The sequence below is a fragment of the Rattus rattus genome, chromosome 7, assembly GCF_011064425.1.
Source record: "Rattus rattus isolate New Zealand chromosome 7, Rrattus_CSIRO_v1, whole genome shotgun sequence".
Taxonomy (NCBI): Eukaryota; Metazoa; Chordata; class Mammalia; order Rodentia; family Muridae; genus Rattus; species Rattus rattus.
In genome coordinates this window covers 21,541,013-21,611,740 of record NC_046160.1, presented here as the reverse complement: position 1 = coordinate 21,611,740, position 70,728 = coordinate 21,541,013, and the positions used below count along the sequence as shown (strand labels likewise).

The following is a 70,728-nucleotide window of genomic DNA, read 5'->3' as shown; positions in this document are numbered from 1 at the left end:
TGATTAGCTGAGAAATGGGATGGTGGAATTTCTAACAAGGTCAACCAAACTCAGCAGCCCTTGTTGACTGTACCACACACCTTTCTAAAGACTAATCAAGCGCCAGGTGATAGCTCCGTCTGGAAAGTGCTTGCTTTGCAAGAACTGGGATCTGAGTTTGATTCCCAGAACTGGTGTTTAGAGGCGGGGGTGGGGGGTGGGGGGTGAGGGGTGTGTGTGTGTGTGGGGGCAGCAAGATGGCTCAGTGGCTAAAGGTAGAACTGGGATCTGAGTTTGATTTCCAGAACTGGTGTTTAGAGGCGGGGGTGGGGGTGGGGCCAGCAAGATGGCTCAGTGGCTAAAGGTATGTGTCCCGGAGATTGATGACTAGGTTTCCTATCTGTCTTTCTGTGAAAAAACAGACTTTCATGGGTTCTCTCTGATGCCCACACATATTTTGTAGCATGCATTTCCCTCCCTCTAACATTTCTTTTAACTCAGGGTGACACATATTTGCGTCTGTAATTCTGACCCCAGGGAAGCAGAGACAGGCAGATCTCCCAGCACGCCCTCCATTCCCGGGAACTTCCCGTGTTCCATTACAAACAGGCGGGATTGTAAGGCTACAGTGTCGGACGCCTAGGCTTCAGAAGCTTTTGGGTTCGAAGAATAGATCTGTCTTATCCCCAACTGTACCCCAGAAGCCCCAGCATGCCCTGAAGGGATGGATAAGGGAAAGCTGCAAAACAAAGCCATAGTACTTCTCCCCTTGCCCACAGCGAAGTACATTTGCTTACAATGCTCCCTTGAAATAGGAAAACAGAGCAAAGCTCAGAGACAGGGAGAATAGAGCTCTCGGAGTCAGTACTAGGCTACAGTATCAGTTCCTCTGCTCAGAAATCAGAGATGAAGATCCCAAAATTGATCAAAATTTATGTTCTCACATCCCTTAAATGGATACATCTATAAAAGTGTTACTTTTTAGATAAATCTCCTTTGTGCAATTTTTTTTTTTTTGAGACAGTGTTTCTCTGTGTAGTCCTGGCTGTCCTGGAATGTAGATCAGATTGACCTAGAACTCAGAGATCTGACTGCCTCTGCCTCCTAAAGGCTGGGTCTAAGGGCATGCACTGCCACCATCACCCCCTGCCACCATCCTGACCAACCCAACCCTGTGCCATTTTTCAAACTTCTGTAATCCATTATCATCCCCACAAGGAAGAAGAGTGGTTTTCACCTATATCTGGGCTGTAGAGAGAATGTGGAGAGCAGTGAGCTTTGGAAAGTCAAAGAGACAGAAAGACTCAGATTTGATGTCATTTCTGGAAAGAATGCCATGTGGCAGAGAACTACCCTGCGTGACCTCGTTCACAGAGAAGTTCTCAGAGCACAGGATCACTACAACTGGACTTAGAGCTGGGGAAGTCCCTTAAAGGCGCCATGCAGCTTTTTTTTTTTTTTAATCTTTTTTTCCCATCTTTATTAAATAGGGTATTTCTTATTTACATTTCAATTGTTATCACCTTTCCCGGTTTCCAGGCCAACATCCCCTAACCCATCCCCTTCCCTTCTATATGGGTGTTCCCCTCCCCATCCTCCCCCCATTACCGCCCTCTCCCCAACAATCACGTTCACTGGGGTTCAGTCTTGGCAGGACCAAGGGCTTCCCCTTCCTGGTGCTCTTACTAGGCTATTCATTGCTACCTATGAGGTCAGAGTCCAGGGTCAGTCCATGTATAGTCTTTGGGTAGTGGCTTAGTCCTGGAAGCTCTGGTTGCTTGGCATTGTTGTTCATATGGGGTCTCAAGCCCTTCAGCTCTTTCAGTCCTTTCTCTTATTCCTTCAACGGGGGTCCCATTCTCAGTTCAGTGGTTTGCTGCTGGCATTCGCCTATGTATTTGCCATATTCTGGCTGTGTCTCTCAGAAGAGATGTACATCCGGTTCCTGTCAGCCTGCACTTCTTTGCTTCATCCATCTTATCTAGTTTGGTGGCTGTATATGTATGGGCCACATGTGAGGCAGGTTCTGAATGGGCGTTCCTTCAGCCTCTGTTCTAAACTTTGCCCCCCTATTCCCTCCCAAGGGTATTCTTGCTCCCCTTTTAAAGAAGGAGTGAAGCATCTGCATTTTGGTCATCCTTCTTGAGTTTCATGTGTTCTGTGGCCATGCAGCTTTTTATCTCAATACTTGCTTTTAGCTTTCTTCAAAACATACGTTAAAAAATGGAATTCTGGGAAATTTTCTTAAATTATAAACTCCAGTTGTTTGCATTTAAGTTTTCCAAAATTACTGTAATCACTCGACTATATTCTTTTATTAGTGTGCATATTTCAGTTATATGCATCATTTATTATTGACGTCTCATGAAACAGCTGAGATTTTTGACTATTTCCCTCCAGTGTCTGCTCTAAATGGTAACTATTCATGCATTCCCTACCTGTGTTTCCCAGAACTGTCTTACCACAGTTTTAGCTACATTGATATTCAATGATCAGATAACTATAGTCCCAGAAGTACTATTTGCAGCTGGATTTTGTGTTTCATTGAGTCACATAGCATCCTTCTTTGTTTGTTTGTTTGTTTTTTAGGAGACTGGAGAGATGGTTGAGAGTGTATACTCAGGGGTTAGGCTTTAGTTCAATTTCGGAACACTTGCCTAGCAAGCACAAGGCCCTGAGCTTAGTTAGACCCAGCTCTAGAGAATAATTGGTAGAGCATGGTGGCACATCCCCTTAATCCCAGCACTTGGGAGGTAAAGACAGGAGGAGCGCTGTTAGTTCAAGGCCATCCTGGTCTCTGTAGCAAGCCCCAGGCCAGCTAGGCCTACGTAGAGAGACCCTGTCTCAACAAAACAAAGTTCATGCTGCTCTGAGCTCAGTTCCCAGCACCCACATCAGGCAGCTCACGACCTCCTGTAAATCCAGTTCCGGTGGAACTTCTGCTCTCCAAAGACCCTGGCATTCATGTTTAAAAATAGCCTTTGGAATTATGTGTGAGTGTGTGTTCAGGATGTGTGTGCGCATGTGTGTCCATGGAAGCCACGGAACAGCCTTTGGTATATTATTCAGGAATACCTTCCACCTCATTTGAGGTAGTGTTTGTCATTGACCTGAAGCCCCACTGCAATCTCAGCCTTCTCGGTACTAGCATTGCGAGCCTGCTGCCATGCCTAGTTTTTGGACACGGTACCAAACAAAGTGCCTCATAGTTTCAAGGCGAGCATTCTTCCCAGATCCAAAACAACTCTCTAATATATAGACCTGGTGATACAGGTCTATAACCCTGTTTATTCAGGAGGCTGAGGCAGGAGGATCACTATGTCCACAGCCTGCCTAAATTACAGAATGAATCCAAGAGCAAGCAGGGCAAGTTAGTGAGACTTCTCTCTTCAAAAAAGGAAAAAAATACAAAGAAAGATGAGGATGTAGCTGGTCTCTACCTTGTTTGCCTAGCATGCCTGTGGCTGTAGATTCAGTCCCAGTGTTCCCAATGCATTAACCCCAGAAGAGTTTAAACCAGTGATGCTCAGCCTACGGGCAATGACCGCTTTGGAGGTTGAAGGACCCTTTCACAGGGGTCACCCAGGACCACTGGAAAACATATTTACATCACGATTCATAGCAATAGTAAAATTACAGTTATGAACTAGCAATGAAAATGATTTTATGGTTGAGGGTCACAACATGAGGAACTGTATGGTGAAGTCATAAGGTTCTACAATGTGGTCCTGTATTCTATAGTCGTTTGCTTTTTTCCGCACACGTTTTAATTGTTTTGTTACAATCTATGGGTAGTTACAAGATGTATGCAATCCTATATTCTACAGTCGTTTGCTCTTGTTTTAATTGTTTTGTTACAATCTATGGGTCGTTACAAAACGTGTCACTGACTCAGCTGACCCACTCCCAGCTGTACCATGCTCTACCCACATCCGCATTCGCATTGTTCTTCTTCTCACCTGCTTCTGTTCCTCAGAGACTTTGGATCCTCCTGTGTTCATCAGCAAACCCTTGTCCTATGGCCTCTTCCTTGACCGCAGCAGACTGTTCTGGCCTCTCTCCTTGTTAGTTCCCTTGTGCTTCCGTTATCCCCTCTTTATTCCCTTACTCTGCTGTTTCTGGTAGAGAACATCATCCTTCCCTCACGTCCCACGAGAACTTAAGAAGCATAGTCTTTGACACCTCATACACCGGAAAGCATCCCTCCTCTACTCTCTTTTGATGGCTGTGTTTTCCGACTTCGAATCCTACTTTCCCTTAGTGGTTTGACCTAGTTTAACTACCCTCTAGCTTTCATGTTCTGATAAGACAGATTTCATAGTAACTTTTTGCTCTTTCTTTCTTGGAATCTCCTCATGATTTGTTCAGAGATGTATATTTAAGTCTGACCTCACCCACAGTGTTCATCATTTATGGGCATTTAGTTTTTTAATTTAACTTTTAGTTTTGTTATTTATTTATTTAGTTAGTTATTCACATTACATCCAGATCTCAGCCCCCCCCTTCCCATCCTCCTAGTCCCACCATCACATACCCCCTTTCCCCAATTACCTTCTCCCATTCTCCTCAGAGAACGTGAAGCCCCCTCTCCCCATGGGTATCAACCTACCATGGTCTATCAAGTAGCAGCAAGACTAAGCGCATCTTCTTCCACTGAGGCCAGACAAGGCAGCTCAGTTAGGGGAAGGGGATCCAAAGGCAGGCAACAGAGTGAGAGACAGCCCTAGCTCCAGTCATTGTGGGACCCACATGAAGATTAAGCTGCACATCTGCCTCAAATGTGTAGGGGGCCTAGGTCCAGCCCATAAATGCCCCTTGGTTGGTAGTTTAGTCTCTGTAAGCCCCCACGGCCCAGTTTAATTGACTCTGTAGGACTTCTTGTGGTGTCTTGACCTCCTCGGCTCCCTCTCTCTTTCCCTCCATTCTTCCACAAGACTCTCTGAGTTCCACCCGATGTTTGGCTGTGGGTCTCTGCATCTTCTCCATCAGCTGCTGGATGAAGCCTCTCAGGAGATGTTTATGCTAGGGTCTTGTCTGCAAGCGTAGCAGAATATCATCAGTATGTCAGGGGTTGACTCTCTCTCTCATGGGGGTGGGTCTCAAGTTGGGGCGGTCATTGGTTGGCCATTCCCTCAGGCTCTGCTCCGTCTTTACTCCTGCATATCTTGTAGGATTTTTGGTCAAAGGTTTTCCTCTCTCCCAGCCCTCTGCCCGGTCCCCTTCCCCATACCTGATCCCCACCCTCTCTAATGCCCAGCTACCTCTCTCCATCTACCTCTGATGACTATTTTATTCCACTTCTGAGTGAGATTCAAGCATCCTCCCTGGGGCCCTCTTTGTTACTTAGTTTCTTTGGGTCTGTGGATTGTAATGTGGTTATCCTATACTTTGTGGCTAATGTCCACTTATAAGTGACTATATTCCATATGTTTCTTTCTTAGTCTGGGTTACCTCACTCAGGATGATACTTTCTATTTCCATCCATTTGCCTGCAAATTTTCTGAAGTATTTGTTTTTTAGCTGAATAGTATTTCATTGTATATTTAAGGGAAAGCTGCAAAACAAAGCACATTTTCTTTATTCATTCTTTAGTTGAGGGACATCCATCTAGGTTGTTTCAGTCTCTGGTTATTACAAGTAAAGCTGCTATGAACATAGTTGAGCAAATGTCTTTGTGAGATGTTGGAGCATCTTTTGGGTATATGCCCAGGAGTGGTCTGGTTGGGTCTTGAGGTAGAACTATTCCCAATTTTCTGAGAAACTGTAAAATTTCCAAAGAGGTTGTACAAGTTTTTACTCCCACCAGCAATGGAGGAGTGTTCCCCTTGCTCTACATCCTGGCCAACATGTGCTGTCACTTGAGATTTTGATCTTAGCCATTCTGACAGGTGAAGTAGAAATTTCTGATTTTGTTTTTTAACAACTCAGTTGTATCATGTGATGTTTTTCTGCAAGTTGTCTTGTGAGAGGGCATGTGATATTTTTCTGACAACAGACACTTGAGAGGGTGTGTGATGTTTAGAAAAAAATAAAAATAAAAATGGAAGCCTGCAGACAGCGACAGGATAGTCTTACATTGCTATGTTGTTCAACTCTTCACCGGTCTTCACTTCATAGAAAGAAATACACCAACAAAGAGTGCAATAGCCCCAAGGAACTACTTCTGAACAGATCCTCAACGCTCTTTCCCTCTTAACCTTCTTCCTCCCCCCCCCACCTCTGGTAGGTGGGTTGAAACATTTAAAACCCCTAAATAAAATAGGTGTTGAAAAAAATCTAAGCCCACAAGTGGGTGTAAGGTGGAATCTCAGGGTTGTTTTGATTTGCATTTTCCTGGTGACTAAGGATGTTGAACATTTCTTTAAGTGCTTCTCAGCCATTAGATATTCCTCTGTTGAGAATTCTCTGTTTAGCTCTGTATCCATTTTTAAATTGGGTTATTTGGTTTGTTGGTGTCTACTTCTTACGCTCTTTATGTATTTCGGGTATTAGTCTTCTGTTGGATGAAGGGATGGTGAAGGTCTTTCCCATTCTGTAGGCTACCATTTTGACCTATTGATGGTGTTCTTTGCCTTACAGCTTTTCAGTCTCATGAAGTCCCATTTGTTAATTGTTGATCTTAGTGCCTGAGCCATTGGTCTTCTGTTCAGGAAGTTCTCTCCTGTGCTAATGGATTCAAGGCAGTTCCCCATTTTCTCTTCTATGAGATTTAGTGTATCTGTTTTTATGTTGAGGTTTCTGGTCCGCTTGGACTTGATTTTATGCCAGGTGATACTCGTGAATCTATTTGTATCATTCTACATCCAGATGCAGACCCTTAGCCAAACTAACTAAAAGACAGAGAGACAGTATCCAAGTTAATATAACCATAAAAGAAAAGGGGATGGACAGGAGAGATGGCTCAGCAGTTAAGAGCACTGGCTGCTCTTCTAGGGGTCCTGAGTTCAAATCCCAGCAGCCACATGGCGGCTCACAACCATCTGTAATGAGATCTGATGCCCTCTTCTGATGTGTCTGAAGACAGCTACAATGTACTCATATACATAAATAATTCTAGAAAAAGAATAAAAAAAAAAAAGAAAAGGGGAATGTAACAACAGTTAGGAATCCAAAGAATCATTAGGTCTTTAAAACCCTGTACTCCACAAAACTGGAAAATCTAAATGAAATGAACAATATTGTTGATAGATACCATTTATACAAGTTAAATCAAGATTAAGTAAACAATTAAGGAGGTAGAAGCACTCACTAAAAGTCTCCCAACCAACAAAAGCCAGGTAGTTTTAGCAAAGGATTCTACTGACTTTCAGAGAACTAGTACTAATACTTCTCAAACTATTCTACAAAATAGAAGTAGAAGAAATATTGCCAAATGCAGTCTAATTTAATATTTTTTTTAAATACATAGTTGTTTTGCCTGTATGTCTGCCTATGCACCACTTGCATGTCTGGTACCCATGGAGGCAAGAAGAGGGCATCTGATCTTCTGGAAATGGAGTTATATTATAGATAGTTGTGAGCCACCATGTAGGTACTGGGAATTGAACCTGTGTACTCTGGAAGAGTAGTCATTTCTCTTAGCTGTTGAGCCATCTCTCTAGTCCCTATGTTCTTTTATTTAGTTTCCCTCCCCTTATCCCTTTAAACACCATCTGATTCTACCAAACAGACTGTTATAGAAGCCATCCAAGTGAAGCCATGCAGTCCTGGTCCTGTGATTGACACTCACAGTTGGTATAACGCCCTCCAGGTTTACCTATGTCACGGTATTTAACAACTAGGCTGCCTTCATCTTCAGCTTAGAAGCCATTTTTTTGGTAAAGACAGACTAGGTTCATTCCCATTTGTGATGAAATCTTTGTTTCTCAAGGTCTGGGCTGGGCCCCACGTTAACGTTCTGTACTGCCTGCTCCAGGAATGGCAGTCTTGTCTTTCCTTCAAAAAGTTAATAACCGTCTTGCAACCCTACCTTTGTTTGAAAAGGTGTTGTGACTACCCAGTGTTACGACCACCTTGCCATCATGTCTTAGTTAGGGGAGGTCACGATGATTATTATGCTTACGTTCCGCTCCTGCAACAATGCTTATATTTTTGCCTACCAAATCTCCCATTTGGAAAACCAGTACCCCTAAGCTAGAAAAACCTTGTCTTCATATCCAATGCTGACCTCTCAAACCCCACCTTAGATAGAGGCAGCCCTGTATAAATGAAAAATAACTTGCTTTAATTAATTGCTTACTTAATTAATTTGACCATAATGATTTGGGTCAGTGGTCTTTCTTCTTCCATATATATATATATATATATATATATATATATATATGCATATGCACGCACGCGCGCGCGCGCGCGCACACACACACACACACACACACACACACACACACACATTGGTGTTTGGTTTTTCCAGTCTCTGTGTAGCCCTGCCTGTCCTGGAACTCGCTCACTCTTTAGACCAGGCTGCCCTGGAACTCACAGAGACCTGCTAACGCCTCCTGAGTGCTAGGACTAAAGGCACGCGCCACCAGCTATGTTTCTTCTTTTTAAAGGTTGAATATACCTCACAATGTTTAGTCACACTCCTGTATTCACTCATTTGTCAGTGGACATTAGACTATTTCTGTATTTTGCCTATTATGGATACTTCATAGTGAACACAGGGCTGTAGACAAATCCTCTGAGAGCGTGAGCTCAGTTCTCAGTCATATCTGCTCAGATGGGATTGCTCGGTCATATGACAGCCCTAGTCTTAACTTTTTTTGAGGAAGTTCTTTTTTTTTTTTTTTTTTTTTTTTTCGGAGCTGGGGACCGAACCAGGGCCTTGCGCTTCCTAGGCAAGCGCTCTAACCACTGAGCTAAATCCCCTTTTGAGGAAGTTCTATACTATATTTTCTTCTTTTCACAGTGTTTTCCACAGACGCTGTGCAAATTTAAATTCCTACCAGAAGTGTGCAAAGCTTCTTTCCCTATTCTGCATGTCCTTGCCAATGTGTTACATATTTTTCCTGTAATAGCCACCCAAGCAGGTGTGGGGTGATTTCTGTGGTTTTGATTGTATTTCTCTGATAATTTGTGATGTCCAACATTTTTCCATGTGCTTGGTAACCATGTTCTCTGGGAAAATCAACATCTGAGACCTTGGACCATTTTTGTTTTGTTTTTTCAAAACAGAGTTTCTCTGTGTAGCCCTGGCTGTGCTGGAACTCACTCTGTAGGCCAGGCTGATCTTGAACTCAGAGATCCCCTTACCTTTGTCTCCTGAGTGCTGGGATCAAAGGCGTATGCCACCACACCTCGCTAACCTTAGACCACTCTTTATAAGATCAGATGAGGGGTGGTTGGGGAGGGGGAGCACCCTTATAGGAGAAGGGGAGAGGAATGGGATAGGGGGCTTATGGACAGGAGACCAGGAAAGGGAATAACATTTGAAATGTAAATAAAAATATCCAATTAAAGGGGTTGGGGATTTAGCTTAGTGGTAGAGCGCTTGCCTAGGAAGCGCAAGGCCCTGGGTTCGGTCCCCAGCTCCGAAAAAAAGAACCAAAAAAAAAATATATCCAATTAAAAAAAAAATAAAATCAAGGCTGGAGAGATGGTTCAGAGGTTAAGAGCCCTAGCTGCTCTTTCAGAGGTTCTGAGTTCAATTCCCAGCAACCACATGGTTGCTCTCAACCGTCTGTAATGAGATCCTGTCCCCTCTTCTGGCCATGCAGGCAGAATACTGTATATATAATAAATAAATCTTTAAAAAAAAAGATCAGACCAGCCTTATTTTCTAGGTCCTTCCAGCTTGGAACTTCATATCTTTTACTTCTGGAAAAATATTTTCTTAAAATCCAAAATGTGCTCATTGGGATGGTCCCCACTTATCTTGAGTGGGATGCTCTGAGTGCTGCCTCCTCTTGGAGAAGCATCCTTCTGTCAGCCTTGCTTTTCTGCCTGTAGGCTGACAGCAGCCAACACACAAGACTATTATTTGTGCAAAACTGATGATCGTGGTGATTTTATAGCATCCTGGGCATTTGACGCCCACGCAGTAGGAACCAATCTCTGTACCTGGTGCTTTTCTCGTGTTTTCTCTTCTCCATTGCAAGAGGCATGTTCTCCTAGGGAGGCCCTCTTACTTCCACAGAGGGAGGGAGAGTGATGTAGGAAGAGGAGGTAGGCATGCATGTGGGACCTGATTCTCTATTTCCACCATGTGGGTCAAGGGGTCCAAACTCAGGGCATCAGGCTTGTTGTAAGTGCCTTTACTCAGTGAGCCATCAGGCAGCTCAGGACAACCTTTTCTGGAAAAGTTAAGGCCTGGGTAACTGCTGCCAGTCTAGCCAGCCATTTCATGCTGTTACTAATGTTACAAGGAAATTTTCTCATGCCTTAATTGATTGCATATTCAGTTATGCTCTATGCTTTGGTGTTCTTGGAAACCAATCACAACAGAGGTCAGTCGGAACTGCTTTCTATAGTCAAGCCACAATAAGCTTGTACCCAAACCTACTTTGCAGAAAGAATCATATACATGGGTAACTGACATCCTGGTTGGCAAGTTAAGACATGAATGTTAGGCAAGACAAATCCCCCACCACATTTGAATACCCCAGCCAATGGGAACAGGATAAATGCACAACAAAGACATGTTCCCACAGAAGTCCTCTATCCCTAGATTCTGATTGGTGGAATGACTTGGTATAGATGCTTGTGGATTTCAGGCTTAAAAGCTTTATAGGCTCCTGGCTCAGGGGCCACAGCAAGTTCCGGAATCTGGTCTGCAGCCCTGAGCAATCAGTCCTGGGGTAAACAAATGTTCAGTAAATTATCCTGTCTGTTTGAGATTGGTGTTTGTGTGGTTTATGGGTCGATTCCTGGACCCCCAACAACTTCTTCCTTTTCATGTTCTCTGACCTCGTTCATGGGCCCCTACTATTCAGATGCAGAGATGCTCACTCTTCTTTGTCATTGGGATGTTCATTTAAAAAAAAAAGTGTCTGAGTCTGAGATGGTGACATAGGAGGGCTTTGATCCCAGCACTGCAAAGGCAGAGGCAGGAGGTTGCAAGCTTGAGGTTACCCTTTGCTGCAGAGACAGAACCTCTGAAAAACAAAAGACAAAAGCAACATATCACATACGTTAAATCTTTTCCCGAGGTCTGAGGTTATAGCCTAGCACTTGCCTAGCAAGGTCTTAGATTCAATCCTAAGGGAAGAAAGGAAGAATGAAAAGAAGGAAGGAAAGATGTCTGGAGAGATTGCTTTCTCCAGTTGAGAGCCCTGGCTGCTCTTCTAAAGGACCCAAATTCAGTTCTCAACTGAATATGGTGACTGACAACCATTTGTAACTCCAGTTCCAGGGGTCTGACATCCTCTTCAGACCTCCACTGGCATCATGCACACGCATACATGTAAAACAGTCAAATAGAAGATAGGATAAAAAAAAATTGAAAGGGGATCCGGGAGAGATGGGTCACTGGTTAAAAGCATGTGTAGATCTTCCAGGGAACCTGAGTTCAGTTCCCAGCACCCTCGTGGTGCTCTACAACTGTCTGTAACCCAGCTGTAGGGATCCAACATCCTCTTCTGGTTTTCATGGGTACTGAACACAGTAGAAGTACACACATTCATGCAGCCAAAACACTCATATACATCAAGTAGATGGTGGTGATGATGATGATGATGATAAAAGGAAGGAAGGATGGGTGAATTCTGGTTTGATTTCAGTGATGAAGTACCTTTCCTCATTCTGTTATTTTAAAAGTGTGGACCACCATTTCCAGTCTTTCCCCTTATTCCATGCGCATGGGTGTTTAGATTGTATTCATATAAATGTACCATATGTTCAGATGCCCTCGAAGTACAAAGATGGCATCATCTCATCTGGAACTGGAGTTACAGGCTATTGTGAGACATCATGTGGGTAATGGCAGCTGAGCCCAGGTCCTCTGTAAGAGCAGCAAGTCATCTTATCCACTGATCCACCTTTCTAGTTCCCTTTTCTTATTTTTTTTTTAGAGATTGTTGTTAATCTATCTTTTTTTTAAAAATTTAGTATATATACACAGTATTCTGCCTGCATGTACACCTGCATGCCAGAATTGGGCATCAGATCTCAGTATAGATGGTTGTGAGCCACCATGTGGTTGCTGGGAATTGAGCTCGGGACCTCTAGAAGAGCAGCCGGTGCTCTTAAGCTCCGGCTCAATCTATCAGTTTTTAAGACTTACATTTTGCTGCATGGTAAACACATCCAAAAGTGGGGACTGGCTTAGGTATTGGCTTTGAAAAATCCATTGGAAACCTCTGTCCATTTCTTAGAGCCGTTGCCACAGACAACCATAAACATGACAGTATAACGACAGAAATGTGTTCTCTCACACACTGGATGTCAGGAGCTCAAGACATTGATATAACCTTGCCCCCTCCAAAAAGTCTAGGGAAGAATTTTATTATGAAATATTATTTGCAGTGCCAAGGACTGATCGAGATCTACCTGCCCAGCCCTTGGGGAGAAGTCTCCATTTCTTTTAGATTCATTTGCTTTTGAGATAGGGTCTCTGTGTAGCTCTGGCTGACCTGGTGTTCTCTATGTGGACCAGGTAGGTCTCAAATTCACAGGGATCCATCCATCTCTGCTAGAATTAAAGGCATGTGTCACCACACCTTGCTGTTTTAGGATCCTTTAGCTTTTGGCTGTGTTCATGTGACCATCCTCATTGTGTATCTCTCTAGCCTCCATGTAAATGTTCATCTGTTTTTTTCTAGAAGGATGTTAGTCACTGGGTGTAGGGCCTACTTCAGGATAATATCATTTTGAGATTCTTAACCAGATTACATATTCGGAAGCCTAATTTCCAGATAAGGCCACAACTACAGTATTAAAATTCAGACACGTGCTTTTTGGTGACACTATTCAACTCAGCACTATGTTCTTGTGGAGATGCTAAGACGGAATTGAGTTTTAAGTTCAGGGGAAAGACAAAGTTTTGGAGGCACAGATGTTTGACCACCAGCACATGAATGTTGGCTGAGCTTTATGGAGAAAGAAAAAAAGCCCCAAAGAGTGTCAGAAAGTAGAGAAAATGAGGAACATTCCAAACAGAAGGCAAGAAACCAGAGGGAAGGTAGGGAGCGTGTGAGGTTATGGAGGACAGGCGTCGTAATGATGAGGGACATTTATATTGTACCGGAGGTTCTTGGGACCTCACGGTAGCTTCCCAGGGAAGGGTGCAAGTTCCACTGGAGGGAAGAAAATAATAAATACTTTTGTTTTTTTTTTTAAAAAAATCCTATCTATCTATCTATCTATCTATGCATCCATCATCTATCATTTCTCTTTTTGAGACAGTTTCCCTATGCAGCCCTTGCTGTAGTCTGTTGACCATGCCTGCGTCTGCCTCCCGAGCGCTGGTATTAAAAGGTATGTGCCACCACATCTAGCTAGGGATATATGTTTGGTTTTTCGAGACAGGGTTTCTTTATGTAGCTCTGGCTATCCTGGAACTCTATAGACCTGGGTGATCTGGAACTCAGAGATTCATCTGTCTCTGCCTTCCAAATTGCTAGGATTAAAGGCAAGAGGCACCACGCCGGCTTCTTCATTTACAATTACATTCAACTTGACCTCCTCTCATTTCCAATAGTCTCTCTGTGTTAACACAGACAAAAGAGGCATCTTGTTTCTTCAAGTCCCAACTATAACTTTGATAGTACCATGACTGGATACTTATTGCATGTACATGACTAGGTCCTCGAAGAGACTAAAGAAACATGGAAACAGTTACAATCTTGGAGATGTAAGTAAACATTTCCTTTAAACATTTCGTCTAGTTGTTCACAGGACGTATTTTTAAAAGCAGGGCCTTGTTCTGTACTATGCAAATCACTTCCCCACACTCTTCCTACTCAGAGCAAGTTAAAATGGGCCCCACTGAGCTACCGTCCATAGGGTGGACCCGGCTCAACGCTCGCCTGCGTCACGATCAGCCACTCCCTGGGCTCTCAGCGTTCCCTCCGCCCCACTTCCTCCCTCCAGGCCCCGCCCCATGCCGGTGCGCCTGCGCCCGGGCGAACACGTGGCTGCCGCGGAGCTAGAGCAGCAATGGCGGCCGGTGGCGGCGGTAGCTGCGACCCCTTGGCCCCGGCGGGGGTCCCCTGCGCCTTCTCGCCGGACAGTCAAGCCTACTTCGCTTTAGCCTCTAGCGACGGTCACTTGCGGGTGTGGGAGACAGCTAACAACCGGCTGCACCAGGAGTACGTGCCTTCCGCGCACCTAAGCGGTACCTGCACCTGCCTGGCCTGGGCGCCAGCCCGGCTGCAGGCCAAGGTAGAGTGAGCGGGACGGCGATGGGGTGGGCGCCCTCCTGGCCGGGCTGCGGCGTCCCGGGCTGGGCGGCGCGTGGCACCACGTCGCGCGTGGCCCGGGGCGGCCCGAGCGAGGAGGCGCGGAGAGGGACGGCGGCGCGCCCTGGCCCCGCGCCGCGGCCGAGAGTGCGGCCTGTCCCGAGGGGGGCTGTGAGAGGGTGCGGCCCGATCCCGCGGTCTCCATGAGGTCTGAGCCCGGCTGCCGCTGGGCCGCCATGTTCACCGAAGCCTTTGCTCCCCGGGGGCGGCCTCAGACTTCCAGGCCTGGCTCCTCAGCGTGTCCCCATCAGAGCTACTCTGCGCACTTTAGGACCATCTCGCGCTTCCGCATCCCAAACCAGGGTATTGGTTTTGCTTTGGGCAGTTGGAATGCGCCAGTCTTGTTTTCTTCCTTCCGGAAGCCCCTTTACTCGGATGCGTGTTCAACACGTGTTCTCTTCTGCCTCTAGGTTGTGGGATTCGTCGTCCCCCAAACTTTTCCTTTTTTAGGTTCCTTTCATTCTCAGCAGGGGTAAAGTGAAATAGTAACAGTCGCTTGTTTTAGGGTATATGATGTACGTCCTAGTGGTTTTCCCCGTAGTTGGGAAACTGCTTAGTTAAGGAATCCTTTTCGCTGTCAGGTAAATGCTGTCCACTGTTGACTCACTCGGTTACGTCTCAGCACGCACGTGGTTCCTAAAGTTAGGCAGTAGGTAGGCAAAAGGAACCTGGTCTGGAACTAGTGTAAAAAGTATCCTAAAGTATGTGACATTTTGCTGTCACTGGTGTAAAAGTCACAAAGTTAGTGTTTGGGATCGCTTACTCCTTCCCGTCACTATAGAAAACTTAGCGCATAAACCTAGCTTTTATCTAACTTGCTATACTCTGGGTGAATCTGTTTAGCTGCTTATCGGATTTTAAGCTACATTTCCAGTTTCTCTTGGTGACAAAAGCAGGCATCAGGCCCTATAAATCAAACACAATCAGATTTGTGAAAAAGGCATATAATTGCCAGCATTAGGGCTGCTATACTTCTTTGCTCTATACAGTCTAATTTTTAATTTAACTGCCCTGTAAAGTGGTGAGAGTGCTAACACTCGGAGAAATACAGAACAGCTAGGTAAGTGCTGCTGTAGCCAGGCTGTAAGGTAGGAGAGGAGTCCAGCTCTGTAATAATCGTGGGTTTTGTTCCCAATTTATAACACGAGGCTAATCATACCTACTTCATAGAGTAGTTGTCAAAGGTAGTATATTTAGTAATGCAGAATCACTTAGAATAGTAGATACTGTCTTAAGTGCTGTGCTAATTACTATTGGTATTAATATCTTGTATTTGTATAGTTAGTCTGGCGAGGTATTTAAAAAGCAAGCAATTTCAATAAAGACCAAAAGGAACCAGACTTGGAACTCACATCTTTAGTTGTCTGCAACAGATAGTATTAGAGAGCTGAAACTTCATTCACTTTGCGATCCTGTTCGTTTCTAATCTTCTACACCCCAGAACAAACCCCAAATTTCAAAAAATCGTGGTTCGATTTTATTAACCTACATGATACAGTAGGGACAGAAGCATTTTTTTTTTTTGGAGCTGGGGACCGAACCCAGGGCCTTGCGCATGCTAGGCAAGCGCTCTACCACTGAGCTAAATCCCCAACCCCCGGACAGAAGCATTTTTAAGGAGTCCAACTTTAACTTTTCAACAAAGCTCCTCAAATTAAAGCAACTTTATAACTTGGGTTATGAAGCCCAAGTGGGTGTGCTGGATGTGCAGTACAGAGGAACATGTGATTAGCATGCCCAGATCTGGGTTCAGTCCCAGCAAGCTCTGCTTCCCAGGTGCTAATAAGTTTCACTTTCCTTTATATGTTGCCATTTTTGCTATGTAACTACTAAGTGTCTCAGGATTAGTGCATTTAAGGTAACCTGACAAGGCTAGGATGTAGCTCAGAGATAGAATACTTGCCTTGCACACAGGGAAAGCTCTGGGTTTAATCAATAGCACCACAAAATCAAAGCAGAAACGCAGTCAGGGCTCAGGATGCTAACTGGCTTGACCAAGCCTTTGATCACTAAGAAAGTGGTGGCACTAGGACCCAGCCCAGCCCCCTTACACTGTTAACTGTCACCCTTGCACTTTATTGTGGAATTGAGAGCCAGGATGGCTGCAGAGATGGTCAGTTCCCATCCTGGATATGTGACTACTGAAGCTTCAGTTTTACTTAGCAATCAGAAAAGCAGTTTAACAGCAGAATTAACCGGTCTGCCTTTGTGGTGGGGGTGGGCTTATGGGTTCTGGTAGTATATGGATCAAAGCATATGGCAGCTGCTCAACCTCTGCTCTGGGCTCGCTGGATTGTGTGCCCTGGTATTTTAAGTACTAAGGTGACCATCATACTAAACCTGGTTTATTTTACATCTTTGAGTGTTTAAAGTATGAGACATAAAAAGCCTGGTATTACAAAGCCCATGTTCCCAGCGTATTGGTAAGGTCTGGCATGGGACTTACTCTCCAGGGTGGAAGGAGACATAATACTGTTCTCTTCCAGAGCTCTTAGGATTAAATGAGGTAATAACATCTTGGTTATTATAGTAAGACTTGGTCATTGAATCAGTGAATGTTCTGTCTGGACTCATGTCCTCACACAGTCTGTAATGTAAAGAAGCATGTATGATTGTCCTGCCCTTGGTTTAGTAATTGGCAGTTTACTACAAGGCCAATGTCTGATACTGTGCTAGTAGAGAAAGGTAAATTCATACTGCATTGTAGTGGCCTTTCATAAATGTTTAAAAAGGCTAGATTGCTTTCTCCTGTTTCTAGGATTATCATAAGGCCGTTAAGTTTATGCTGTGATCATTTTAGCGCTTCTCTGGTTTATGTTTGTTCTGAAGCTGTTACACCAGTAGCATTCTTGAGCCACACATTTAAGCCACCTAAAAACTGGTCCTGTTTGCTCGAAACCACCACCTTTCTCTCAGACTTGTCTGTCTTCATCCTCTGGTAGTAGAACCTGGAAGTCCGGCCCTGTCTAGTGTTGGGACCACAGTTCTCTTTCACATGCTTGTGGAAACACACACACATACAGCTTAAAACCTGACTGAAGGACAGGGCATTTCAGGCATTAGGTGGCATTAGAGCAGAACTGGAACACTGGCGATACTTCTAGGGGAAATTTAAGCTCTCTTTAGTCCCAGCTCTTGAAGATATTTGTAATTTGGTGAGATGTATACTTTTTTCACTCTTATGAAATGCATATGCCAGAGTAAATACCATTAAAACAGGTCAAAAATGGACTTTAAAACTATTTACTAAAAATTGAACATAATTTTCAGTGTCTAAGGTCAGTGTTTTAGACCGGTTTGATGCATTAGTGGGTCATGAACTAGGGCTATTACAGCGTTAAGTGAGATAGAGTGGAAAGGTGAGGAAGTGGTGAGTGAGTGTGTTGGGGCCTCCGTGTATATACAAACTCTGCAGTCTCAGTCTGAAAAGTCATTGCTTAATTGTTGATAGAATCGGTCAGACCTGGTTGTCAGGTAATGCTTTTTAAGCCTTTGTCTTCAGCCTGTCTGCACCTTGTTGCTTTTTGAAGTCACGGTGTGTGGCTGCTTCAGCTTTCTGATGGCCTTGATGATGGGCTTCTTGTGTTTGCTCAGCTCACGTTGGAAGTCTCTTTAAGAAATCTCAGTCTTATAATAAACTAATAAAAACTTAGTAAAGACCTTAACTCCTAGTGCCTTCATGCAGATTTTCCAATTACAGATGCTTGGACCAGCAACCGTCCTCATCCTTTAAGCTTTATGTACAGTCAGTGTTCATGTGACATAATGCTGCTCAGGATTCACTGGTCTCCCACAGTCTGACTTCTTAAGAGAAGCAAGGAGGAAGAGTGCATAAAGTTCAGAGTATGGCATTAGAATGGAGCTGGAATTGGTGGTGCAGACCTGGACTCAGGACTATTTGTGTAGAATTGTACTTGTAACACAGGAGTTAAGAGCAACCCAGTCAAAGGACCTGAGTTTGGATCTCAGCACCCACATTGGGTGGCTCACAAATGCCTGCCGTTCGAGGGCCAGGGATCTAATCTAATACCCTGCCTCTGTGGGCACTTAAATACACATGTACACAATGATTTTTTAAGCCATTGTCTTTTACTAAAGTACACATTGGTCATACAAATAAATTACTAACTTGGTTGATGTGTTAGTTATATGGTGGATCTATAAGATGAACATGTTAAACGTAGTTGGCATTTACTTTGTGCATGTATGCACACTTGTGCATGTGCCTGGGATTGAACTTGCTACATAAATGCTCTACCCCTGAGCCATGTCCCAAACTCCATACTTGTTTGAGATGTGGCTATTTACTCAGTCAGGCCCATGTGGAACTCAGGAGCCCAGGCAAGCCTAGAGCCCAGGATCGCCTTTCTGTTCTTCCCTACTCCAGTACTGGGTTGAGATTGTTGTAATCACCAGTGAGTGATCCTTCAAGTTGTACAAAAACCTGCAGTCTTCTGTTTTGATATATTTGTAATTTGGTGAGATGTATACTTTTTCCTTCTTAGGAAATACCTATGCTTCCAGTACTAGATTCTGAAGGTAGAACAAATAAGGATTTGATGATACTGTTTAACTTTTTGTTTTATACTTTGAGAAACTTTACTGTGTATATAATTTGGTTTAGATAAAGTAAACATACATTTATTTTGATTTTTTTCAAGACTTTCTCTGTGTAGGCCTAGTTATTCTAGAACTTGCTCTGTAGATCACTCTGGCCTTGAACTCAGAGTTCCACTTGCCTCCCCACTCCTGAGTGCTGGGATTAAAGTTGTGTGCTACCACCGTCCAAATATATTAGGAAAGATTTTCTTTGTGTCTACTCCCCCTCCAGATAGGAATTAACTATGTATTTCAGGATGGCCTTGCTTACAGCTGCTCTCACCTTAGCCTCTCCAGTACAGGGTGTTATAAGCCACCATGTTCAGTTAAGAGGCTCCGTCCGTCCTTCCTTCCTTCCTTCCTTCCTTCCTTCCTTCCTTCCTTCCTTTCTTTCTTTCATTCTATATCTATATTCTATTTTTTGAGATAGACTTTTACTATGTAGCTCTGGCTGTCCTGTCCTGTCCTGTCCTGGATCTTGCTATATAGGTGATACTCGCCCTTGAAGTCCCAGAGCTGCCTCTGCCTCTGCCTCTGCCTCTCTGCCTCTGTATCTCCGCCTCTCTGCCTCTGTCTCTGCCTCTGCCTCTGCCTCTGCCTCTCTGCCTCTCTGCCTCTCTGCCTCTCTGCCTCTCTGCCTCTCTGCCTCTCTGCCTCTCTGCCTCTCTGCCTCCGCCTCCGCCTCCGCCTCCTGAGTAAGTGCTTGAAGTAAAGAGAGCTCTTTTAGACAGTTTAGATAGCCTGGGCTGGCTTCAAGCTCTTCTGTAATGGAGACTAGGGCTATGCCACACAGGAGAAACATAGGTAAGGCAGTAGTGATTGTGATTGTGATATGTTTCAAAATTGGGACCTTTGGGATTTTACAATATTTGCTTTTACTTTACTGAAAACCGAAAATCTGAAACTCTGGGTTAGTGGCCCCTCCTCCCCCCAGGTATTTCTGTTCTTAACTCTGTATAGAAATCACAAATGTGCTTTGGGGCCATTTAAAATCACTTTAAAAACCATGAAACTAGTATAGGGCTTAGCATATCCCTAATTCAGAAGCTTCAGTGTTTCAAGCTGAGACTTCTAGACTATATTTTGTTTTTTCTTGCAACTCTTGTAACTTCTGTTGGATTTATTAGTATAGTTACATTTCTAAGGACTTGCAAAGATGTTTAAATGAAAAGTTACTTTTGTTAATTACTTTAATTTTTTTAAATTTATCAATGTTCTATAAATAAAATTCTTAAGATGTGTTCTTTGAAGACAACAAAAAGAAATAGGGATAGAGAAAAGGAAAATATGCTTTAGGAGTCGGGGGAGGGAGGAATATGCTTTAGAAATCTTGAGGGACTGGAGAGATGGTTTAGTGGTTAAGAGCACTGAGGGACCTGGGTTCAATTCCCAGTGCCCACATGGCAGCTCACAGATGCCTATAACTTCAGGATCCAGTACACAGACATACGTAAAGACAAAACACCAATGCACATAAAATAAAAATCACCTATCATAAAAAAGAAATCCTTGATCAATTGATTTATCTATCATTTCTTTCCCTGTCACCTATCTGCCTGCTGCCTGCCTGCCTTAATTATTTTGAGAGGCTTATGGAGCTTAGGCAAGCCTGGTACTGCTGGCCTTGCTTAGAGACCTCCCAGGTGCTGGATGACAGGCATTCTGTTCCATTGCTGCTTCTGTCCCTTAGTGTGCTTACCTGCATAGGCAATACTGTAGTTTTCATCAGTGATTCCTTTTTTTTTTTTTTTTAAGATTTTTTTATTATATATAAGTACACTGTCCCTGTCTTCAGACACACCAGAAGAGGGCATTGGATCCCATTACAGATGGTTGTGAGCCTCCATGTGGTTGCTGGGATTTGAACTCAGGACCTCAGGAAGATCAGTCAGTGCTCTTAACCACTGAGTCATCTCCCAGCCCTCATCAGTGATCCTTGAATTGAGTGGATTTGTGTTTGTTTTTGGGTTTCTGTGCTGTAGAGCCAAGACCCTCCCTGGGTAAGAGAAGTTCCTTTCGTAGAGTATTAGTCTTTCTTCATGCCAAAAGAATGGACTTCTTGAGCTTCCTTACACTAAAATTTAAATATTTATATAAGTTGGAAAGGTCTGAGAAATTAGTGGAAGGGGTTGGAGCCCAGCCATTAAGAGAGAGCATTTCTCATCTAGAGTATTTGAGTTATGTTCCCAGGCCCACACGGCAGCTGACAACCAACTGTACCTCTAGTACCCTGGGCATCTCATGTCCTCTCTGGCCTCTGTGGATAGATATCAGGCACACACGATGCACATACATGTATGTGGGCTCAAACATTCTTACAAAGTTTATGGAGGAAGTTAATAAAATAGAATTTTCAGCATCACAAGCTGTGATGTAATGTTACTCTTAAGTTGAGATCATTGTTGTTTTTCAAGTGTCGAGACAGGCTCTCATGTAGCCAAGGGTGGCCTTGAACTGATCCTCCTGCCTCTCCTGAGTGTTGGGCTTAGATGGTTGATATACCAAAGCCTGCTCACTAATTACTTTTGATGGCCAGACTTGAGCTGTATTGTGTCAACTTGGAAATAAAGAAGCTTGATGATGTCATTTTCCCACTAGATAGATGCATGCATCTTCAAAGTCAGTAGAAGCAGCAACCTTTCAGGAAAATACCAGCCACTGACCAGGTCATGCTGCTACTCAAAACGATTGGTTGACTCAGATTGAAGTTAATGTATGTGAATATAAAAAGTTTGTGTTTTCTTGAAAGTGAAGCTAGAGCTTGAGGAAAACGGAAGAGTTGGCTGCTTGGGCCTGGATGTATAGGTTCATAGCCTTGGTGTGTATCTCTTTCCTTGGACCTGCTAGGAAGAATTGTTGGTGTTTAAGAAGAAGGAATGTTGGGTCTGTTGAGAGAGAACTGAGAGCAAATGAAGTGATGTGATTTGCTGCCTTACCTCTTCTATTTATTTATTTATTTATTTATTTATTTATTTATTTATTTACTTACTTATCTATCTTTTAGCCTTACCTCTTTTTAGAGGGATGGAAAATGGGCCAGGAAACCTAAGTGGTGCACAGGCACTGGAGTTTATGTATTAGTGATATTTTGGTATATATTTGAAACACTAAGTTAAAGTCTTATTTTTACTTTTTTTTCCACAGGAAAGTCATCAGAGGAAAAAAAGGAAATCAGAAGCTATAGGAACGAATGACCAGGCTGACTTGTTGGCTCTTGGTACAGCAGTTGGTAGCATTTTATTGTATAGCACAGTAAAAGGAGAGTTGCACAGTAAATTAATAGTAAGTATATTTCTGTGTTTATGTAAAAGATGTGATAAAAACTAATTATTAGAGGTTATTAAAAATACTTCAAAATATTGACAAGCTCTATGTAGCAACAGTTTCCCATTCCATTAAAACAACTACATGATATTTGTTAAAAGCTGTAGTAGGTAATGCCTACTGTGACTTAGAGTACAGAGAACTTTTGACTAAAGTCAAAAGGTGTCAGAAGGACTTGGAAGTCAGCACGGGGAGCAGCTTCAGGAAGACCATTGCTGTCCATAGGAGTTGACTCTGCTAACACTGGGAACCAGGTGCTCTGTGGGCTTGGGGCACACATTTCAGGAGAGTGCTACTTCCTGATGTCTCCAAAGGGAGAGATGATACTGGTTCCTCTGGGTTTAGGAAAATTGTTGGCTTCAGTTTGTCCCACCACAGGTGAAGAAGCCAACTGTTGGGATGGTGCATATAAGAGGACGAGAGAGATAGGCTCTGTCTGTCCTTCCAGCCATGTCTCCTTGAAACATGTGGACAGTGGCTCCCTCTGCCAGGCAGAAAGAGCTGTGCTGCAGAGGCTCAGCCCAGAGTCTCACACTGTAGAAGTGTGGGCCAGGCGTTTAGTCTGGTACCCTTTGAGGATGTAGAAGTGGGTTTTTTCCTATGGAAAAACAGGGAAACAACATTTTCAGATCTTGCTGGTTTACCTCATTTGTATGTTGGGATACTTACTAAAACAAGTAAGATGTAGTTAAGGTCTTAGCTTAAGGACTAAGGTTTTGAGGTAAATGTTTTGTCATTCTAGGATTCATATTATTATGTAAGACTTTATTTCTTTGTTTTGTTTTTTAATCTGTAGAGTGGTGGGCATGAAAAAAGAGTCAATTGCATACAGTGGCATCAAGACAATGACTGCCTGTATAGTTGTTCAGATGATAAGTACATTGTGGAGTGGAGTACACAGACGTGCAAAGTGAAGTGGTGAGTACTGTCGGTGCCTGGGAGTGCAAGTTGCCCAGCATCTTTTGGGCCCCAGTAGGGATGTATACATTCATAAGGTTATGTAGATGGTTCTCCAGGAACTTTTAGTCAGGTTGGATATACAAGTTTCTGCTGCATCTGAGTGAAATAGAGGGTTAGGGAGAATTGGGTAGTGGGAAACAGCTGAGTGGTACACGGTGGGAACAAGAAGTGTCTAAGAGTGGGCAAAAGAACATAGAGATGTGGCCAGAACAAAGGCCAGGGGATAGAAAAGTAAAAGATTAACTTGGTAGTGAATAAATTAAGTTAGAGGTGGGTGCCCTAGGGAATAACAGACAGTAGAGGATAGAAGCATCCTTTAGGGGACTTGCCTTCGTCTTTCTGCCATCTTGGCGCCTTTGGAGGCCTGCTGGGAACAGGACTTCTAAAAAATAAGCAAGTATGTCTGGAAGGCTGTGGTGCAAAGCCATTTTTGCTGGCTACAAGGGAGACCTCCGGAACCAAAGAGAGCACACGGCTCTTCTTAAAATTGAAGGTGTTTATGCTCGATGTGCTTATGTGTACAAAGCAAAAAAAAAAAAAAAAAAATACAGTGACTCCTGGAGGCAAACCAAACAAAACCAGAGTGATCTGGGGAGAAGTAACTCGGGCCCATGGAAACAGTGGCATGGTTCGTGCCAAATTCCGAAGCAACCTTCCTGCAGAGGCCATTGGACACAGAATCCGTGTGATGCTATACCCATCCCAGATTTAAACTAGTGGAGAGTAAATAAATCCAAGTAGATTTGTGCTCTTGTATTTTTTTTTTAAAGAAGTATTCTTTAGTTAGAGGAATTGGGGTCTGAAGAGAGAAATGGTTTGGGGAGCGTCCATACAACTAAAGTGAAAAGAAAGACCCAGTGTGTGGTCACAGGGAGGGTTTGCCATCTACGGAAGGGTTGAGGCTGGAGGTTCAGGTGAGTGGACCAGTCACGCTTACATGCTGGTGTCTGACCAGAAGAAACCCATGGAAAGTCTTGACAGTGGCTGGGTGGGGCTTACAGGTATGTGTCTAGGTAAGAGTTGTGGTCATTCATATAGAAACTGCTTAGCATGCTAGACTTAGCATTGATTTTAATTCTTACATCATGAGCCTGGTGTGCCTCTGCTGCACAGTTAAGAAATAAGTAGGTTAGATGAAAGCCTGACCTCTTTTCTGCTAAACTGTGCTATCTCATAAAATAATTGCATTTACAGCTGTGCTGTCCTCAGTGTTCTCCTTTCCTTCCACCTGTGGGTCTGGGATTGAATTTAGACTGTTAGGTGTGGCAGCCTGCATTTTCCCATTGAGCCATCTCCATATCTCGTTGGGGGGGGAGGGAGGGAGGGAGGGAGGGAGGGAGGGGCTCAGACAGACCGAGACAGACCGAGACCCTTTAACTGTCAGGATTCTGTAGAGCAATCTTTAAGGTGTCAGTTTATGTGGATTATTACTCTGCAACCCGTCAAACTCCTCCAAGGGGTATGTTCTACTCTAGTGCTTTGCTTATAAAGAAAAATTCTTTGTTAATTCTATTTTCTGTGTCTGGGTATTTTGCCTGCGTGTGGTGTGTGTGTGTGTGTGTGTGTGTGTGTGTGTGTGTGTACACATCACAGACAGGAAATGCCTTTGGAGGCTAGAAGAGGGCATCAGACCCCTGGGCCTGGAGTTGTAGATGGTTATGAACTGTCAGTTCTAGGAATTGAACCTGGTCTTGGAGAGTAGCCAGTGCTCTTAATCACTGACACTCTCTCTTCAGCTCTTCTCCCTACTCTATTTCATCTATGTGAGTACACTGTAGCTGTCTTCAGACACACCAGAAGAGTGAATCAGATGATTGTGAGCCACCATGTAGTTACTGGGAATTTAACTCAGGACCTCTAGAAGAGCAGTCAGTGCTCTTAACCACTGAGCCATCTCTCCAGCCCCTCCCTCTTTTTTAAAGAACAAGTTTTAACTCACTCTGTTGCTCTGGCTGTTGAGGGATTTACTGTGTAGACCAGGCTGGCCTCAATCTGCTTGACTCTGCCTCTTGAGTGCTGGGATTAAAAGTGTACTCTAGTGCTTTTTACCTGGCATAGTAGGGTGAGCCTTGGCAATCTGTAATAATGAAAAATTCTCAGAATAACAGGTAACAGTTTCTTTGGTTGTGGTTGGCAGCAGGGCTTGCAGGGGACATTGGTATCATATGGGGGCAGCTTTAGGTAGTTTTCCTGGTTTCATGGCAGTGTGAGGAATTCTTTGTGTGTGTGTGTGTGTGTGTGTGTGTGTGTGTGTGTGTGTGTGTGTGTGCGTCCATCCGTCCGTGTGTCCATGTGTCCACGTGTTCATGTGTGTGTGTGTGTGTGTGTGTGTGTGTGTGTGCGCGCGCGCACGTGCGCGATGTGGAGGCCAGAGTGTCTTTATCAGGTGCTCTCCATCTTTTTTTGAGACAGGGTCTCTCACTGAACCTAGAACTTGTCAGTCTGGCTATACTGGTTGATCAGTAAGCCCCAAGGGTCCTCTTGCCTTAGTGTTGTTCTTTTTAATGAATTAATTTATATTATGGTTATTTTTAATATGAGTCCTGGGGCTTGAACTCAGTTTTTGATGTTCTTGGGGCAAGCGGTTTATTTCCCAAAGCTGTCTCCTCATCCTTTGCCTTTTAAAAATATCTCATCACGGTGAATATATAATGAGTGATTATTGTCAAAGAGCCTCACAGTCATGGGAACTGAGGAGAAATTGGGAAGATTGAGAAGCCAGTGAGGATAAAGGGGACTTCTGTACTTTGTTACTCCATTACTAGTGAGTTCCAGTGTTTTCAGCAGCCTTTATCTCATAACTGCCTGTTTCTAACCCTTGTTTTCATTTCGAGTTCTTACTAATGCAAAGGAGCTATCACTATATTTAAGTATTGCCCCTAGTTTATAACATACAGTTTTGATATGTGAAGAGCAGGTTCCCCCCGTTGCTTATCCCAGTATTACTATGTACAGAAAATCAGACGTGTGTCCAGGACTTCATAGTGCTGGTCTAGGATAGAAATAACCTTTGGGGGGGCTGGAGAGATGGCTCAGTGGTTAAGGGCACTCACTGACTGCTCTTCCAGAGGTTCTGAGTTCAAATCCCAGCAACCACATGGTGGCTCACAACCATCTATAATGAGATCTGATGCCCTTTTCTGGTGTGTCTGAAGACAGTCACAGTGTACTTATATAACATAAATAAATAAATAAATAAATAAATAAATAAATAAATAAATAAACCTTTTAAAAAAAAAAAAGAAATAACCTTTGGGGACTTAGAGAAGCCCATGTTGTCAAGGGAATTGAAGACTAGCCTGCCAGAGACAGCAGGACTCTAGGGAATAGGATGACCAGCAGAACAGTCCCCTAGGCATAACATTCTACCTCATGCTCACAGTGTGCAGCTCTCAATGTTACTTCCTCACTGCATTTGTCCACCCACCTCCTGATACCTACTGCAGGGGGTTTCATTTTGTGTTTGTCAGAGAGGTCTAACGTTGTCAGGGAGGCTTTACCCAAGTGGTGTGTCTGGGGTTACTGACTTAATGTAAGGTTCTAGGGAATGCACTTGACACAGGACCTTGAGTAGTACTTTCAATGTCTGACTTATCTTTGTCATTTGCTTTCCTTGATGAAGTTTCCTTAGTTCACTGTGATGTTTTTGTTCTCTTCACAATTCAGCAAATGGAAAGGAGACAATAGCAGTGTCAGTTCCCTGTGTATCAGCCCAGATGGAAAGATGTTACTTTCGGCTGGTCGAACAATCAAACTATGGGTTTTGGAGACCAAAGAAGTCTACAGAGTGAGTTGATCACATTGTTTTTAAAAATTATAGTTCTGTAGAGCAAGTATTTTGAAGTTGGAGTCATAAGAATGTTGTTTTAAGATCCTACCTAGCTTAATTATTTGAAAGCTTGCCTCACATGTACAAGGCTTTGGGTTCAGTCCGAGCACCACAGTGCCCTTAGCAGCAGCGCACGTGCACACATAGACTGGGTACTTGCCCGAGTGTGGTCGTGTGTGTCTGGTGTGTCCCTTGGGAGGCGGAGGGATTAAGTTAAGGCTCTAGCTGCTGAGATAACACATAAATGATGTTCAGTCCAAAAAAAGTAACAAAAAGCTTAGGATCTTTATTGGTAAATCAATTAAATTGAACAGGGCTCAGTTTTGGCTCAGTTGGTAGAGTTCTTACCTATCAAGCATGCCATGGGGTTTAGTCCCTAGCACTGTGCAAAAACCATATATTGTAATGCATGGCTGTACATATTTGCACAATGAAAGCAAAAGGAGGAGGATCAGGAGTCTCAGATCATTCTTGGTTATATAGCAAGGCCAGCCTGGGCTACAAGAGATCTTTTCAGAAAAATTGAAGTTGCCAAGTAATTTGTTCAGAATTAGGACTGGAGTGCTTAGAGATTGAGAGCACTGCTGTTCTTCTAGAGGACCTAAGTTCAATTCCCAGTACCATGTTGTGGTTCTAGGGGATCTGACACCTTCTCCTGGCCTCTTTGTGCATCCGGTACACAGCCATACATGTAGGCAAAGCCCCGTATACCCAAAATGATTTTAAAAATAACTGATAGAATTAATAGATAACGTTTCTCAAATCTGATTTTTTTTACATTAAATTCAGTCTTGTTCATATACATTTTCAAATGAGTAAAACAAGTGGAATTTGAATTTAAAAAACCTTCCTTATGCAGTGATTATGCTTATGTGTTTTAGTGTGTAACCAGCATTCTGTAGAGATTTGCTATCAGGAGTTTTAAGTTGTGCTTAGGGGTGTTGAATCATGGTGCTGTGATGACGTCTTAAAACTGTGGTTCTGACTCACTCACTGAGAGGAGCGTGAGGACCTACAATTCCTTGGCTGTGTCTGAGCACCAAAGCACCCCTTTAGAAATGGTAGAGTCAGGTCCAACATGGTGGTTCATGCTTCTAATCCCATGCTGATGAGGTTGAGTCAAGTTTGGGCTGCATAGTTCTAGGACAACACAGCTTACACAGCAAGATCCTGTCCCCTTTTAAAAAAGGCAGGGGTGCGGAGGGGAGGAACATAACCAAGATAGAGGAAGAAGGACAAAGTCTGCAAGGTTGATTCAGACGTGAGAGAAGCTGGTAGTGGGATAGGGCAATAGGAGGCATCTGGGTTGTGTTTTAATGTCAGGTGTGTCTTTTCCTTCTGAGAAGGAAAGATGAATAGCACAGGTAGATTTTTGTGTAGGATGAATCTTAGCTGTTCTGGCTGTAGGTGCCACTGTTACGTGTGATGTACAAGGACTTATTTTTGCACTGTTTATAGTCTGTCTCCTAAACAAGATTTAACTTCCTCTAGCACTTCACAGGACACGCAACACCTGTTTCATCGCTTAGGTTCACGACCATCAGACCTAACGAGAGCCAGCCTTTTGATGGGGTTACAGGCCTTTACTTTCTGTCTGGAGCTGTACATGACCGATTACTTAATGTCTGGTATGTAGCTGTTTTGGGTGGGGTTCAACTTTGCTTTTTAAGAACCTGTCACAGCTTATGGGGTCAGTATAGATAAGTTGGTTTATTGTATTGATTGTCGGACTTACATTGACAGAATAAGTTTGAGTTAGAATGCACCTTATTAGGAATTTAAGAGTGCTTTTTTATGTAATTTTAACATTTTTTGAAATATAATTTTCACAAGAACATATTTATAAGGTAAAGTGTACATTTACTGCATATAAGTTAATTTTTTTCTGGACTAAAAATAAGATTTAGTAGGAAATAAATTCAAATACTCTTTTTAAGAAAATTTTATGTGCTTTGGTGTTTTCCTTGCATGCATATCTTTGTGAGGATGTCAAATCCCTTGGAGCTAGAATTATAGACTGTTGTGAGCTGCCCAGTGTCCTCATGTGGTTTTTATGTATAGCACTGTGAGTTGTGGGTGCTGGGAATTGAACCTGGTCCTCTGGAAGAGCAGCCAGTGTTGAGCCATCTCTCCAGCCCTGATCTTTCTTTTATTTTATGTGAATGGGTGTTTTGCCTACATGTAGGTCTCTTGCCTGTGTACCTAGTGTCCTCAGAGTCTAAAGAGGGTGCCAGATCTTGCATTGTACCTCTAGACGGTTCTGAGCCATCATGAGAGTGCTTCAAGTTAAATCCAGGTTCTTTGGAAGAGCAGCAAATACTATTAACATTGAGCTATTACTCCAGCCCTTTAAGCATACTTTTAAGTCATATGTTAACTTTTTCTTCATCATTTAATTTGTACCTAGTTCTATTGACGTAGAGCTTAAAGTGTATAAGTGTACAGATCGAGCCTGGGGAGATAGTGTAGATTATAAGTGCTTGCCATGCAAGCATAGGGCCTGAGTTTGGTCTCCAGATACCACTTTAAAGAGTTGTAGTACGGCTGGAGAGATGGTTAGGAGCACTGATTGCTCTTCCAGAGGTCCTGAGTTCAAACCCCAGCAACCACATGGTGGCTCACAACCATCTGTAATGGGGCCCTCTTTTGGTGTGTCTGAAGACAGTGACAGTGTACTTACATATAATAAATAAATCTTTTAACAACAACAACAACAACAAAAAGAGTTGTGGTAGCTGCCACACAAGTGAGGAACAGGCAGATGTGGTCTACAGAGCGAGTTAGAACAGCCAGGGCTAAGTATAGAAACTCTGTCTCAAGAAAAAAAAAAACCAAAAACCAAACCCATAAACAAATACATATCAGTGAATTCACACTTAAAAAGTTAGTCAAACACAATTGTGCTTGTGTGAAAAAAGTTAGTTGAACACAGTTGTGCTAGTGTGAGTGCACACACACACACTTAGGTGCGTTAAAAAAAATCTCTGTGGCTGAGAGTTGGTTCAGCAGTTAGGATACCTGCTCTTACAGAGCTACCGGGCTGTAGCTCCAGTTCCAGAGAACCTGCCCCCTGGTTGCAGCTTGTGTGGACAGAGCATGCACTAGGTGCATACACCTACTTAGTTGTTCTCGGCAGTCTGCCCTCTCATCTAATGGTTGCTTTCGTTATCTAGGCAGGTCCGGTCAGAGAACAAAGAGAAGAGTGCAGTGATGTCTTTTACAGTCACAGATGAGCCAGTCTATATTGACTTGACCTTGTCAGAAAACAAAGAAGAGGTAAGTGGCTTGGTGTGAGAATTTATTTGAGGTTCTACAGAAGTTATGGGACTGAAGAGTGCATAAATTGTGGCTATGCAGATCTCCAAAACTCAGGTCAGAGCTGTGCAGGTGTGGTAGCTGCTAGTATTCCTAGCATTTGGGAAGTAAAGATTCACTAAGGGATTTTGCCCTAATAGATGAATCAGGGAGCAATTGAAGAAGACACCTAACAGCTTTGGCCCTGCATCTGTGCACATGCACTCAGGTCACACACATTTTTTTTCCTTTAAGTTACTGAACTTCTAAAAAGATGGTATTTGTGTCTCTCCGTGTGTGTGTGTGTGTGTGTGTGTGTGTGTGTGTGTGTATGTGTCTGTCTGTGTAGGTACATGTGCCCATGCACACATGGATATTGGGTATCCTGCTGTCACTCTTACCTAATCTTTTGAGGTGGATTATAGTCTTTTTTTAAAAGATTTATTTATTATATATAAGTACACTGTAGCTGTTTTCAGACACACCAGAAGAGGGTGTCAGATCTCATTACAGATGGTTGTGAGCCACCATGTGGTTGCTGGGATTTGAACTCAGGACCTCTGGGAGAGCAATCAGTGCTCTTAACCACTGAGCTATCTCTCCAGCCCAGAAGTTTAATCTTTTGACCTTGGAGCTAGGGTGGTGATGAGCAAGTCAATGAGGTCCTCCTGTCTGCTCCCTTCCCCTTCCCAGTGCTTGGGTCACATGTGCGCATGCGATCCTGTCTGGGTTTTTATGTAGATCCTGGGGATTTGATCTCAGAAATCTTCTCAGCGTTTGTATCGTCTGAGTCCTTGCTCCAGCCTGAGACAGTCTTCTTGCATATCCCCAGCTCAGCCTGATAGCTCCTGTGTACCTCAGGCTGGCCTTGAATTCATGGTAATCTCTTGCCTCAGTTTCCCAGACTCCAGGATTATAGGCAGGTACCAGAATGCCGAGGTAAATTGTCATCTTCAGTGTTGCTGTTTTGTTTTCCTTGAGGTAGGGCCTCACCTACTGCAGGCTTTCTTCAATCACTGTTGCTAATGGTAATGATCTTGGACATCTCATTCTCCTGCCTCTACTTGTAATTGCAAGGGTTAACGATATATACCACATGTCTGGTTGTAGGGATTTAGGATTGAACTCAGGATTCTGTTCGTGCTAGCAAACTGCCAGACTGAGCTATCCCTCACCCACACCTAACGCCCTTGCTGAATGCTGTTTTAATAATTCACATCTCATCTCTCCCCCCTTCCCCCCCCCCCGGAGCTGGGGACCAAACCCAGGGCCTTGCACCTGCTAGGCAAGCGCTCTACCACTGAGCTAAATCCCCAACCCAATAATTCACATCTCAAATGTGGATATTAGAGAGTAACAACAGAATGTGAGCTGGGTAATTAGGTTACTGGACGGCCAGCGAGCCCCCGGGGTCATCTTTGTCTCTTCCTCTCTAGTGCTGGGATTAAAAAGCACATGCCACCATTCCTGCTTATACCTGGGTACTAGATTGAACTCAGGTCCTTACACTTGGTTTTTATGTGGGTATTAGGACTGAACTCAGGTCCTTACACTTGTGCGGCAGGCACTTAGCTGGCTGAACCTACTCCTAGCTCTTACAGGCTCTTTAAAAACATTTACATATTAAACTGAACAGTGGATCAAGAAACCAAAGTCTTACCTCTCACATAAATTTTAAGTAGTAATTACTAATTAGTCAAAAGGTCCAAAATAAAGCCTTGATTCTGATCTAGGGAACACTGGTTGCTTGCCAGTAGTTTGGGGTTAGATGTATCTGTTAGGGCTGTAGAAGAGGGAAGCACTAAGTGTGGTGATGTGAGGATGGCTTTTCCTTGGTGACTGTCATTTCTTTAGGAGCATCCTTACTTCCTGAGGTCTCATCCCAGAAGCTTCCCGTGCCCTGGGGTCACTGCACTGCCGTACTGCGGTGTTGCCTAGTGGGTTGGGCATTCTCTGAATTCTTGTACTAGCCATAACTTAGAATACAAATGGCAAGATGTTGGCAGTACTAAATATTAAGAAAGCTTTTCAGAACTTAAGTTCAGTCCTCTGCACAAACGTGGGTGGGAGCCCCAGACCAGGAGGCTATAGGAGCCGACACAGTGGGGGAGCCAGTGGGCCCTCCCTCCTTCATGGGTGCTAAGCGTGTTTTCGTCATCCTGGCTGCTGTGGCTGGGGCTTTCCAGGGTCATTGAGACATTCTCTTTCTTGTTTACCTTGGAGGCTGCTTTGTGCCTGTGCCACCTTCTTGGGCTAACATTATTTTACAGTCTTCACAAGAACAATTTGTGAGAGAGACAGATTTCGTTGAAGAATTGTGTATGCCGATGTGATGGTGCACCCTTTTAATCACAGCCATCCAGAGGCAGAAGAGGCTAGCCTGCTCTACGATAGTTCTAGGATAGCCAGGGCTATCCACCTTCTCAGGCTTGTTTGCTTGTATGCATCTGCATGGTCAGAGGTCAGCTCTGTAGTCAGTTCTCCATTTTTATATAGATTCTAGTTGACCAAACTGAGGTTGCTGTCCTTGTATGATAAATGTCTTTACCTGTTGGCTGAGCTATCTAGCTAGTCCCGGATAATGGTTTTTGCATGTGTTGCTGTTTTTATTATCCTGGTTACTAAGGAGGCAGGACAAGAGTTCAGTTTTCATGAGCTAAACTGAAGACTGGCTATATAACTGACCGGAATTAACCAGCCATGCTTTTCTTTCAGCCTGTCAAGTTAGCTGTTGTTTGCAGAGATGGTCAAGTTCATCTGTTTGAACACGTATTAAATGGGTAAGTAAGAGGTCTTACACTTAGAATCGCTTGTTTCTATGCTCCTCTGGTTATAATCCCACCTCATGCTCTGTATTGCATTCCTTCTCGTCCTTTTAGATTGTTGTGAGAACAGTTTGGGGTGATAGGCCATGCTATTTCTTTGTGGTTAAGAGAGTGCCTCTCCATGGGTATATATAGTGAATGTTGGTGATAGTAATGAAAGTTTGGGAGGGACTTGCTTGCGGGCCAGTGTGATCTGGGACTCGTTTTATCTTCCAGGGTGGTTTATTTGCCTGTGTTTGTAGGTATGTCACTCAGTGAAGTGTCCCTGTTCTGTTTTCCTGATTCCAAGGAGTAGGAAGAACTAGGAAAGAAGGGTGCACTTACTGTAGAACATTCTGGAGGGCAAGGATCTTGCCTAGGATACGCAGTGCCAGGGCTTGGTCTCTGGCATACCAAGAAGGGTTAGAAATAAAAGCTCAGGAAGTTTGTGTCTCCTTACAGTTAGCTCTCTGTAAGAATAGCATTTCATGTGTAGTATTGAGGACTTGGCACGCAGGGTGTGCGGGGAATGCTTTCCAGTCGGTAGTTAGTGCTGCTGAAGACTGTCTCGGTTCTCTCTGGCTCAGGTGGGCCATCGAAGTCTGTTTGTCTGTTTGCTTGTTTGTCTGTTTTGTTCTAATTATTTTACAGATGTGGGTGTTTGCCTCCATGCATGTATGGGTGTCACTTGCATGTCTGGTGTACACTGGGGCCAGATGGTGTTGGATCCCTTGGAACTTTTGAGTTGCCATGTAGAGTCTGGGAATCAAACCTGAGTCCTAAAAGAGTAGCCAGTGCTCTTGCCTGCTAAGCCATCTCTCCCTCCCCCTTGGAAGAGTTTTAGGCAGGGGATTTGTGACCTAAGTAAGGTTCAAGAGAGTTATTCTGTCCAAGATGTTAAAAATAATTTAAACAGAGGCAAAGGACGAGTTAGAGTACCAGAAAGCAGTTGGAAAGGTGACTTAGAGCTGAGATGCTAAATACTGAGGGCTTTTGGGGAAGAAGTGGGGTGGTAAGGCTGGTGCATCGGGGGAAAGGGTGTGGTTGGGGTGCAGCGAAGGGCCTCATTCCAGAGTCAGAAGGCTCTGCAACCTGAGTATGTAAGCCAGCACAGGGCAGTGCCCAGAGAAGACTGGAGCGGTGTGATCAGTTCTTAGCTGGATATCAGAGGTGAGGCTTTGAGGGTAGCTGTGATAGGGTGCGAGTATGACGCCTGACATTCAGAACGGTGGAGCTCATTTGGCTTTGTCTTGGTGTCTGACAGTATGGGACAGAGGGGCAAAATAGTTTGAGGGCTAGTGTTGGTAGCATGTGAAGGTTTGAAAGAGACTTGTGAGTTTTTTGGCCACTTGTGCTGTGGAGATGAGGGCAGGGTTTTGTGTTGTGACTTGATTCTCTAATCTTACTTTCCCTTTACTCCTAGACACTGCAAAAAGCCCTTGACTTCAAATTGCACAATTCAGGTGGCAACACCTGGAAAGGGCAAGAACGCAACACCAAAGCCCATCCCTATTCTAGCCGCTGGCTTTTGCTTAGACAAAATGTCCTTACTGCTTGTGTATGGCAGTTGGTTTCAGCCTACCATCGAGCGACTGGTAAGTAGATGCTGCCTCAGATACAACAATGCAGATTTTCAAAGAGGTTATTTTGGTTCCTCATTGGAATACTTAGAGAAAATTAACATTCTCCTCTAATTAGAAAACTTTCAGGGGTTGGTTTTATTTTTCAGAATTTTTTTCATTTTTCTTTACCCAACAGATATTGAGTGCTACCTCTTCCTCTTGTTATTTTGTTCTAAGAAATCTGATGTTTCCTATATAACTAACTCTAAAATAGTCCTAGTTCTTACTTCTACTGCATACTGTTTTTGACCTAGGGGTCAGCGTGAGTGACTCAGGTTGAGTTCTGCTCTTAATACAGAAAATGCAATGCTTACTGGTGGCCCTTAGTGGCGTCCATTGTATTCTCTGAGTAGAAAGCTACTGGAAGTTCCCTGACATTTTTATACTACAGAATATTCTGTAAAGACTTGCAAGTTCTTAGTCTTGTCCAGTAAGTGCTTAAGTTTGATTTTATAATGTTTTAGTTAGTAAGGCTCCTAGGGAGCCAGCTAAGCTCTCTTGAGTGTATTACAGAACATTGTTTTCTTACAATGCTAAGAGTCAAACTCAGAGAGAGCCTCTTTCATGCTCAACCTCTGTACCTCTGACCCAGGCTCTTGTTAGTAACCCTGGCTGCCATGAGTGTGGAAGGGGCTCTACTGCTTCTGCCTCTTGGGTGTTGGGATTTCAGGTGTCTGTCAATCCAAGAAATACTGTGAACAATTGACTGTATATGTACATACAGTCTAATTAAACGAGGATAAGATGGTGCTGGAAACCCGCTGGCCGTGCGCTCCCCTCCAATAATAGCCTCTGTTGTCTCTTTGGATTTTACAGATACTAACTTTCCAGGCACGTGGTGTTTTAAAAGTGATCCTGACTAGCTCCCAAATGAGACAGAGACGATAAGATTTATTGGAAGTCCAGCTGTATTCTCTCTCCTGCTCAGCATTTGTGGACCAGCTTTTATTGATGGGGTTGGGGGTGGATTGGCATTTGAATAATACAAGAATAGTATTCACATAGTGTACAGTAACATTATACCCACATAGAACCTTCCTGGGACTTAAGTAATTTTCATGTGGCTCCTGTTCCCTCATTGAGCATCGTGCCTGGACATACAGATCCCTCTCAGAACAGCCTGTTAGTTTAGTAAGCAGTGCCGTCCTCAGCTTGCTTGTAGGACAGACTTGTTAGGGTAGGACTCAGTGGTTTGATCTGGATACCTTCTGTAAATGAGAGCTATAAGCTGATGTGCAGGTTCAAGTGGTCCATAAGCAGGGATGTGAGCACTGTACCAGGGCCTTCACGCCATGCCTCTGCTGAGCTGCCGTGTCCCAGTGCCGACTGGCCGACTGGCCGACTGGCCGACTGGCCGACTGGCCGACTGGCGGCGTGCTCTGTGAAAGCAGCGCCATGGTGACTGCTTGGTTTGACAGTCTTCTCTTTTCCTTCCAACTCCCTTTGAAAAACTGTGTCTAGGCTTTGAACTCCAAAGATACTCATATATGTTTGGAAAGAGACATTTCAAATTGCTGGGCTCCAACAGTAGAAACTGCTATAACCAAGGTGAGTACATCATAGGTTTTATGTTAAAAATAATAGATTGGTTAAATTGAGTTGAATATAGTGAGTGCTGCTGGATTTGATTGACTTCATTTATTTTTTTCTTCTGTCTTCTGAGTTAGTTTTGGTATTTGGTCTAGATTAAAACTCGTGATTCTTCAGGCTTAGTGTTGGGTTACAGGTGTGTGCACTACCGTTCCTGTCTCTTGTATTGTCTACTGCTCTCCTCTTTATGCCTCAGTCTTAGAAGTGTGGGACTGCATGTAGACATAGGCATTGCAAAGCTACCCCGCTGTGCTATTGGTGTGGTACATGATGGTCTGGACGGGGAACTATGTAGGATTGAATGTGATTAGCAGATTTCAGGATTGCTTATCCAAACTTGATAGATAGAGCACAGCTGTGGTTAGCAAAATGTTTCAGGGAAATATCAATCCACAATAGTGCTGGAGTTCCTTGCCACTTGGACTGTCATTGTGGCATTCTGCTTTGAGTGTGATTGCTGTAGACATGAAGATACCTTGTTGGTATGAAATAGGAAGGAAAGCCAACTCATGCTGTGATGATATCCACATGGTTTCGCGTCTGGCTGAGTTTCAGAGATGACACCTTTCTCTTGGCTGTCTGAGCATGGTTGGCAAAGATTTAATTCTGGAAGTTGTAAGATGTATAACTTGAACATTTTTAAAAAATCACACAGTATTTGGTAGGCTTTATTTTTTTTCTTGGTTTGTACTCTAAATGAGATCTTGTAAACTTTAAAACCAGGGGCTTTTAAGCAGTATTTTAAGTTTATTTGCCAATATTGAGTTAGCAAGTTTGCCTTGAACTTATGTTGTGGTGAGTACATTGCATTTGCACTGTCTGATGCAAAAGCCCTCGGGGGGGCTGCTTGCTTTTGTTAGTAGGAAGCACAAGAACTAAGTTACATCGTTCCCACCCTGGTACTGTTTGTGGCAGGTGAAAACACCGGTAATGAATTCCGAAGCAAAAGTCTTGGTGCCTGGGGTTCCTGGACATCATGCGCCAATCAAGCTGCTGCCTGCCCAGCCCAAGGAGGCGGAGAACAAGAGGAAACTGGGCAGTAAAGAGGTAGTGACCGCTTGCTCGGGTTGGAGGGTTGAGAGATTGTGGGGTGGGGTAGGCCGAGCCAGAGCTGGTTTTCAAGAGACCTGCAGAGTTTACTGCTGTTCTCCGGTCTCTTAACTGAAAGCAGATTTTATCATTCCTCATAGCTGGGCAGATAATTGAATAGATAGAAGTCAGGGTTTGCTGTGATGACTTTCATTGGGTTTCGCATATTGCTGAGTTCCCATGATGCCTCTTCTCTTGGCTGTCTGAGCAACCCTGGCTGGTTCTATGGCCGTTGCTCTTGTACAATGATGGTCATGGTTACTTACAGGGCTATATAAACTTTGGCGTTTTAAAAGTTGATTATTCTGTGTGTCTGTGTGTGTGTCTGTGTGTGTGTGTGTGTGTGTGTGTGTGTGTGTGTGTGTGTGTGTGTGTGTGTGTGTGTGTTCTGCCTGCCTGCCTTGTGTGTTGAGGTTGAGAACAACCTGGCATAATTTTTCTCTTCTTCCACCTCATGGGCTCTGGGAATTAAGTCAGGTTGGTGGGTTTGGTGGCTTCTTTGCCTTACTTGCCTGAGCCATCTTGCCAGCCCAACTCTGTTCGTGACAACCTTGAGTTGATGGAGTTGTGAGGGACAGCTGTGTTAGGGAATGCTTACATGGTGATAGCTCTTTGCTCATACCTTAGTAGTAAGATGCCAGGTCCCTTCCTTTTTTTAATCTCCCCCAGAGGACTTATGATCTATATATTCAGGGCATGTGCCTCTCTTGTCTTTTTTTTTTTTTTTTTTTTTTTTGAGGGTTTATTCTTTAATATACCTTAACTAGTTCAATGGCTGGGCACTTTCAAATCTCCTCAGCTAACACAGTCCTTTCCAAAAGTCTGGAGTTCATTCTTTTTTTTTTTTTTTTTTTTATTAACTTGAATATTTCTTATGTTCGAGTGTTATTCCTTTTCGGTTTCGGCAAACATCCCCTCCCCCCCCTTCCTTATGGGTGTTCCCCTCCCCACCCTCCCCCTATTGCGCCCTCCCCCCAACTGTCTAGTTCACTGGGGTTCAGTCTTAGCAGGACCCAGGGCTTCCCCTTCCACTGGTGCTCTTACTAGGATATTCATTGCTATTTTTTTTTTTTTTAAGTAAAATTCTTTAAAATTTTATTTGTATAAGTGTTTTGCCTACAAGTGCATCTGTGTGCTGTGTGCAGTGCCTGCAGAGGCCAGAGGAGGGCATCAGAATCATTGAAACTGGTGCTTTAATGATAGTTAGGAGTTGCCATGTGAGTGCTGGCGATCGAGCTGGGGTCCTTGGGAGAGCAGTTTAACTGCTGAGCTATCTCTTCAGTCCCCAATGTGGCTCTTAGGTAGTTGTTTTTTGTGAGACGGTGGGAACTTTTTTCACTTTTCTTGCACAGTCTCTCTGTGCAGGAGGTGTTTAGTCCTTGTCTGGCTAACTTAGCCACATTTGCATTCTATAGGCTACCATCGAGGAGCGCCTTGGTGCCATGGATCTAGATAGAAGAGGAAAGAAGGATGACCTTTTGCAGACAAACAGCTTTCCAGTCCTTCTGGCGCAGGGCTTAGAAAGCAATGACTTTGAAATGTTAAACGTAAGTATTTCTACAGACTTTCAGTGAATTGAGAAAATAGAAGCCATTGAACTGATACTCATAGAATGAGTAGTCATTATATAGCAACACGTGACTTAATTTTTTGTCAATTTAGTCAGAGGTTAGTTATGCTTGGTGGCAATACACAGTCACCAACCTACCATGGGGATATGCTAATTCTCTTAAACCTGGAATGCATTTTCTCATAGAAATGCTATTTTGAATTGTTGGGTTATTTAGGCTTTAGTTCACAAAAGCCTGTATAAAGTGCAGCTGAACCTTAACACTCAGCATTTTAGATCACAATTTATATTTCTTTCTGTAGGAAAATGCGTTCCTGAGTTTTTACTCTGGATTCCAGAAACTTATTTCCCCTGGCCGTGAGGGGCCAATGAGGTAGAACCTTGGTGATGGGTAGGAGTTTGGGGGGAGATTGAAGAGGGTGGGGGTTATGTTGTTTGTTGTTCAGCTCTAGAAACTTAAGGAAGCACTGATTACCTGTGTAAGCTGGCGACAGCGTGCGCGGAGCTGCTCTGCTGGGCGCTTAGACTCGCAGTTCACACAGCAGGCCCTAAGCACCGCCTGGTCAGATTAGTGTGACTTCATTCTTTCAACGCTTCCTTCATGACTTAGCAGAATTAGTGCAGTCAGTAGAGATGATTTTAAATTTGTGACCTGTGAATGCTATCTCTGATTTTCAAATTGATTTCAATGTGATTATCTAATTATTCTTTATAAAATGATTTGTATAAAGAGGAATCCAGCAAATCTAAAAACCTTAAATTACTTTCTAAGTAGTTTCTGATGTATTTTAGGTGATTTTTAGTTTAACATGTCTTGGAAACCTAGACAAATTTGATGAAAAATAGTCTGTATAAAACACTTGTTTGGCAGTGCCTTTGAATGTGGTGCAGATTGCCTGCGATCAATGGTTATGTGATTATGATCTGAAACCTTCCTCAGCGGATGAACCAGGTTGTAGAACTGTACAATAGACCATCAGAAACCCACCTGTCAGTCATAAGCTCCCACAAATGCTTGCCTGTCCATCATGTGTTCATGCTTCTGCAGGTGGGGTAAAGCTTAGCAATGGCCAAACGCTGTTCCATCCATAAATAGGCCTTTGGAATGCCTAGCAAGAGCTAGCAGCAATTAAGAAGTGTTTGGTTAAACATGTGAGTGCAGGTATGTCTATGGAAATCACAGGGTAAAGGAATAAATGATGGAGAGTCAGCAGCATCTGCCCTTGAAGACATGTTAGATGCTGGAGATACTCGTTAATCTCAGCAGCAGAGGTGAGGCGAAGATCAAGGCCAGTCTGGTGTGCATAGCCAAGGACAGTCGGCTACACAGAGAGAGCCTGTCTCAAAAAAAGACAATGGTAGATACTGTAGTACACATAGAAGAATGAGGCAGGAGGATTGTGCTTTTCAAGCTAGCCTGTTTGTAACATAGCAAGAGGCTATTCCAGCAAACCAGCTTAGAGTGTTAGAACATGAAACAGAACATCACTGTGGCACAGCGTGCTTCAAGCTGAAAATGTGTGCTTACATCACAGAGTTTTTACCCAATGTATAAAATAACAAGACGTCATTTAAAAAGCCAGGAGAGATATGAGCAGACAACAAAGTCAAATGGACAAAGGAATGTGTAGCAAGTGTTCGTTGTTAACGTTTACATTTGTTTGCTTGCTTCTTGTAAATGCCAGCGAGTGCCATAGAGGGCATGTGGAGGCTGAGGACAACTTTGGGAGTTGCTTCTGTCCTTCTATCATGTGGGTTCTAGGGGTCCTAGGGTTGAACTTCAGTTGTCAGACTGGGTAGTGAGATCGTTTGCCCTCTGAGCCATCTCACCAGCCCATGTGGAAAAAGGTTTGTTTTAATGACATTAATCATCACAGAAAGGCAAAACAAAATCAGTTGAGATTTTGACACCATATATCTGCTATATATTGTTTAAAATTTAAAAAGATGACATTGAATTGTCAAGATACTTTGCAGCTGAGAACCGTGCCTTGCTGTCACAGTGTGTAATGGAATGAGACTGCCTTAGAAAAAACTTTTGTTAAATGCGGGATGCAGCTTCTGTGCAAGTCACTGCTGTGCTCAGATCACCAGGAGGCCGATGAGCGTGTTCTTGCAGAGTCTGGTGCCTGAGTGCTCATCGCTGCGCAGACAGCTTTCTAGATCTAGCAATGCAAGGACTGTGTATGCTGCTTACAGACTGATGACGTGGATGAATAACTGGGTGTATGTTCAGTGTCATTGTTACAGTTTCCCATCAGCACGTTATGCTTAGTAGAGTAGGTTTTTCTTGTTTGTTTTTATTGCTGATGTGCAAACTCAGGGCTCTGTGCTGGTGAGGCGCTCATTGGGTTCCGTCTTTGGTTGCTTTGTTATTGTTGTTGAGTTGGTGCAGAACTGGGCAGTGTCCAGACCTGACCACTGGCATTTGTGTGCAGTTTTTCCTTCTTTGCTTTACCTTTTTATTTCTTTTTCAAGCAGTGCTGAAATCAAGCCCATGGCCTTATATATGCAGGGCAAGTGGTCTACCTTACAACTTTAAAACAATTCTAAGACGCTATGTTGGTGACTTGGCCAGTCAGTCTGGCCAAGTATGTGATCTTCCTACCTTAGCTAGCCTCCAGGGAGCTGGGGTAGCAGTGCCTGCCACTGAGTTAACCTCATAGTTAGCTTAGTCAAGAACTATTAGATCAGGACATTCTCTGCCTCAGTTTCCCAATGACTGTATAATAAATATTCCACATATATATATATATATATATATATATATATATATATATATATATATATTAGCCTATGAAATTATGTGATGTTTAAAGATAGTATTTGGTAGAGTCGTGTTGGTGTAAAAGTCATTTTTACAAGCAAGTAAATTCTGATGGGGATTCTGAAAAGATTCTAAGGAACAGGAAGAAATAGCTGGAAGCTGACTTACTGTGTCTGCCTTTGGTGCCCTGTGTTCCTTAGATATAAAGCCTTTGGGAAGGAAGGTCGCAATGAGTGGGCTCTTTTCTCACTCTCACCTTTCCTGTTTCTCTGACATAAAACACCGATCTCCTTTTTCTACAACCTAGAGTTGAATCTGGCCTTCTCCCAGAGATAAAGCCTTAAAGGGCTTTGTTGAAGCATCTGTTAATGTAATCATTCGATTGGTTTACACTTTTATCAAATGACAGCAGTTTAAAAGAGCTCTCTTTGAAACAGAAGCTTCCTTAGCTCACTCTGTGGACAGCTCTAATATAGTGAAATGGAAGTTGGAGAGCATCCCTAGAGTGGCACGTGCTGGTTTCTAAGTGTCTGGAGAGGCCGATGTTCTGAGTGTCATCTGCAGGCAGCTTTACCTGACTTCTCGTTTGATTTGCCCAGTTCAGTCCGTGCTCTATCCCTTGTCTCTCCAGTCCATACATAAGCGTTTTCAGGTACAGTATCCTTATTGGAAGTGTGCTTGTCCTAATTGTTAGTTATTTTTTCACAGAAAGTGCTTCAAACTAGGAATGTAAACCTGATAAAGAAGACTGTGTTGAGGATGCCCTTGCATGCTGTCATCCCACTGCTGCAGGAGGTAACTGCTGCTGTTTAAAGTGAGCCCGGGGATGCTGTGCAGACTGTGCTGGTGTGGGGGTTGTAACTAAGTAGCCCACCATGGAACCCCACTTTCTTTGTTTTCTTTCTCCATTTATACCTGTGAAGTACTCTGTGTGTTTTTTTCCCTCTGTTTGGATGTGAATTGGAGAGAATATTAAGATTACCTAAGAGGACCAGCCTCTGACACCAGAGTAACTTGCATGACTCCTGCAAGAGCTAGTTCTGCCTTTTCTTCAGTAACTGTTAACTGTGTTAACAAAGGTGGGGAGTCGTTAGGCTAAGAGAGGGAGGGAGTGGCACAGTGCAGAAACCCAGACACTAAGCAGCAGGGGCACCAAGTGTTGAGATGGAAACTGGGGACCGGCATTCATTCTGGGTGTCAGGGACAGTAGATTCCTCAGGCCATCAGTGTGCTGAATTCAGTTTAAGTGTTCATTTACTAGTTATAGTAGGGAAAACTCAATTTCCTTTAAAAGTTTATTTTGGAATATACTTTTATTTTCTAAAAGTATAGTTCTATTGAAATAGTAGAAGACAAGGTGTCAGTTCTTAAATGTTAGACAGAAGGACGAATGCTCTGTGACAGGAGCTGTGCTTGAGAAGTTATGTCTGTGACATGATGAAGTGCTGTGAGAGTTGTTAGCAGTGTATGCTATTTTTACACCATTGGCAGGAAAATTTAAAAACTGTAGAGACGTCAACTCATGTATTGGGTTATTGTCTGTTCCAAATTAAAATCTGCTTTCCCTGCATTTTTCCATACTTTTTATGTATTTTTAAAATGGACATACTGTTTATAAACCATGAAGTTATTAACTCTTTCCTAATATACGATGCAGTTGTTAAAACGAATAACATATATTCATACATTGTCTCAGTGTCATTCCAAAAAGCATCTTGTACCCATTAGTGGTGGCTGTGTGCCCACCCCATGCCTTCCTGTTATAGCAGTCACAGTCTATATTTAGTTGCTGTGCGTTTGTCTGTTGAACTTTCATTCAAACCTTAACCTATATTTCTGTCATGTAATTACTCTTACGAAAATGAATTCAAATTTGTTGTGCTGAGTAAAAATAGCTTGCCAGGTGGGATAGCTTGTACACAGCCATCATTGCATTTGGGGAACTGGTGGAGAAAGCTTGTCTTCGCAGTGCTGATGTTAACTGTATTTCTCTCCTTTAGCTTACGAAGAGGCTGCAGGGACATCCCAATAGGTAAGCTGTTTCAGTGACCTGAGTTTCTTGTTTGACACGAGACTTACTATGTAACTTATTGGCCTAGAACGCGGGTGTGCGCTGCTGCTCTGAGCTAAACGACTGTTCTGTAGAGGAATTAAGAGCAGCAGCATTCATCCGGCGCACACTTCAAGCCCAGCACTCTGGAGGCACAGGCAGTGGATCTCTGAGTTCAAGGCCAGCCTGGTCTTTGTAGGTGGGCTCAAATGTGGTTATAAAATGGAAAATCATTTGAGTATATTTGGATGGTTGTTATTGTCCTTGAATAAATTAATTATATGAGGTAGAGCCTGGTCTTCAGTTTTGAAATATTAATTGGGTTTGCAGGGGGTGGGGCTGTCCTGCTTGTTGCTAGAACCTGCAAAAGCTAATATATTACAGACATTTTTTATTAGATTCACCTGTGACAGAACAGAGAGGGCCGGGGACATAGAGTGTTTGGCGGTCGCCTTCCTTCACAGATCTCCTGACCTAGTTTGTTGTTTGTTTTGCATCCGTGAGCTTGCCCTTTACTTGCATTTCTCTTCTTTGCTAGTGCTGTTTTAATGGTCCAGTGGCTGAAGTGTGTGCTGACGATTCATGCGTCATACCTGTCCACGGTAAGTCTTTTCTGAGGGCGAGTAACCGATTAGGCTTTGGTAAGGGTTAGAGACTTTGGTTTATCCATCATCATCATCATCGGTCTGTAGTCCTCTCTGTCTTAGGATTTGCTCTGTAGACCAGGCTGCCCTGGGACATAAGGAGCTCTGCCTGCCCCTGCCTCCAGAGTGCTGCGATTACAGGCGTGCACCATCACCTCCTGGTAGGCAAGCCTTTATCTCAGCACTTGGGAGGCAAAGGTGGCCTTCTGTGAGTTTAAGGCCAGTTTGGTCTACATAGTGAGTTTCATAATGACCAAGGCTATGTTACACAGAGAAACCCTGTAATAAAACACCAAAGTAGATAAATAAATCAAATAAATGAAAAAGAGCTTAATGCCAGGAAAATCGTTTTTTTCTGTTACACTGTGATTGGACTCTGCACACATTGGTATATTTGCATATGTTTGCTATGTTTTGAGTTTTTAATTTTAAAGAAATTATGTTTTATGTGTATCTCTGAGTTGGGGGTTGCCCATAGTGTGAAGTGTGGACGTCAGAGGACAATGTAACTCTGTACCATGTGGGTTTTGGTGATCAAATTCAGGTCATCAACAACTTTACTGTGCTGTTTCACCGGCCTGCATTAAAATTTTCCATTATTTTATTTTATTTCATTTATTTTATTTTATGTGTCTGAGTACTTTGACTGCATATATACATTTATGCCAGATGCCTGTGGAAGAGGGCATTGCGTATCCTGGATCTGGAGTTACCAGTGACTGAGCCACCGGGTGTGTTTTGGGACCCCAACCTCAGTCCTCTAACTGCCAAGTCCTCTCTGCAGCCCCATCCCATGGGTTTTGTTTTGTGTTGGGGCAGGGTTTCACTCTGTAGCCTGGGGCAGGCCTGGAACTCTCTGTATGGCCATCTGTTTGTACTCCCGCTGTGTCTGCTGCAGCCCAAGTGCTGCTGTTAGAAGCATGAGCCATCACACACGGCTGTCAGGTTGTACCCTACAAACAGAATTATAATTTTATTTGCTTAGCAGTTTATGGTACATTTTCCTGAAAAGTTTTAGCATTTGGCTTAAGGAAAATGTTCCGTAATTAAGTTATAGGTCCCCTCTCCTTATGTGTATATATATCATATGTGTGGGACTACACACGTGCACATGTTAGATTTGTGTGGAGACCCCAGGTTGGTGTCACGAATCTTCCTTTATCACTCTTCTGCCTTACTTGAGGGAAGGTCTCATTCACACCAAGGCTTGCCAGCCCATTCTAGAAGGCTGGTGTTGGGGCGGGTGGCCACTCCTGCCTGACAGTGGCACGGGTTCTGGGGTCTGCTGGTGCAGCTCCAGCCTCCGAGCCATAGCTGCAGCTCAGCCTGGCACTGTGGCCTGCTCTTCCTCATCTTAGCTCCTCTCCTCAGTGCTTCTAAATGGGCACACATTCTGTTGTACATCCCGGGTGAACACCGACAGGATGCTGGAGAAGGGGGGAGACAAGCAATAATTGTTTTGTGTTCCGAGTTGGGAATGAGGCCAGGAAAGTCTAACTTAAGAGCAGAGTATAGGATCCTCCCCCATCTACAGGGACAGTAAAAGGTTTCCTGCTGAATTAATTCTTCGGTGTGATGGGTGAATTTACTAATAGGAGCGATCTGTACAATGTTGTAGGTGAGGTTCACCTTGTCCTTCATTGCTCTGTCCTGACAGTGGGGAGGAGCTCCTGGTGCCTCAGAGCCTATGGCAAGTGTAGGTGATGTGCTGGATACTGGGCAAGATCAGAGGAAAGACCTCTCAGCTAAGAGATGTGCAGTGGTTATCAACCTTCTGTTGAAAGTTTGTTGTTGGAAAGGCTGTGTCCAAACCCTCGCTGTTGCTAGAACTTCTGACACCTCCTTATATAGGGCTGGCTCCTGGGCCAGGCTGAGCGTGGTGTGTCCTCCTGAGAATGTGATGATACCAAGTGGTCACTCGTCTGTTTTGTTGTAGCTGCCTGACCTGGTGCACCAGTTGGGAACACTCTACCAGCTAATGGAAAGCAGAGTCAAAACCTTCCAGAAGCTCTCTCACCTGCATGGGAAGCTCATTCTTCTCGTCACGCAAGTGAGCAGATCAGATGATCTTGGGCTCAGAGCTGGGTGTGAGAGTGGAGAGGGCAGTGCAGAGTTACCCAAGCAGTAAGAGACTGAGTTCAGTAAGAAGTTGGCAAGTCAGAGCCCCGGCTTTAACCTGTGACTTCCTGAGTGGCAGCAGAGAAGCCTGACTGTCCATGCCTGCTGCTTGCACAGCAGCACAGGCAAGCACTCACCGACTACATGTCCACTCTCTCCCCAGTGTGCTGGGCTCACTTGTTACTGTGCGCAGTGAGTCACAGGGGCTCAGGGGCTCGCTCACAGTCTGGTGCAGTGAGACTCTAACCCCGCTGCACACGCACAGCTTCTGGACACTAGAGCCATTTCCCCTTTTGTATTTGTCTTAGGTTTGTTCCAAGTTGGTTTGGGTCCTTCATTCATTTGGAGGAGGGCAGTGGGAGAGGGTGGACTGGATGCTGAGTGTGTTGTTGTCTCTATGTGGAATAAGGTTATAATTGCTTTATAATTCTTCTTTCAGGTAACAGCATCAGAAAAGACGAAAAAAATGCCCTCCCCTGGACTTAAGGCAAAATTGGTGTATGAAGAAGGTAAGGGGGAGTAGGGGCTGGCGGCCAGCGGTCTTTGTTTTCTCTCAGTCATGTGATTCCCTTACCTTTGTAGAAACGCCCATGGACTCTCTTCTTTTTAAATTAATGTTTTAGGTTAGCGTTTGGAATGATGGGTTTTGTCATGGAATTTTTAAACATGTGTCCTCATGTAGTTTTCACCTGTTCCGCCCACCTCGCTGCTTTTCCCCACATCACCTCCCCTCAAGCTAGGTAGTCCTCTCCTGCTTTGTTACCACTCCTTGAAGAAAGACACCAACCCAACCCCCAACACATACACCACACACACCACACACACCGGTTCTTAGGAACGTCTTACTATTTTGCATTTATAAGTTGGCATATGTACACACGTGCATCCTTTTAAACCTAGTTTCTGCATGTAAGTGAGAATGTGAAATCTCGCCACATCTCTTGAAAATAGACAGCCTTCTGACAAAACCCAAGGGAAGCAAGCAACTGACATGTGGTCTGTGACGGGTGCTAGTCAGAGAGGCAGAAGAAGAACTTGAATGTAGGAGACTATGGTGTTGGTGAACAAGAAAGACGATGACCAAAACCGACTTAAAAGCCAGTTGTTCCAAAATGTACCAAGAAATCTGCTAATACCATGATCAGTTGAACATTCCCCTGGAGAACACTGAGCGTAGAGATGAGTTTGAAAGTACACATCTTCAATAACAAAGCACCCACGGGGTTACAAGGAATTTCCTCATCTTAAGTGGGGAAGCCAGTAACCAGTTAGCAATGTACTTTTTATTTCTTCCCAATGTCAAAGCACTCTAAGACCTTGGACTTCACATACATTATCCTTTGGCACAACAGAACCCGCAGTCGGCTGTTGTTAGTAGGTGCTGTGCACATCAGCAGGTGTCTTGAGCACCAAGACCAGCAGCGAACAGTCAGTGTTACTATACCCAGGGACTGTTCAGAAAAACCTCGTTATAGCAGCAGTCAAAACCAGGAATGCTGGAAACTGTGAAGTAGTTTGTGAAGTAGATGTGAAGTAGAGTGTTTATAGAGAACAGTAATATAATAATAATAATAGTAATAGTAGTAGTAGTAGTAATAATAATAATAATAATAATAATAATAATAATAATAATAATAATAATAATAATTACCTCTATAAACTTAAGGCTATCCCAGTAATTTTCCCTGTATTTTAACGTTGTTAGTAACTTCCAAATTACTTTGTTTAATAATTTTGCTTGCTTGAGTGAGTCAAGAAAATCACAGGGATTGTGATGTAGAGGAGCAGGGCTGGAAGGCTTCTCTTGCACATCCCGACTGAGCCCTGATGTCTAGAACTGTGCCAGGCTGTTGGTAGGCGGCATCCATGGCAGGCTCAGTGTCAGGGCTGACTGCCTGTCAGGAAATGCTGCAAACACTGACTATGAAGTGCAGAAGACTGCTGTGTCACACTGGTCATTCTGCTTTTCATGCCTTAAAGCCTACTAAGTGTAAAAGTGTAGTGACTTTAGAGAAGTGCAGACTACAGCATGAGTGAGGTAGTACTTCATGCAGTGACACATTTTAAATGTCAGGGTTGAGATTCGATGTTGGCAAGAGTCGGGGTGTGGGAGCTCATCGGGGCAAGGGTATGGATTTATGTGTTTTGTATAGGGCAGCTTTGTAAGGCGTCGGGATTGAAGGTTGCTGTATTCACTTTCATTTGGATGCTTCTAAGAGTCTGACTGAGTGCTGCATCATGGCCAGCAGAGCCTAGGCTTGAGGGACCTCTGATGGGTCTATATGGTCTGATGTCTTCTGGGCTCTTACTGCTTGGAGCTAGATTTTCTTAAGAAAATTTATATGGAGCACCAAATCTTCAAAAGTTGGAGGAAGCAGACACTTTTCTCCCCCACCCCCACCCTCTGGAAAAAATTTTTCATTAAAATAGATAGCAGGTAGACAGCATTATTTGTAATCCAATTAAAAATTGGATTTTAATTTTTAATGAGATAAGTATCTCATTATGAGACTTAGCTCATAAATAAAACCATTGGGGACCTCACGTTTGAAAATGAGTATGTTATGACTGGAGAAAAACAACTTTAAAGCACTTCTGAAAGAAGAGTTATGTAGGTTTGACCATCACGGTCTTATTTATGGAATACTGTGGTGACTACAAACAACGGTTCTTCATTAGCGGGGTCCCCTCAGCACACAGCAGCATGTAATCCGACCTACACAGCTTACGGCTGCAGTGTTCCTCACCACTGTATAGCAGCATGCATGACAGACAGTGTATGTCACATGGTGGCTCTGTAGGGGAATGGGCTCAGATACGGCACACAGTGGCTTACAAAACTTATTTTATTTTGAATAAATAAGTGTGGCCAGGATATTTAAGTTAAAGGGTAGGAATACAGTTTTTAGGTATTAACTGCCTTACCAAAAAAAAAGAAAAACAGGGTTTTCTTTTATATCCCTGGCTTGAACTCAGAGATCTGCCTGCCACTGTCTCCCGAGTCCTGGGGTTAGAGGCATGTACCACCACGCCTAGATTAGTTTATGTGTTTGAACATTTCACCTCATGTATGTGTGCCTAAACTGTTGTGTTGGTACTGGCAACACAGCCTTAACTTTATCCAGTGTCAGCTTCCTTTTTTTTTCCCCTTTTTTTCTCTTTTTTTAAAAACCCAATTATGTATAAAATGTTTTTTGCTTATTCAAACCAGCCTTGACCTGGCATTAAATCTGGTTTGTAAAAGTCTTTCATATCTTAATGTTGGAGTGGAAATTTACTGAAGAGACACCATTTGATTCCATGATTCCATAGAATGCTCCTGTGTGTGATTGTGGATTTGTGTTTTGTATTTGTTTGTTTTTTAAGATTTATTTATTTCCTTTATGTATATAAATGTTCTTTCTGCATGTGTACCTGCATGCCAGAAAAGGGCATTAGGTCACATTACAGATGGTCGTGTGCCACCATATGGTTTCTGGGAATTGAACTCAGGACCTCTTGAAGAGTGGCTCTTTAACCTTTGAAGTACTTTAGTTTGTCCTGTAAATGCTGAAATTGTTTTGAACTGGATGAGGGAGGCTGAGTCGGGTTTCCAGTCCCTTTTCATGTAATGTCCACCCCTGCAGGTGGTTTTGTCCTGCCTTCCTCAAGAGCCCATTCAGTTTGCTCTTCCTGCATTTTCCAGGTGCTTAGGTAACAGTGTAGCTCTGTTACTTTGCACCCGTGAGCATTTCATTTCTCAAACTGTACAATTAACAGCAGGCTGTTTTCCTGTAACTAGTGCTTTATTGTTACGGGTCACAGACCATGCAGAAGCATTTGTTTTAGATAGATGCATAGCCCACCATTTCTTGTGTAGAATATTTACACACCCTCTGCCTATTTGTGGTCTAAAAATGATTGACTAATTTTTTTTTTCAGAGCTGGGGACCGAACCCAGGGCCTTGCGCATGCTAGGCAAGCGCTCTACCACTGAGCTAAATCCCCAACCCATGATTGACTATTTTAAGATAAGATTTTATAGGCTGTTGATACTTGAAATAATGTTTCTAATCTTAGGGCTAGAGGTGGCTCAGGGGTAAAGAGCATGCTCCGTTCCCAGCATCCACATCAGATACTTAAAGCTGCCTGTAACTTCACCTCCCTGGTGCCCCGTGTTCCTGCTGGCCCTGCTCTTACATGTGTCTACACAAACGCACGCACATTTTATTTTATTTTAAAATAAAAATGAGTGTTAACAGTAGGAGTAATAAGCCAGGTGGTGGTGCACACCTTCATCCCAGCAGGAGGGAGGGAAGGAGGCAGGCAAAGGCAGGCGGATACATTTGAGTTTGAGGTCAGCCTGGTCAACAGAGTGAGTTTTAGGACAGGCAGGGCTACACAGTGAAACCCAGTCTCGGAAACACAAGGGACTTGGGGGTCACAGTAAAGTTAGAAGCTGAATTTAGAAGGAGTATGCCCTATACCTGCAATCTCAGTTTAGGCGACTGAAGCAGGGAGACTGCAAGCTCCAGGCCTGTCCGGGCCACACAAGCTCCTGCTTCAACCATGTGAACCGCAGAGCGCTCGTTGACTGTGCATTTGGTGCTCGGTAGCTCGTGTAAGCATTGCTGTCTTTAGCACTGTTCTGCTATTCTCTTTCAGAGTCTTCTGAAGAGGAGTCTGACGATGAAATTCCAGAGAAGGATTCTGATGTGAGTGGTGTTTTCTGGTCTGTCTGGTTTTTGTCCTCACTGTCGGGAAGCTTCATAAACTCCTTTCTTTGCTATTTCCACCAGGATAATTGGGATGAGGATGAAGAGAAAGACAGTGAGAATGATGAGGCTGTCGATGAAGACAATGAGGAAGATGAGGACAGAGAAGTGTCAAGTGAGAAAGAATTGAATGGAGATTCGGATTTAGATCCTGAAAATGAGAGTGAAGAAGAGTGAAGACAGACACAGCCAGTTACACAAGAATCCTGGCTCGCCTTGCCCAGTGCTGTCTATCGCGTCCTCCCAGGGAGGCTTGCCCAGTGCCAGCAGACAAGAGGCCACCATATGCTTCCACATTCACTGAGGCGATTCCCACACCTCCTTCCTGTCCTGAGTGCCCAGACTGTAACTGTGTAAATAAGAGTGTTTCATTCAAATGTTAATAAACTTTACACAGTAAATAGACACACTTTCTGCAATGTACTGACATGAGTGTCCAATATATGGTATATTTTTATAATATAATACTCTAGTGTGCTTGGTTCTATCGGAAACTGACTTGGGGGATACAGACATGCCATAGGGGGCAGGAACGGACGCTTGTGAAGGAGTCAGGTCTCGTCTCAGGTTAGTATCTTTCATTCGGTCCAAATGCCAAGCAGCATTAACGAATTGTTTTTAATCCGGCACGTCTCGTTTGATACATTTTCATAAAAGATGAAGGGGTAACTAAAAGTTCAAGTGAAAATGGTGATTTACAGAAATAAAGTCACGGTCTCCCTAGCTTAGCACTCACTGTGATCTGATCCAGATCCGTTTGGGTGGTTGGAGGGCTTCCCCAAATAACCACTTATTTTTTAAAGTGTCATGTCAGATATTTTTTAAAACAAAACAAAATAATGGTAATTAAAGAAGCAAAGCTTCAGCCATCCTAAGGCTCTTGTCTGCAGACTGTAAAGGCTCATCCGTACACAGATGAGACCTGCTCATCATGCCATTTGTAACTCTCTGTCCTAGCTGCTTTTGAAGGTTTTCATTTTTATTTAAATGACTAATGGATCAGAGAACAATTGTTTATTTTTTTTCTCTTTGGTTTTAGATAATAATAACCTTGCTGGAATTTTTTTCCAAAGAAACTATTTTTATAATTCAGTAATTTAACATTTTGGTTCCTTTTCATTACCCACTCTTAGCAGGGCTAGGGTATCTGTTTATCTTTCAAAATGATAAATCTCACTCAAGATTTTTTATGTATGTATAAATAAGTATTTTGGTGTGCTACACAGCTTTTTCAAATTACCAGTAATTTGTCTTGTTTCTAAAGAGTGGGCCAGTACTAACTCGTTCAGTCAGGGGTGCAGATGGAGAGCTGTCGTCTGCAGAAGGACTGAGCAGATGTGAGGCTTTCCCACCTGTGACTGTAAGAAAAGTGCTCTCTGGGAGGACTTCCATCAGGGACAGAGCAGGCTGCACAGCCGACGCGGGAAGGGCATCCTGGGCAAGCTGCTGGTGCGATTGATGTACAGTTGTTCTTTGTCTATAAATGGAGCTGTTTATGGCAATTTAATACCATTCTCTTTGTAAAGTGAATAAATGCTCATCTTTACCCAGCGCGTGTCTCGTGGTGTGTGTAGAGAATGTACAGCCATGTGTTTGGGCTTAGGGATCACGGTGTGAAGGGTTTTAAGGTGGTTTCACGCACGCCTAGACTTCACAGGTAAATACTTTTAAGGTTTGCTGTGTAATCACGTTTGCAACAGTAAAGCAATAGGCATGTTTTACTCTCTCGCCAGTGACATCTGGTAATTTTTTTAGTCTCATCTGGTTGGGTTGCAACTCGGTATTCCAAGGTTCTAGGCAAACAGGAGGCAGTTATGTCTAATTTAGGGATAAGGAGACAAGGGAAGTTTTTGTTTTTTGTTTTCGGTTTAGAAGAATCTACTAAGACCTACACTACTTATTTTCGTGATAGGAATATTTCACTAGACAATTGGTAGTCGTGTCCTACCAGTTGAGAATGAAATTTGGTTGTGTGGTGCCTTCGGTCTTCCTACTTTTTTGTTGAAAACTTTGAAGCCTGCAACCATTGTCCATGATCACATGTCCTACTTGGTCTCAGCTTGTGTTATTTTTGGTAGTAGGGGGGTTCACATAAATTGTGTTGTACAGTACTGGGGTTGTGTGATGGTTGCCTTGGGTATAGACAACTACAGAGTATGGAATGTTTTTATGTGAGTAGATGTCAAAACTTCTGGTTGTGAGAGTTTGAATCCTTAATGTGGAAGGTTTGGAATTAAATTGATGGGTGAGTTGTGATCCCTGTGAAGGCCAATTCCCAGCATGCCTTGCTACATCGCTCACTTGACTCATCGTCCACTCTACTGGTTCTAGGTGCACGGTGTATTTATATCAATGAACAATGGCAAACTCTAGCCCATTCGCTTGTCATGGTTTGGATAAATAGATCTAAAGACTGAGGCCTTAAAGGCTAAGATATGCTGTGGCTCCCATCCCCTGCAGCCCCAACCGCTTGCCCATTCTTAGTGTGGCTGAGGCTCCTGTGTGTGGACTCACCCTGAGCACTTTGTCTTTAACTTTCTTGGTTGAGGAGGTATTTTGCCACAGATAAGTTATCTCAGTATTTATTACAATATTGAGCCCATGGCTTGTCGGGGAGGTAGGGATGAATGTGTAGAAAATTTGTACATAAGTGTTGAATTAAAAAAAACTTAAGGAGGAAGGGAGTCTGGTAGGAAGGTGTAGGTTACATAAAACATAATCTGGTTACTGAAAGATCTGAACATTGGAGGAGGTGGGTCAAGTGCACTCATTCTCTGGGAGAACATTAGCAAAGGCCTAAGGGCAGGTAACGCTGGAAGGTCAGCAAGCTGAGTGAGGCTAGGCCAGGAAGGTGAGCACTGGCTCTGTGGTTTATGCTCAGAAATGGGAGGGAAAGGCTGTTGCTTTTGAACAGAATTCAGTTTTTGCAGTTGAGAATCCAGTTACCCAGGACAGGATGCCTAATGTGAAAACACTGGTGACTTGGACCAAGGTGGTGGTCAGGAGGTTGGAGGGGACTGTTGGGCTGTTTTGAAGTTAACCTCATATTTGTTGGGAATGTGTGACAGGCATCAGGTCCACTGCCACAGTTCAGAAAGACTGTCTTGGTAGGACCCTGACTACTGAAATGAGCGATGTCTCGGGCATCAACCTAGCACTGCTGCCTAAGGCCGGTTTCAGCAACTTGGAGTGCTTAGCAGTGATGCTGTCAACTAGTGATGCTGGGAGAGATTAGAACGGGGATAGCGGCTCGGCATTGACACAGATGCACCATTGCTACAGAGCGGTCTCAAGATTCCACGGTGTGTAATGAGAAGCACAAGGCACGGTGTGCTCCAGCATTCCAGAAGGAAAAACAAAAGCAAAACGACACCCAGAGAGAAGAGATTGGTTCTGGCGATCTCTTCAGATCTGAATCCTTAACATCTTAGCTGAAGGTTCTTTGAACTGTGATTGACAGGTCTCCAACTGAACCCACCCAATGATTTTTTTACATTTCCTTTTAAGTGACCGTTTGTTGGTCCCTCCTTTGAAGGCATCTCAGGCATACAGTTAAGATTTTTAGTCTGTTGTAGTGGTCTTGACCGTGGTACCTCGCAGTACTGCTTGTGCTGACAAAACTACACCAATTCACAGAGCCATGGGTGGAATGAAGTCACAGAGGCGTTGATGGGTTAACAATTGTCAAGCTTGTTAACTTATTCAGACAGGAAGCCTGCATCACGGATGCGAGCAGTCTATCTGGTGAAAGCTGACTGGCTGAGAGCAGACCACTCCGTAGCCTTTTGATAACTGTGGGTAATTTCTGTTTTGTAAATTTGTTTCAGACAACAGCATTTCTAATTAGCCCATGCAAAATGAAGTTTGCTTGAACGTTGCTAGGAGGTACGGACATCAAATGAAAAGTACAGAAGTTGGTGGGTGCCTGTTGTAATCACAGTACTGAGGCGGCTGAGGCAGGAGGGTCTTAAACTCACACTGGGCAATAGCACTAATGCTTTATCTCAAAACCCACAGAGTTGGCCTGATTGCTGTAGGTTATCTTGGCTTAAAGTGGAAGAATTCCTGATCTTTACAGGTGTAAACACTTACGGTTCTTAGGAAGAAATAGCAAAAGTGTTTGCCATTGGCCTGTCCCACAACACTTGTCCGTTTCCTAGTTCCTCTTTCCTGGATCTGGGGCTGGTGGTGAGTGGAGGGAGAGTGTGGACTGTTACAGGCAGCCATGGCGATGAGGCTTGACCTTGTAGCTTTCTTAGCCAGCCTGGTGGTCACTGTGCTAATGTTTGTCATTTGTTCATTAAGAAAAAAGGCCACAGCAGAGTGCATGCCGGGTGAGTGTTCCTTCTTCCTACACAGGAAAGTTGCGTGGTAACCCAGTTTTGTCACTTGATGACTTTGAACCAAGTGTGACCTTGCGGTAGAAAGATGGACAGGAAGGTTTTCACAGCGGCTGGTGGGGAAAGCTGTAGTCGTTTCACCATGGTGGGTTTTGATGTCTTGGCCTCCTTAAGGGCAGTGCTTGGTCTTCTCCCTCCACCCCAGTTCTCCTTTTCTAAGGGGCAGTGACTTAATTAAGATTTGCCCACATTTAGGAGAAAACGGCAACCAACAGATTGGGAAAAGATCTTTACCAATCCTACAACAGATAGAGGCCTTATATCCAAAATATACAACAAACTCACGAAGTTAGACCGCAGGGAGACAAATAACCCTATTAAAAATGGGGTTCAGAGCTAAACAAAGAATTCACAGCTGAGGAATACCTGGAATGGCGAGAAACACCCAAAGAAATGTTCAACATCGTTAGTCATAAGGAAATGCAAATCAAAACAACCTGAGATTTCACCTCACACCAGTGAGAATGGCTAAGATCAAAAACTCAGGTGACAGCAAATGCTGGCAAGGATGTGGAGAAAGGGGAACACTCCTCCATTGTTGGTGGGGTTGCAGACTGCTACAACCATTCTGGAAATCAGTCTGGAGGTTCCTCAGAAAATTGGACATTGAACTGCCTGAGGATCCAGCTATACCTCTCCTGGGCATATACCCAAAAGATGCCCCAACATATAAAAAAAGACACGTGCTCCACTATGTTCATATCGCAGCCTTATTTATAATAGCCAGAAGCTGGAAAGAACCAGATGCCTTCAATAGAGGAATGGATACAGAAAATGTGGTACATCTACAATGGAATATTACTCAGCTATCAAAAACAATGACTTTAAGGAAATTCGCAGGCAAATGGTTGGAACTGGAAAATATCATCCTGAGTGAGCTAACCCAATCACAGAAAGACATACATGGTATGTACTCATTGATAAGTGGCTATTAGCCCAAATGCTTGAATTACCCTAGATGCCTAGAACAAATGAAACTCAAGATTGATGATCAAAATGTGAATGCATATTGCTCCTGAGAGACACAGCCAGAATACAGCAAATACAGAGGCGTATGCCAGGAGGAAACCACTGAACTGAGAACAGGACCCCTGTTGAAGGAATCAGAGAAAGAACTGGAAGAGCTTGAAGGAGCTCGAGACCCCATATGTACAGCAATGCCAACCAAACAGAGCTTCCAGGGACTAAGCCACTACCCAAAGACTATACATGGACTGACCCTGGACTCTGACCTCATAGGTAGCAATGAATATCCTAGTAAGAGCACCAGTGGAAGGGGAAGCCCTGGGTCCTGCTAAGACTGAACCCCCAGTGAACTAGACTGTTGGGGAGAGGGAAGCAAGGGGAGGGTTGGGAGGGAACACCCATAAGGAAGGGGAGGGGGAGGGGGATGTTTGCCCTTGAAACCGGGAAAGGGAATAACACTCAAAATGTATATAAGAAATACCTCAAGTTAATAATAATAAAAAAAAAAATTTGCCACATTCGGTTTCCTTAGGTACCATTTAAAGCTGTTGGCTAGGGTTGTGAGCCTGGTAGTTTGTTGTGACTGCCGGTTCCCCCACAGTCTGTGCTGTTGCATCTAATGAACAGATTCAGTTAGACTTTGATCTTGATACTTACTCCCAGTCAGGCAAAGTCTTTCCCCCCGCCTGTGGAATGTTCACATGAATACGGTGAACATTCTAACCAATTTTTAGGTGTAAAATTCTGTGTCTTGGGCTGTCACATTTTACAACTGGCAGCCTGTTTAATTGGTGACTTGTAATAGATTTGGGTATAAGAAAGGAGGATCAGCAGAATATGATTCAGTTCATCATGAGAGGAGCTTACCAAGGGACAGAAAGAAACCTGGAGTACCAATTCTGGGTTCACAGTACGGTATGAAAACCGTCAATGTTGACTTCGTTTCTTTCCTTTTTTGGTGGGAGACAGGAGAGGAACCGCCATGCCATCTGCCTCAAGGATGCTGCAAGAACCCAGTGAGACAGTAAAGGGGAGAACCTCGGATCAAGGGTGGGCCTGTTTAAGGGATTATTTTCAGAGTGACCGTTAGACATTTTCCTTCCTAGTATGGGAAGAAAAGAGTAAGGGGGTAGATTATAGAGAAAATGTCTGTTTAAGTCTGGCACTTTAAAGAAATTTAGCCCTTTGAGTAGACAAAGTCTTTCTAAAGCTGAAAACTACTGTTCTAACCATCAACAAATGCTGAGCCATCGTGGGATTGCAAACTGGTGCAGTTAAAGAAAAAAAAAAAAGCTAGGAATAAATTTACCATATGACCCAGCTCTACCCAAAGGTCTTACCCCACAGTCCCACTCAGCCATGACACCAATGGTCACCATCAACGACCAGCATGGCACGGTAATCAAAGGGTGTAGTAGTGACAGGCACACCTTGGGAAGAACTTACTCACTGATTTACCAAACCAGCACAATCCCTAACAATTTATAAACATTTATCCTTATAGACAGGTAAGTCTAGTTTTCACCCCTCATCAAGAAAATTTCTCTTAGCACCAGATGGAGACTGCTACAGCAAACCTTACACCAATCAAAACGCAGAGTTGTGGAGCCACGTCCCAGTGGATAGACCTACAGATCGCTCCCGTACCTCAGCCTCGGGGTGCATTGCAGAAAAGGGCTCAGAGGAGATTGTAAGAGGTAGAGGACCCGGGAGCTTTCTGTGCGCCTGTGCCTCCTGGTAACGTCAGAAGCTACATCCGTAAAGTCAGCAACATGAGCTGAATGGGGATGAGGCCAAGAGACATGCCCAAGTGGGCAGAGAGCCCACGAGGCCGAAACAACACAACCGCAGAACTGAGGAAGCCAGCAATGGGAGAGCTCTCTTCCCCTGGGGAAGAGCACACCGATTTGTTGGACAGCACCAACAGTCAGCCCTGAAAACATACATGTAACATTTATGTAGACCAGACAGGCATACCCGTGTACCTACATATATGTGTGCAAGAACAGCGAGAAAAGAGGCCACACATTGGAAAGAGGGCAGGGGGTTTGAAGGGAGAAATGTAACTCAATTATAATTTAAAAAATGTAAAATGAAAGAAAAAACCTAAGTTGTTCTGAAAGTATGACATTATTGAAGAGATTTTGGAAAATACTAAACTTTCTAAAGGAAACAAAGCTCATTTTTGATAGATCTTACCATTTTTCCTCTTTGGTCATTGTATGGCGCAGCCACGCATGGGCACACACACACACACACACACACACACACACACACTCACTCATGTGCACTTGCATCTCATGTCATGTATGTAGTCAGAGGACAACTCATGGGCAGATCCGTGTCAGCGGCTGACAGGCTTGGAGGCGAGTGCCTTTCGTTGTTGAGACATCAGGCCAGTCTAACATTAGAAGCTACTTAACCTAGGCAAGCGGTGTAGAATGCACGCCATTAAAGCAGTGGTTCTCAACCTGTGGGTCTTGACCCTTGGGAGGTTGTCAAGGACCCTTTCGTAGGGGTTAGCCGAGGCCTTTAAAAAAAAAACAAAAAAACCAGATATCTCCATTACAATTCATAGCAGCAGGAAAATTACAGTTATGACGTCACAACAAGAATAATTTTAGACTTAGGGGGTCACTGCCACAGGAGGAATTGTGTTAAAGATCCACAGCGTTAAGGTTGAAAGCCACTGCTCTAAAGACAAGACAAAGGCTGTGGCTTAGGCCAGAGCCCGTCGCCCCTAATCCTCTTCCAACTGCATGTGGAGGCAACAGCAGTTCTTTCTGACCTTGGTCCCTCTTCATCTTTCTCTGTGGATCTGCATCAGACAGATGCGCTGATGAGAGGCAATTGGTTTCCTTGTCTCCACACGGATGGTATCCTACCATGCGGTCTAACTCTTAGGCAATGCGCTTTGGAGAGCTGACCAATTTAGGAACAAAACTTCACCATTCTCAAGTGTGTCAAGATCAGTTCAGGGTGTGGGGACTCCTATACCAATTCCTGTTTGTGGTGATTTAAATATGCTTGGCCCAGGGAGTGGCACTATTAGGAGGTGTGTGCTTGTCAGAGGAAGTGTGTCACTGTGGGCTTGGGCTTTGAGACCCTCCTCCTAGCTGCCTGGAAGCCAGTCTTCTCCAAGCAGCCTTCAGATGAAGATGTAGAACTCAGCTCTTCCTGCACCATGCCCGCCTGGATGCTGCCATGCTCCTGCCTTGATGATAATGGACTGAACCTCTGAACCTGTAAGCCAGCCTCAATTAAATGCTATCCTGATAAGAGTGCATTGGTCCTGGTGTCTGTTCACAGCAGTAAAACCCTAACTAAGGCACTGTCCCACCCTGGAGTTTCAGACTGTCGGAGCATTTCCTGATCCATGACATATGGGCTGTTTTTTAGTGCCCTGATAAAATAAGGACGTTTCCCGGGCCCTTGTGCTACTGTGTAGGTGCTGTGCCAGCATCTTTCCAGGATGCTGAAACTCGACTTCAGAAGAGAGAGCTTGTTTTGATCCACCGTTTTGAGGGTATGTGGCCCATCAAGGCACAGAAGGCTCGGCAGCAGGAACACGGCAGCCGGTCACACCGCTTACTGTCAGGAAGCAGGGAGAGAGGAATGCTAGCACTCATTCACTTTCTGTATCCTTTCCTGTTTATTGGGTTTGGGGCTCCAGTCTGTGCGATGGTGCTACCCAAGGAGGGGTATTCCTCTTCAGTTAAACCTCTTTGGAAATGTCCCCACAGGAGTGCCCAGAGTGTCTCCTGGGTGACTCTAAGTGCCGCAAATTTGATAAAGATGATAACGTTTGCACCCATAGAGGAGTCTGGGTGCAGGCTATGGTACTTGAGATTTCCATAGATCTGTCATGTTGCCTCTCATCTGGCTTCAACAGATTTCAGGTCAAGTTTCACGGGGCAAACACTCCTGACCCAAATTAAACATAAATCCTATAGAAATTAGATTTGCTCTTTGACCAGTCAATAGGCTTATGAGAATTGATTTCTTGGAATATTATAACTGAATACATTCCTCTTTGCTTAGAAAGAACTGATTATTATTCTAACCATTTATTTAATAAATTTATTATTGTTAACCATTTAACATAACAACGCATTGTTGTGTCTGTGTTGTTGTGTTTTTGTGAATATCTGTGTGAGGGAGTCAGATCTGGAACTGGAGGTACAGAGAGCTGTCTGGAAGAGCAGCCAATGCTCTAACCATCGAGCCATCTCTCCAGACCTCTCTTTTTTAACTTTGGAAAAAGCATGCCTGTTGCTTCCGCCTTCATAGGTTTGGGTATTTGGGACAGATGACCAGAGCCTGCCAGCTCTTACCTCATGAATGAGTGCCTCAGGAAAGGCAGGACAAATAGTTCCTTGATAGAGGTGTTCTGGAAACCTGCAACTAAAACTCCTTAGAATTGAGGCCTTCTGTTAATCTCGGTTAACGGAGAGATTTTCAGCTTGAAAAAAACCAAACGGGTGAGGTGGAGAGAGCATGGCTGTTCTCGGGACCCAGGCCTCCTTCTTCCAGCGGACATCTTGGCTGTGGATTTTGCAGTATAACCCTGTGTGCTGCTCAAGTTTCGTGATCACGGTGGAGTTGCTTTTGCGCCTAGAGTCAAGGAATGCCAATGGATGTTCGTTCTCTAGGCCTGTCCGGCTGCCCTCTCCCTCTCCCTCTCTCTCTCCCTCTCTCTCTCCCTCCTCCCTCCCTCCCCCCCCCCCCCTCCCCCCCTCCCCCTCTCTCTCTCCTCTCTCTCTCCTCTCTCTCTGAAATGCATCCCAGTTTGGAGGACACAGCGTCTTCCGATTGCGCCTTCCAATTCCCTCCAGCTTCTCCGAAGTGGGCAGTGCCTCCCTCCCCCGCCCCCAAGCTGATATTCTCATGTCCTGGGCCTGAACACAGACCCAGTGGACTAGCCTGAGCAAACACCCAGCTTGGCAGAAGCAGCATGGGCGACTTGTAGTGTGTAACAGTGAAGCACCAGAGACTGCAGGTTCCCCCTCATTTCCATAATGGACACATGGACACTCCCCCCACCCCCACTCCCACCCCCAGCGCGCCACCCCTCTGCCCCCTGCACCCTCTGCCCCTGCACGGACTTTGTCCATAAGAGATAGGATTACACATTCGCTCAATGGCAGCGTGAAGAATAATTTTAATTGTCACTTGGCTTCTTTTCCAAACTTTTGAAAACTTCAAGTCTACTGAAAAGTGAAAAGAATAAGTCGGGCATGCTTTTAATATCAGCATTTGGGAGTCAGAGGCAGGTGGGTCTCTAAGTTTGAGGCCATCTTGCTCTATGAAGGGACTGAGCTTGCAGAATAAACCACGGGACAGTCAGGGTTGTACACGCTGGCGGAAATAGGTCACCACTAATTCTGATCTTGAAGTAAGCAAAACCAGTGTTATCGCATGTGTCCTTCCAGACGTCTCTGTGACTGACTGCCGTGAGAGGGCTCTAATACTGTGATCCACCCGGCTTCGCGCCCCAGGAGGTCACAGGACAGCACTGCGTTTCAGAGGTGTTTATAAATATAGACTGAGAAATTTCCAGCATTACAAAAACTGTATTTCTTTTGTGTTTAGAGGTCTCTGGGTTGGTGAATGTACAAGTTTATGAGAAAAAGACATTCATTTGTAGAAACTCGCAGTGCATTTTCAGGTTCACAAGGCACTTAGTTCTTTCCTTGTTGAGGCAAGGCCTCATGTAGCCCAGGCTAGTCTCAAACTCTCAATGAGCCCTCCCGATCCTCCTGTCTCTGCCTCCTTAGTGTTGGGATTACCACAATGTGTCATCGGGTTCTGGATACTTGCTTTGTGGGGTTTTTTAAATCAATTTTATTGATGTCTATGTGAATGCGCGTCTCTGCACTGTCTGCCGCCTGTATGCGGGTGCTCACAGAGCCCGGGACAGGGTGATGACTGTCTTGGAACTGGACCTGCTGGCAAATGTGAGCTGCCCAGCAGGGTTGCTGGGAACAGAGTTCCAGTGCCCTGGAAAGGCAGGAAGTACTTGTAACTGCTGAATCATCTTTTTAGCTCCAGGTCTTTCTTATTTATTTATTTATTTATTTATTTATTTATTTGCTTCAGACAACAGCTCATTATATAACCTTGACTGGCCTGGAACTTGCTTTGTGCACCAGGCTGGCTTCAAAGGTACAGATTTCCCCGCCTCTGTCTTGTGAGTGGCTGGCTTGGCTTTAAAAGCGTTGTTTAAGTGAATGGGCAAAATCAGAGAATTTTTTTTTGTTTTTCAAAAAAAAAAAACAAAACAAACAAAAACTGGGACCTTGTCTATTAATTTATTTAATATTAATAATATTATTTATTATTTTTTAGAGCAATACAAGGAGGACGACCATTCTGCTACAATAAAGAAAAATAAAAGAAAGAAAGAAAAAACAAAGAAAAGAAATGGTATACATTAACTCTTGGTAGCTCTTACCGCAAGCTGTCCTCTGTTGGCTCCAGCACAGCTGGCCTGGTCTGGCCTGGCCTGGCATTCCCTTTCCTGGGAAGGAGCTGAGCATTCTGAAAACTCTAGGGTTCCCGGCCAGGCCTGCCCCTCTGTGGCCTTGGGCGAGCTGTTTACCTTCTGTGAGTGCCAATTTTTCCATCTGCACGTGGAGGACTGGATGGAGCACCTCAGACAGCTCTGGAGGGGAGTTAGAGCAGTTTGTGACATGTCTGGGAACCGGCCCTGCACAGGGCCCAGGCTAGACCAAGACCACAGAGCCACCAAGTCCACAGTCCAATCAGGAATTCTTCCTGTTTCAAGGACATTTGAATTTATTTAGAAAAGATGTACCTTTATTATGTTTACATTGCGTGTCTGCGTGCAGCTCTGCACATGTGAGTACAGGTGCCCAGTGAGGTCAAATGTGTCCGATCCCCTGGAGCTGGAATTCAGATGGATGTGAGCTGCCTAATGGGGGGGCTGGAACCAAACTCAGGTCCTCTGTGAGAGCAATATGCGTTCTCAGCCACTGGGCCATCTTTGCAGCACCACCCAAACCTCGTCCATCTTAAAGGTTTGTTTACTTGATTTTGGGGCAGGTTATTGTTATTGATATTATCGGTTATTGCTGTTAGTTTTTTGAGACAGGGTCTCTGTTAGCCAGGTTGTCTGGTGCCCAAGGAATCCTCCTGTCTCAGCCTTTCAGGTCCTTGTTCTTCAGATGTATGCAGCCCAGCCTAGCTTTCTAATTCTGACCTTATTTTCCCTCATCCTCTGGGCTTCTCCTCCTTAAGTAAATAAATAATTAACAGAGTCTACGAGGCTGCTGTCGTCATCTGTTTGCTTGTAACGCAATCCCTCAGGGTGGGTTAGTTATAAAGACAGAAGGTTTGTTTTGTCTTCTTGTCTGAGGGTCCATTGGCCTGGGTGGCTGTGTCTATTTCTCTTGCCTGCCTGGCCGTGGCTATGAGAAAAGATGCTCCTTACATTCAATTGGCAGCTGACAGGTTCCAAAAATTGATTTATATCCATGGTTACTGTCACCCAGGAGAACAGTGAGAAACAAGTCTTTTCTTCCCATTCACATCAAATAGAGTCATTGCCTAAAACTACTGGGCTGCTCTCCCTCTGGCCAGTCCTGACTTGTCTTCTCCTGGAAGACGTGTTTGTGTGGTGTGTGTGTGTTTGTGTGGTGTGTGTGTGTGTGTGTGTGTGTGTGTGTGTGTGTGTGTGTGTGTGTGTGTGTGTGTGTGTGTGTGTGTGTGGTGTGGTGTGTGTGTGTGTGTGTGTGTGTGTGTGTGTGTGTGTGTGTGTGTGTGTGTGTGTGTTGTGTTGTGTGTGTGTGTGTGTGTGTGTGTGTGTGTGTGTGTGTGTGTGTGTGTGTGTGTGTGTGTGTGTGTGTGTGTGTGTGTGTGTGTTTGCCATCCCACTCACTGTCTCTAGGGAGCCTGTGGTTAGGGCTTGATCCACTGGGGATCAGCAGCTTGGAAAGGAAACCAGGCAGCATCTCTCGGAACCTGAGAGCTCGGAAGTGTTTGTCAGTCACTCAGGGGAGGGACTTGAAACCACTCCAATACACTTAGGTTGGTGGCTGTTTATAGTTTAACAAACTGGATTGGTAGGAGACATCTTTAGCAATCTTCTCTGTGGTGGCCTCCTTTCCTGGCTCTGGTAGTGGCTTAAGGGGAATGATGAGGTTGTTTCTGGATCTGCTAGAGAGAGGGGGGCGTGGGCAGAGTGAGGGAGAGAGACAGAGGCAGAGAGATAGACAGAGACAGAGACAGAGAGAGAGCACCCCGGACAAAATTGGACATTTTCCTGGGGGACCTGATTTTTCTTGGAGCCTTACGTGGTACAATATCTGTATCTGAACAGAATAATAAATGTATTTTCGGTTGTGCTCAAGCAGCTCTGGCCAGTTGCCTTGATCCTTTTCAATGTATGAGAGCTGTGACTCACAAGGGCTCTTTAAAACCCTGGTCTCCAGAACCTTTCCTGCACAGACAGACTGGGCTCCATAGTTGTGTGGATTTGGAATTCGCTTCACACTCCAACCCTGTTGGAGCAAAGCTGCTCCCTCCCCGGCTCACAGAGCATCCTTGAGGGAAGAAATAAGCAGAACAGGATCGACTGCCATTTTGTCTATGCCTCCTCTGTAGAACCTTTCCTGTCTGCTTTCATATTTACTATGCAAAACTCAGCTGGGAAATAGGGAACCGGAGCGCCTCACCAGCCCTAGCCTGGCCAAGGACACGATTCAAGACAAGAGGAAAGCATGCGAGTTGCCTGGCATGCAGGGGACAGCGCCTGCCCTTCCCTCCACACTCCAGAGTATCCGATCTGCAAAGGCTCTTGACAGGGTTGGTAGACAGGTGAGGGGTGATGTGGGAAGAGTCCCGGTCTACAGTGAATATTCTATACTTTTTTTTTTTTTGGAGCTGGGGACGGAACCCAGGGCCTTGCGCTTGCTAGGCAAGCGCTCTACCACTGAGCTAAATCCCCAACCCCTTTATACTTGATCTTAACCAAAAGGCTGAGAGTCCATATAGTGAAGATTCTAGAAGGTGATCTGGCTTCTTGAGCATCTCTAAGGGTCAGGGAAACTGTATCTTTCCTTTGAGTGCTGATGTTAGAACGGTGTGCTAAGGAGTTGACCCTCCTCCACACCAAGCTCCTGCAGCCTTGTGGCCACCATGGCTAGTTACTCTGTTGCAGGATCTTTGATTCTCCAACTGTGAAGACTTTGTGCTATTTTCTGGAAAAACCTGTTTTCAGTTGTGGAGTGGCTCAGCCTTAGCACACATCTTTAATCCAAGAGCTTTCTGCTGGAATTCTGTAAACAGGATTAAAGAAAATCATGTCAAATAAAAATCCACATGTCACGAGGAGGAGCAAGCAACCGGTTGATAGGAAGTGAACGTAGATTATTAAGAAAACAAGGAAGTCAGGAGGATGGATAGAGAGACACACAGGCAGTAGAAGGGAGGGACATTCGGTTTGAAGGAGTTTTTCGTTTTTTTGAGGAGGCAGGAGAGAAGGGATTCGTTCTGGGACATGGGTTGAGGAAGAGGGTCAGCCGATGCTTTCTCTGCCTCTCTGAGCAGTGGCTCTCACCTCAGCATCTGGCTCCCGAGTCTTCATTGGTAAAATCTAACAATCGCGATTTTGATAAAAGGCTGAATGGTGCTATGACCAACCTCTGTGTCCCCATTCTGTCTTCACCGCTCCTCGTGAGATGTGCCCTGGAGGCCCCTCCTTGGGCCTTGTCCTGGCTAGTTTTGTGGCAGAAGCATTAGAGAGGAGGGAGCCTCCAATGAGAAAATGCCACCATAGGAGTGGGCTTCAGGCAAGCTTGTAGGGCATTTTCTTGTATAGTGATTGACAGGGAGGGCCCAGTCCACTGTGGGTGGTGCCATCCCTGGGCTGGTGGCTGAGCAAGCCAGTAAGCAGCATCCCTCATGGCCTCTGCCTCCAGGTTTCTACCCTAGTATTTTTCAGTGATGGACTACAGTGTGACCGTGTAAGCTGAATAAACCCTTTCCTCCCCAGCTTGCTTTTTGGTCATGGCGTTCATCACAGCAATAGAAACCCTAAGTCAGGCCTGCATGGTTTCTGACGGGAAATCCACTATTGTTCATAACATGGTCCTTTATAGACAATGGCCTTTCCCCTCTGGTTGCTTTCAGAATTCTTTTCTTCTTTGCCTCTAATTTTCTGAGGCCTGGTTAGGGCATGGCCTTTGCCTGGCTGTGGTCCGGGTCGGCTAAGTCAGTAGCTCGCTACCTTCTCCCTAGAGGAGTAGCTCTCGTCTGTGTTGGGAAAAGCTCGCCGATGTCCACACTGATGACGTAATCTGGCTTCAGGTGGGTCGGATTAGGTTATCAGGGCAGTGAGCAGGATGTGACAGGCTTTCTGGTCAGCCACCACATCCTCTCCTCCACAGCCCCCGGGACTCCCACACAGCTGTGTGGGGACATAACTGGGTCTAAAAGAAGGACTTCACCAGTCATTCTTGATCCTGGGCTCAGAGTGGCCTCCTCTCTGGACTTCCACCTTCATTCTTAACTTCTGTTCGGTTTGCACGTGTGTATCCATTGACTATGTGTTCTCACGAGTGTCTCCTCCATCATTTCTTCCTCCCATCCACAATTTCCTGATGAACAAAACCCTCCTGTCTTCTGCTTTCCTATCCCGTCCCATCTGTTTAGTCTATCGTGTCTGTCTGTCTGTCCCTATCCATCTATCCATTCCATCCTATCCTATTCTATTCCACTGACCCCCATCCCATCATCCCCCTCTGTGTATAGCTGAGGAAACATCCTCCCTTAGACCCTCTGCTGTGACCGTGGGATGGAAGTTGTTTCCCCTCTCTGACCCTGTTTGGAGGGTGGGGAGAACAGGTACATGTGGCTCACCCCATGGAGGCGAGCAGTGGACCTCATAGGCCAGGCTTAGGGGTTGGGGGTTCTGGTGAGGATATAGGAATGAGATTTAGGGGACCAGGAGCAGCGAGGTCAGTTTGGAGGTGGTGCCTCTTGCCTCTGTCTCCGTCTGAGAAGTGGCATGCGGAGGTGAGAAAGAGTCCCCCTCTCCGGCCGATGGAGGGCACCCGGCATGTGGGGTTCTTAGATTTCAATGGCAGGTTGAAAGCCTGGGGAAAACATGGGCTCATCAGAAACCACAGAGTTAAATCTCTCAGGTCCCCTTGTTTGGCACTTGTGATAGGAATGGAGTCACGGCCCAAGCGTCCTATCCCTGTGCTCCACATGTTTCACGTCACCTCCAGCCATGGCTGGGGCCATCCTGCTTTGTCGTGGGAAAGTCAAGAGGATCAGAACTCCACAGTCCACAGTGTTCAAAGCCCAGGCTCTCCAGGCTAGACATAAGGTCTGGACTTGGGGACAGTGGCATGTCTCAGAGAAAAAGGAGTTCTTAGGGACGAACTATACCCTCTCCCACTACAATCAGATCTCTCTCCGGTCCTGTGAGAGCCTGGCTCGTGAGTGCTATGAGATGTGACACAGTCCCCAGGAGTCACAGCATAGCAGGTGGCTGTCTGTCTGTCCTGGGAGCCAGTGGATAGAGGGAGCTATGGAGGGGATGCTCTTTGTGTGAGGTGGGTAGGAAGGGTCTTCAGGTGGAGGGAATAGAAAAGCAAGAGGAGGCTGGACAGTGGTACCCAGAGCTTACTGGCAGGGCAGAGTTCCTAGACTGAGCCTGTCTGTGTGATTTAAAGGTTGTCCTACACTGTACCCCAGGTGGTGTGCTTGCCCTGCTGTAGGGCATGGGGTCAGGACACCTACATCTTCCTATTGCTAGACATGGACATCCCACCACTTCGCAGATTGGCAATGGCCAAGAGGATTGATTCTCTGTGACATATTTGCTGAAGTTTTAGGCCCTAACAGTTGGTTCTCAACCTGTGGGTTGAGACCCCTTTGGGCAGTCAAAGGACCCTTTCACAGAAGTCAGATAAACTATCAGAAAACACGGGTATTTACATTAGGATTCATAACAGGAGTAAAATCACAGTTATGAAATATGACTAAAAATAATTCTATGGTTGGGGATCATCACAACAGGAGGAACTGTTTTAAAGCTTTACACTGGATTGGGGTCAGAATCGTCTTCCATTGACTAAAGTTGCCGGCCCAGGAAGTGACAGAGGCCTTCTTCGGAGGCTTCGAGGTGGAGGAAGTCCTTGAATGTGTCGGTGAGCTTGTGAGGCTACATCTTTAAGCTGTGTACTTAATGTATTTCAAGTGCAGAACTTTCTGTGAGGCTGGCATGCTGGTGCACACCTTTAGTCTTAGCATTCAGAAGGAAGGTGCAGATGCCTTTCTCCGTGGGTTCAAGGCCAGCCTGGTCTTCACAGAGACTTTCAGGTCAGCCAGGGCTACATAGAGAGTTCTAGGCGAGGCTGGTTACATAGAAAGTTTCAGGACAGTCAGGGCTGCATAGAAAGTCTCAGGACAGAACTACCTACATAGAAAGTTTTAGGACAGCCAGGTCTACATAGAGAGACCCTGTCTCGGAAAGAAAAGAAAAGAAAGAAAAAAAAGAAGAAAAGAAAAAAGGGAAGGAGTTTCGGTGGAGGTGATATGGCTCTGCGTGCATAGTAAACCGTCTGGTCGCTCAGATCCTCCAGGGGCAGCCTGTGCTCTCTGCGGTGTCTCCTGTACCCTGGAGGAGGCCCCTCAAGCTCAGGAATTTGGCAGCAGTCAGCTTCTCCCTCAGAGGGCCCTGCTGGCGCCCTCTGGCGGGGTCATTGCCGTCTGCAGGTAGAGATCTAGTACTTTTTTTTTTTTTAATTGATATTTTTGAGACAGGGTTTCCTTTTGTAGCCCTGGTTGTCCTGGAACAGACTGACCTCAAGTTCGAAGATCCGCCTGCCTCTGCCTCCCGAGTGCTGGGATTAAAGGCGTGCGCCGCCATCGTCCTACGAATTTTCCATTCTTACTGGCGTGCCAGGATTGGCCTCTCTTGCTCTTGGAGCTTTGCTCCTTAGAGAGGCTTCGGGGTGGCCCCCATGGACCGCAGAGAGGAAAGCCTTGCATTGGATGCAAGCTCTTCAGCAGCTAGGCTTCCCAGGAGCAAGGCAGCCTGTTCCAGACTCCTTTGCTCCGTATTCTTGTGTCTGTCAAACTGACTCCTCTCTGAGAAGTTGGAGGGGGGTCACCTGAAAAATCCTTAGTCTTTGCGCAAGTGGCTCTTTGAAGAGCTGTATGAAATCAATGAAACCTCTGCTCCTCCCCTGTATGCCTTGGAGGGTGGGCTGTAGCGGATCAAGAGAGGGCAGGGCAAGGGGCGGGAGCTGTTGCTGTCTGAGGGGATGGTACACCAGCGCAGGGAGGGGCTCCGTGGGGAAGCACACACAGATTGACGGACTTCATATTTCCCAAGTGTTGTGCGGGGAAACACATCTGGGGAGGACACCACGGCTTTCTGCTACGTAAATATTTCTGGAGAGATAAACAGAGGGCCTACTATATTTTCGACAGACCCCATGCTTCTTCTTCTTGGCAGCTATTTAAGCCTGATATCAACTCGACGAGGACCATTTTATAGACGGGGAATCCTACCTGGGCCTCTGCTCACTAGTTTGCCTCCGTGTGCATAGACTCAGTGCCTATAGCTCCTGCCTCAGTCTGCTATACGTTTCTCGGTGCAGCCGTTATCCAGTGGATCCCAGCAGACTCTAGCATGCTTGCGTGTGTCATCCCTCCCCCATGCCTCACGGCCCTAGAGGACAGTTTGGCCTCTGGGGCATGCCCAGCACCTGGGGGAGCCACGGGGGAAATGAGACCGAGGGGAAAAGTCTTAGCTCTCTCTCTCCCCCACACGGGGACTTGGGCTCCTTCAGAGAGCGGTTGCCATGCAGCGGTGTTTATTCAAGAGGAGCTTGGCAGAGAACAGGAGTGTGCCAGCAGCGGCTGTGGGCTTTCTTGTACCTGCTTGGACGGGAGGCCGTGGCCTCAGCCTCCTAAGCTGGGCCAGGGCCAAGGCAGGC

General features: G+C 44.6%; 2 protein-coding genes and 3 non-coding genes across 5 annotated transcripts in view; all 5 read left to right on the top strand.

Annotated features, from left to right (window-relative positions):
- The first annotated feature begins 14,030 nt into the window (after positions 1–14,030).
- Positions 14,031–52,937, top strand: Wdr43 (WD repeat domain 43). The gene is made up of 18 exons (XM_032908956.1): positions 14,031–14,295; positions 22,116–22,253; positions 23,092–23,213; positions 26,922–27,042; positions 28,576–28,712; positions 30,258–30,360; positions 33,094–33,158; positions 34,606–34,777; positions 36,266–36,352; positions 37,310–37,441; positions 38,899–39,030; positions 42,529–42,615; positions 43,821–43,852; positions 44,409–44,472; positions 46,451–46,564; positions 47,072–47,141; positions 51,277–51,326; positions 51,411–52,937. The coding sequence occupies exons 1-18, from the start codon at positions 14,071–14,073 to the stop codon at positions 51,561–51,563; spliced, it is 2,004 nt and encodes a 667-aa protein (XP_032764847.1). The 5' UTR covers positions 14,031–14,070; the 3' UTR covers positions 51,564–52,937.
- Positions 28,036–28,124, top strand: LOC116906416. The gene has a single exon (XR_004388678.1). It is a non-coding gene; the product is annotated as a small nucleolar RNA SNORD53/SNORD92 (small nucleolar RNA).
- Positions 36,904–36,981, top strand: LOC116906413. Its single transcript, XR_004388675.1, has one exon. It is a non-coding gene; the product is annotated as a small nucleolar RNA SNORD53/SNORD92 (small nucleolar RNA).
- LOC116906415 lies at positions 37,619–37,694 on the top strand. The gene has a single exon (XR_004388677.1). It is a non-coding gene; the product is annotated as a small nucleolar RNA SNORD53/SNORD92 (small nucleolar RNA).
- A 17,753-nt stretch (positions 52,938–70,690) lies between the features above and the next one.
- The window catches only part of Togaram2 (TOG array regulator of axonemal microtubules 2), a 57,181-nt gene continuing 57,143 nt past the window's right edge, over positions 70,691–70,728 (top strand). Inside the window, exon 1 of the mRNA XM_032908955.1 lies at positions 70,691–70,728. This exon is cut by the window's right edge and continues 3 nt beyond it. The gene's annotated coding sequence lies outside the window, so the exon portion shown is untranslated.

Excerpts from the sequence above, each read along its gene's own strand:
- Wdr43 (XM_032908956.1), top strand. The coding sequence starts at position 14,071 with ATGGCGGCCGGTGGCGGCGGTAGCTGCGACCCCTTGGCCCCGGCGGGG. Across the intron at positions 34,778-36,265 it reads AGCCTACCATCGAGCGACTG|GCTTTGAACTCCAAAGATAC; the intron begins GTAAGTAGATGC and ends AACTGTGTCTAG. Across the intron at positions 47,142-51,276 it reads AAAATTGGTGTATGAAGAAG|AGTCTTCTGAAGAGGAGTCT; the intron begins GTAAGGGGGAGT and ends ATTCTCTTTCAG.